The sequence below is a fragment of the Malania oleifera genome, chromosome 1 (genome assembly GCF_029873635.1).
Source record: "Malania oleifera isolate guangnan ecotype guangnan chromosome 1, ASM2987363v1, whole genome shotgun sequence".
Taxonomy (NCBI): Eukaryota; Viridiplantae; Streptophyta; class Magnoliopsida; order Santalales; family Ximeniaceae; genus Malania; species Malania oleifera.
The window spans coordinates 53,867,781-53,939,869 of record NC_080417.1 but is presented as its reverse complement, the minus strand read 5'-3'; the positions used below and the strand labels follow the sequence as shown (position 1 = coordinate 53,939,869).

Below are 72,089 nucleotides of genomic sequence, written 5' to 3'. Positions count from 1 at the left end.
CGTCAATGAGGAGAAGTCGAGGGGTTTCGAGAAACCAGAAATCTCAGGCTAGTTGACGAGGCCATCATCTCGCTGACGAGCTGTCTATATGGTCTCGTCGATGAAGACGTCATTCGTCGACAAGGAGTGGCCGGGTCAAAGGGCTATAAATAGATATTTTCATTACTTCCCAACTAAGAAAACTCAAACTCTCTCTCTATCTCTTTAGAAACTCAACCTACTCTCTATCTCTCTAGATTTCTTTGTCGTATGTAGCGGGAATCGTAAATCCGATGTTACCATGAGGATTAAGAAAGGATTCTCTACAAGTTCTACAGAGCAGATTTCCATTTTGGGTGTTTTTGGGTTTTGGCTCAAAATCCTGGTAAGGCTCAATTTTTAGTTCTGATTCAGTTGTTGTGTAGAGAATAGGGTTGTGAGCATATTTTGTATTGTGGTATGTAGGTTTTGGAACTTGGTTCGCTGTTTAGGGGTCTTGGAGTTCAGGATTCGCCATTTGGGGAAAGGTAAGGGGATTCATTTTATGTCGATTTTTTTTTTTAAATCGGACTCGGTAGAACTGTAGTTCATAGTCCTATACGCGTTTTGGTTACTCATTTGGGAGAATCTAATGGGTAAAATTGTGGGTTTTTCTTGTAACAGTTTTCGGGAAAGAGGGGGTATTGGGCTGCATTCCTTGGTTTTATTGGGAAACCTTTGATATACTATGTTATGCAAATGTTAGGTATGGTCGTGCCTTGACTTTATTAAACTGTGTACGTTTGAAAAATCATGATTTTTGTATTACCAAATGGGTGTGGTTTGTTTGGTTATATGAGCATACATGGTTGTGTTTTGATGGAATGCAATAAGAACTGGGTTCCGAGTTGTTCTAGGTACTGAGAGTATCCGGCTCTATATCCGAGGGTGTATGAAATCGTTGGCTATGTTTGGCAATAGTGTCCGGCTTTATATCTGAGGGCGTGAGCCTTACCGGCTAATCACCGAAGGGTGTGGATACACTTGTTTGTTCCGACACCATGTCGTAGGAGCCTGGGGTTCGCCATGTGCCGGGGACGCCGTGTAATGCGGGCTGGCTTCGAGCCGAAGGGTGTGACGATACCAGAGTGCTTGATCATGTGTGTGTGTGCATGTATGCACTGTATTGAAACTAGTACTAGAACTGCATTTAATTGTGTATAGTTTTCGGTCATTGTCACGACGTCACGGGAGCGCGTGTGCCCCGGACGACGAAATAAAAATCAATTTTAATTTTCAAGGAAAAATAGGGAATGTCGGAGTCGCCACTAACCTTTTAGTGTGGTTAGAACACATGATTACTATCCCGTTAGGGGTAGAATGGGTCTACGTTACCAAAGGTAGGGTCAGGAGTTTGGTTACGCAAGGGGAAGGTACGTGCACCCCCTACGCGCCCATTCTTACAAACGGTACCTAATTAATTTAGAATTATCCATAAGTTAATTTAAAAAGTCTTTAAATTACTCCTTTTATGAATTTATAAATGCACGTGCAAAGTGAATAAATAAATAAATAAATAAGTAAATAAATAATACAAAAATATGTGTAAAATCTAAATATTTACATATTCCCTCAGAACTAAAGGTACGTAAAAACCCGAAGGCTCATACCCTAACATTAAAATCATAGGGATAAAATCAATAAAATTAAGAAAATAAATAATAAAAATAACAATAATAATAATAAATAATTAAGTTAATACAAATATGTAATAGTAAAAATAATACAAAGATAATAACGATAAAAATAATGATAAATATTAATACCCTAATAAGTAATGCTAAAATACTAAAATAAAATAAAATATTAATAATAGAATACATGACTCTATATATACTGAAAAAACACTATAGTAAATAATGAAATATTAATATACTAAACATATGTAATACTAAACATTTTTAAAAATGAATAATAATACTAGATACATTAATATACTAAAAATAGTCGATACTAAATATATTAAGATACTAAGTTTATTGATATTTTAAAGATAGTTAATGTTAAATATATTCAGACACTAAATAGGTGGCACTAGATAAATTAATATACTAAGAGTAATTAATACTCAATATATTAAGATACTAAATATATTAATATACTAAAAATAGTTAATACTACATATAGTAAGATTCTAATAATGATTAATACTAAACACATTAACATACTAAAAATAGTTAATACTAAAAATACTAAGATACTAATAATTAATGCTAACTATATTAATATACTAAAAAAAATAATTGATGCTAAACATGTACTAAACATTACAAGTACTAAACATTTATCAAATAACAAACCCTAACATATAACAGCAATAAATAAATAAATAAATAAACTTAATATCTAAATATTACACATTAAATAAATATAACAATAACCACAACCCTAAATATGAGAATTGAACAATAATAAAAATTATACACTAACAATATTGAAATTAAATATATGCAATGAAAACCACAAAAATCTAAATCGGAGCAAAAAATAAAAACCCTATAATAACAAAATTGCACATTTAATATACAACAAAAATATAAACATAAGTAAAAAAACCTAAAATAAGTATTTCAAACGTAAAACCATAACAAGATTATACAGTAAACACAAAACATATAACCAACCACATTAAAAACCTAAAATAGATATTTCAACCATAAAACCCTATAATAACAATTTCAATAAACCCAAAAATATGAAGATTGAATATTAGAACAAACCCTTTAATAACAGTTTTAATATACCCAATAATGATAAAATAAAGAAATAAAATTCAAAAGAGAAATAAAAAAAAAAAGAAAACAGTATGTGTGTGTGCTAAGTGTGTGGGTTTACGGGGGAACTTACAGAGATGGGAGTACCACCGGAGTTGGGTGCCGGTGTAGCGGTGATGGCCGTGAAGGTCGATGGAGGAGATTCAGTTGCTGCAGGGGCTCGCCGGTGAGGTTGTGGGAGGCTAGATGTTGGCCGGAGACAATGGGGATGACCGGAGTTGTGACTGGCGCGGCTGGCTTCGGATTGCGCGTCTGAGGTTTCTGGTCCGAGAGACGTTGCAGAGATAGCCGAAGGCTGGCTTCGGTGGTGGCTCGCGGCTCTGCTGCTTGTGGAGGAGGATGGTAGAGCACCAGGGAATGGAGATGATGAAGGAGATGGCGGTCGTGAGGTGGTGGCTCGCGGCTCTGTTGCTGAGGCGGGTATGGTGTTCGCCGGTGGGGATAGGAGGTGGTGCAGGGGAAGAGGAAGAAGAAGAAGACGATGAAGGAGAAGCAATTTTTATATTTATTTTTTATTTTTTTTTCTGCTTTGGCTCTGGCTGTGTTTGGCCTCCGCTGCCAGCGCTGGACTGCGCCCCCCCAGTTCTTGTGTGTTTGCTAGCCTTTTATGGGCTTTAATCCACCCCAAACCCTAATAATAATAATAATAGTAATAGTAAATATGATGATAGTAAAATGGTAATAAAATAATAATAATGAAATTTAAAAATAACAAAGATAATAATAATAAAAATGATAATAATAGTAATATAATAATAATAACAATAGCAAGATAATAAAGTGATAATAATAATATTTAAAAATAATAATAACAATAATAATAAAAATAATAATAATAGCAAAACAATATAATAATAATAATAATGCTACCTACTAAGTAAATTAATAATAATATTAATACTAAATATGTTATTAATAGAATATTAATAATGAGTAAAAACTAATAATAACAAATAATAGTAATAATAATAATAATAATAATAATTCATAATCAATAAAATAAAAGATAATAAAAAATATAATAATAATATAATCATACTATTAATAATAGTAATAAAAATAATAATAATAATGGCAAAATAATAATAATATTAAAATAATAATAATACTAATAATAATATTAGGCTTGGGTAAAAATGGGGTGTCTACAGTCATGATAACACTCAAATGCCACACACTGATATAACCTATTTCTTCCTTACTGAGAGGTGTCTCACCCCTACTATACGTACATATTTTTCAGGTCCTTCGGGTAACCGAAGCTAGCTTCTTGGTGTAGGAGTGTAGTGGTCGGTGTACTGCGGGAAGTACTAGGGTAAGTCCTAAGCTTGTGTTGGGTGGTCTTTTGGGAGTTTTAGCTGCCACCCGGGTTTGTGCTATATTTTGTGGAGTTTGAATCCTTTGTATAGACTTTGGTATGGTACAGAATGTGTATAAAAATACTTGTCTTCCGCTGTATATTTGTGATATGTATGGATGTGTTTAGGGTGCCTAGGAACCCCACGGGGTCGGACCCTTATCCATTGTTCTGCATCTTGGTTTTGTATGATATAAGGGCAGGTTAGGTTACTTTTTCACCCTCGGGTCCCATTATGGGGTTCGAGGCATGACACAATTAACATCCACATACCCTACTACCGACGGATAACTCTGTTGTGCACTAAAATCTATGTCATACCTGGTTGTACCCCTTAAGTACCTAAGAATCCACTTCACAGCATCCCCATTTTTTCGACCCGAATTCGAGAAGAACTTGCTCAGCATGCTAACAGCATGTGTAAGGTCTAGCCTTGTCCACACCATGGCATACATTAGACACCCCACTATGCTAGCATAGGGGACCCTCGACATATCCCGAACCTCATCATTCATACTTGGGCATTGGGTTGTAGACAGCCTGAAATGGCTCACCAAAGGCGTGCTTACTGGCTTAACATTAACCATGCTAAACCTCTCCAGCCTCTTCTCCACATAGCCGCCCTGAGATAACCATAATCTCCCTGAGCTCTATTCCTGCAAAACTCCATGCCAAGTATCCTTTTGGCTGTAGCCAAGTCTTTTATGTTGAATTCCTCTCCCAACAGAGTTTTCAACCGATTTACCTCAATCATGTCTTTAGCAGCAATCAGCATATCATTAATGTATATCAGTTGAAATATAAGAGACATGTCCATAAGTTTCCTCACATAGACATAATAATTATATTCACACCTCTTGTAACTAATATGGGTTGTATAGGCATCAAACCTTTTGTACCACTGCCTCGAAGACTACTTTAGCTCATACAATGACTTTTTCAGTTTGCAGACTAAGTGCTCCTATCCAAGTTGGCTAAACCATTCTGGTTGTCATGTAAATCAACTCCTCCAGGTCACCATAGAGGAACGTCGTCTTTACATCCATCTGCTCCAAATGCAAATCATGTTGCACCACCAATCCCAAGACTACTCTGATGGAAGTGTTCCTTACCACAAGGGAGAAGATTTCATTATAATCTACTCCATTCCTCTGTGAGTACCCCATCGCTACCAAGAAAGCCTTGTACTTCTCTTTTTCCTTTTCTAAAACTATTTCCTTCTTCCTGTATACCCATTTGCATCCAATTGCTCGCTTCCCAGCTAGAAGCTCTACTAAGTCCCATATCTAGTTCTTATGTAATGACTCCATCTCCTCCACTATAGTGCCTATCTAGTTACCCTTCTCTTGGCTATGCATCGCCTGTTGATAGGCAGTAGGATCCTCGTTGCTAGTGATAGGTGCATAATACACTATATTGTCAAAATCGTATCTTAGGGGTGGCCTGACGACGCGTTTGGGTATGTTTATAGCTATGCTCCAACGTGATTGTTAATCATCTAAGCTGGAACTCCCTGTGTCATCTCCACCCTGAGTTTTTGACTCCACCCGCACCACTGGCTGATCTCTCAGGCTAAGATTCCTGCATGTCTTCCCTATGTCTCTTCCACCTGAATCACATGCTCATTGCTGTTACAATTTTCTAGCTCTTGTTTGTATGCTTCTTCTTGAGTACGCCATAACATACTTTTCTCATCGAAAAATACATCGCTACTGATCACCACCTTGCTAGCCACTGAATCTCATAGCTTTAACCATTTCATGCCTTTCTAATATCTGATAAAGATGCACTTTTTATACTTAGCCTCAAGCTTAGATTTCTTAGCACTGGGAATATGCACATAGGCCAGACACCCAAATACTTTGAGTCCAGAGTAGTCTACCTTCTCACCGGTCCACATCTCCTCAACAACTTTCCCATTCTGGGATGCTTTAGGTGATTGGTTTACCAAGAAAAATGTCATATTAACCGCCCTGACCCAGAAATTCATAGCGAGCCCAGCCTGCAACCTGAGGCATCGAGCCCTTTTAGCCAGGATTCAGTTCATCCTCTCTGCCACACCATTTTGCTCTAGGGTTCGACGCACGATAGATTGCCTTCTTATGCCTTGCTGCTTATAAAGCTCTCTAAATATCGAGTTTGGAATACGTAGTCTTATTATCTGTCCCTAGGAATTAGATCTTTCTCTTGGTCTGGTTTTCCATTTTAGCTTTCCACACTTTGAACCTAGCAAACGTTTCTGACTTGTGATGTATGAAGTAAACCTAGATGTTTCGTGAGTAGTTGTTGATAAAACTCACGAAATACACATGTCCCACTTGTGATGCCACTCTCTCCAGTCTCCAAACGTCAGAATGAATGTTGTCCAATACTTCCTTTATCTTGTGCGTGGCCATCATGAACTATACCCAGTTCTACTTCCCAAGCACACAGTACTTGTAGAGCTCCAGATTACATGATTTTACCCCTTTCATAAGATTTCTCTTATGAAGTTCCTACATCCTACGCTCTCCCATATGCCTTGGATGCATATGCTACAGAAAAGTACTGTCAGACTCATACTCTACGGGTGTAGCTCCACCTATAATCGTTATACTGAACAGTGTGTAAATATTAACCAGAACTCTCTTTCCCTTCATCATGGTCAGAACTCCCGTGCTCACCTTCATTACCCCACCTCCGGACTTGTAACTGTACACATTACAATCCAAGGTCGCTAATGAAACTAGATTCTACCTCAACTCTGGCATGTGCCTCACATCACACAACATCCTCACCACACCATCGCACATCCTCATTCTGATATTCCCCATCCTGATCACTTTGCATATGGCATCATTCCCAATCAAAACGGAACTAGAACTGACCAGTGTAACGCTCTAGAAAATGAGATGCTTGAGAGTGTAACAAAAAATAAATAAAAAATAAATATGCATGGATTAATTAATTAAATATTATTAAATTGAATTTATTACATAAATAATATAATGGATATATATATATACGTATATATGTATGTATGTATATATGTATATGTATGTATATATATAATATAACGTTATCTATATATAAGTCTTTGGAATCAATAGAAACATTTCAATTGGAATTGAAATGTCCAGAGACTTCATTTTCTCTCCTTCTCCCCCCCCCCCCCCTCCATGGCAAGTTCTCTTAACTTTTTCTCTCCTCGCCCTCACTCTCTCTCTTTTTGATTTCTTTCCAATCTTCAATTGAATCGACGATTAGACACCACCACGAGGTCCTGGCTTTGATCCTATGCAAGTTTATCAGAGTGGATTTTAGGTTTGGGCTTCCTAGGCACCACTCCTGATATAAGGTAAGGGGAATAGATTATATTAGGCATATCTTAAAATATTATCGATTAAATCTGAATATATGAATTTAATTATATTTATGTGATTTAAATATATTCCTGAGTGTGGGGATATTTTGGAATTAGATTAAACTGTAGGGATTTGATTACATTGGTGTTTTTAAATATGTTAGAAATTAAATTTAAATATGAGAAATGAATCATACCCACAATTTTTTTAATAGAATTTAACCAATTAACGAGAGCGTGTGAGCCTAGAGATGTTAGGATAGTAATTATTTTGGGATTTAGCTGATTAAGCTAAAATATATGGTTAAAGGGTTTTGTGTGAATGCCGCAGACATTGTTTTAGGATCCCTGCAGGCATTTCTTCAGGAATTAGATAAGGGGAATAAATTATGTCAGTTAATTTAGAAATTCACCTAGTTAAATCATGGTATTTAATTATTGGAATATTGTATGTGGTTTTCTGAGTAATTTTATGGATATGAAAATTATGGTTTATTTATTAAATTTTAGTATTTGATTAAATTAGATTGTTAGGAAAAACCTGGTCTTATGAGTTTGAGAAAACCCTAGAAAGGGTAATATATATTGTTTTAGCAAAACCTTTATTTTTCCTGAGTAATTATTATATTAAGAATTATTTCTCAAATTATGTGGCAAAAGAAATTACTGTATGATCACAATTTGAATATTTTATAATGATATACAGAAGATTATGATTTTGTACATAGATTAGAAAATTCTATGTATATGATATTGTATTGATTTCAGAATTTTATGAATATGATGAATATATGATATGGCATATTTACGCAGAAATATGATATGACATAGTTATGATATGATATGCCGGTTTTGTACCGAGACAACTATGATATGAAGGTTTTTATTATACCGATTATGATATGACATATATGATATGATAATGAAATATTATTTATATAGACTTATGAAATTATGATTACGAGATATGGTTACATGAACAGTTATGTTATATAAAGTGTACTATATGATATAAGAACCCAGATGGATTAAGTACTCACCATAGCTAGCTAGCCAGATCAAACAGTGTAACCCCCTATGTGCCGACCCGAGAAGTGTTGCAGTGAGTAGGATAGGCGGACCAAGTTGAGTGTTTAATTGATAGTGCAACCACACTATTCAGAAAGTGTTGAGTCGGAGGCCGATTAGCCCCGAAGTTTTTCAGCGAGTAGGATGCCTACTGTGTGCCGACCTAAGAAGTGTTGCAGCGAGTAGGATGGGTGGACCAGGTTGAGTGGGCAATCATGCATAGTTATGTTATGTTTGACTTAGCATGGTAGGCTAGCCATGGTTAAGTCCAGACCTCGGGCTGCATAACCTGATCATAGAGGGTTAATTCATGATAGTATACCAAAACCACCAGGGAAAGAAAGAAAAGAAATTATAATAAGAATATATTTATGCAGATTTAGGAAAATAGGTGTATTTATTAAGTTAAAATATGTTCGAGTAGAACATAAATATATTTTCAATTATAGGTGGGAGTTACAGTTTACATGTAGTTTCTTTACAACTAAATTGATGGTTATATATATTTTACTCATGCCAAGAACTCATTTGTCACACACTGATAATAGTTTATTCCTTCTTACTGAGAGGTGTCTCACCCCAATGATATTTTAACATTTCAGGGAGTACCAAAAATCAAGCCTAGGAAGTTTTGGGGTGAGTCTAGATAGTGTTTGGTTTTGAAGTAAGTGCTGGTGAGATGCATACATGTAGTTATGTTTTGGTTTACTATGGGTTGTATAACATTTTGAGGAGATATGTATGTAATTATGGTGATCTTAGAACTCTTGTGTTGTATCTCAAATGTTATGTGTTTGATTCCGCTGCATGGTTTAGATATATGTGATGAACAGGTCAGCTCGGTATCACTTTGGCTATGGGATATTACAGTTGGTATCGGAGTTTTATATGTAGGAAATATATATAGAAGAATTTTTGGGTCATTACAGTTTGGTATCAGAGTCTAGGTTGCTTGGTTCTATAGACTTCAGCGGATAACAATACTAGAGTATGGAAATGGATCTTGAGGAGGGTAGAAAATGGGTAGATTTGGAGTTTAGCAAGTCATTATTGGAAGTTAAGATAGAATCTTGGGTTCTGGTTTCGAAGCTTGGAAGTAGGAATCCATTGACAGTCTTCTGTGATTTTCGTGCGACAATGGTTTCTGGAAAATTTTGGCAAACCATTGACAGTTTTTGTTTCTAAGTAAAGAAACTGACACTTGGGTTGTTAATGGGTTGAATAGGCTGAAAATTTTATGGATGTTAAATTGTTTCCTTAGTTAGATAATAGTACCTGTCACATTAATATCAATTCTAAGATCACGTTCTCTCATATTTTCAAGATGGACGCTAGAACGAATAACGCGAATGTTGGAGGCAGTAGCCATATGGGGGCTTCCAATTTGGGTGCTAGTGACTCAAATCAAGTCCTGCAAAGTCTTACTCAACAAGTTATGAAAGAAATAGCACGAAATTCCAGGGGACAAGGTTGGCCACCAGTTGACTAGGGCTACACTATAGAGTAGTTCACCTGGAAGAAACCCCTATATTTCCTAGGAAGTGCCTATCCAATTGTGGCAGAAAATTGGGTGCAGGAGATAGAGAAGATTTTGGTAGTACTGTGCTGCACTGACAAGCAGAAAGTTTTGTATGCAACATTTAAGCTGACGGGTGAGACCGAGTGACGGTGGACAGCAGTGAAGTTCCTGGAGGAGCAAAGACCAGTACCTATAACACTAACCTGGGGACATTTTAAGGAGATCTTCTTTGACAGCTACTTTCCCACCTTTATTAGGGATACCAAGATGGAGGAATTTCTGAATCTGACCCAGGGTCAGCTGACATTGCTGCAGTATGTTGCTAAGTTCATGAAACTATCTCGTTTCACTTCATTTATAATCCCAGATGAGTCCAAAAAGGCGCAGAGGTTCGAGAGAGGGATGAGACAGGAGATATATGAGCAGGTGGCAGTTTTGCAGGTACGATATTTTTCAGAGCTGGTGGATAAAGCCACTGTAGCAGAGGTGAGTCGGCAGAGGGGCACAGGAGTATAGAGTCAAGGGAAGAGGCCCACGCCTCATGGTTTTTAGGTAGGTACCTGCTGGGGTCCGTGGAGGGGAGATAGAAACATTGGGGAGTAGAGACAAGAGATGAGGTGTTGAGTGTACCCTACTTGTCCTAGATATAACAAGTAGCATGATGGGGAATGTCGAGCTGAAAAGAATGTTTGCTATTAGTGCGGTAAACTAGGCCATATTGCACGAGACTGTCATGCGTAGCGGAGGAAGACGCCTGCTCTTAGATAGTTCTGGGGAAGTAATCAAGTACCATTTTTCATATTTTCAAGTAAATTCATTGTGGATTTGATTTATGAGCTATTTATTCTTTTATATTTCTAGAGATATCAAACTATGAGGGGTAGAAACTTAGTTGCTTGATGCCAAAATATCTATAGTCACACCAATAGGGACAATAGTGATATGTAGAAAAGTGGCTAGATATTATCCAATGAATGTTCAAGGGAAATGTTATTAGCCAATCTAATAGCATTTGATGTGCATGCATTTGATGTCAATTTGGGGATGGACTGGTCATTTTTCAACTGTGCCATTAATGATTGTCATAAGAAAGAGGCAGTGTTCAAACCTCCTGGTGAGTGGGAGTATAGGTTTCTTGGTTCGGGTGTAAGCTCTTCACCATAGATATTAATATCTATATAGGCAAAGAGGCTACTTTTGGAGAGATGCTAGGGATACCTAGCTTGTGTGAAGGAAGCACCCGAGGGAGATTTTAAGTTAGAAGATATTCCAATTGTGGGGTAATTCTCTGGTGTATTCCTAAAGGATCTACCAGGGTTGCCACCGGCACTACGTGGGAAAAATGTCATATGGGTAGTCGTAGACCGTTTGACGAAGACTACCCATTTTCTTCCAATCAGGGTTAACTACTCGATAAGTAGATTGACAGAGTTATATATTTAGAGGATAGTTAGACTCCAAGGAGTACCCATGTCCACCGTTTTAGATCGGGATCTATGGTTCACTTCTCAGTTTTAGAAAAGCTTACAGAGAGCCTTGAGATCCCAGTTGACTTTTAGCATGACATTTCACCCCCAAACCAATGGACAGATAAAGAGAACCATCCAAATATTATAAAATATGCTACGGACTTATGTGTTAGATTCTGGGAGCACCTGGATTCAATACTTGCCACTGGTGGAGTTTGCTTATAATAATAGCTATCAGACTAATATTGAAATGTCATGGTATGAAGCATTATACAGTTCGAGGTGCCGAACTCCACTATATTGGGATGAAGTTGGTGAAAGACAGATTTTAGGGTTGGAGATTGTACAACGAACTTCTGAGAAACTTAGGCTTATTCAAGAAAGAATTAAAACAACTTAGCATCGAGAGAAAAGTTACGTAGATACCCATTGATAGAAGCTGAAGTTTGGTGTAGGAGATAATGTTCCTCAGAGTTGCACCTATGAAAGGAGTTATGAGATTTGGGAAGAATGATAAGCTAAGTTCTAGGTATATTAGAACGTTCGAAATACTAGAAAGAGTTGGTCCAGTTGCCTATGGGTTGGCGCTACCCCCATTGTTATCCAGAATCCACGACATATTTCACATGCCCATATTGAAGAAATACGTCCTGGATCTGTCACGCGTAATAAGTTATGAGGCACCAAAGCACAAAGATACTCTATCTTACAATGAAGAGCTAGTTAAGATCTTAGACCAGAAAGAGCAGGAATTGCATACTAAGAAAACCCCACTGGTAAAGGTATTCTGGCATAATCACGCAGTTGAGGAAGTATCATCGGAACTAGAGAAGGAAATGCGCCAGAGGTACCCACACTTGTTTATGGGGACTCAGAGTTGGACAAATAATGTAATAAGTGATTGTTAACAGATTTCGAGAACGAATTTTTTATAAAGAGTGAAGAATGTAACCCCTTAGAAAATGATATGTTTGGGAGTGTATATATATATATATATATATATATACATATATGCATGCATTAATTAATTAAATATTATTAAATCTAATTTAGTAAATAAATAATATAATGGATATATATATATATATGTATGTATATAATAATATAACATTAGATATACATATATATATATATATATATATATATATATAAGTCTCTAGAATCAACAAGAACATTTCACTTGTAATTGAAATGTCCAGATACTTCATTTTCTCTCCCCCCCCCCCCACGACAAGCTCTCTCAACTTTCTCTCTCCTCATGCCCTCACTCTCTCTCTCTCTCTCTCTCTCTCTTTCTTTTTCTTTTTGATTTCTTCCCAATTTTCAGCCGAATCGATGATCAGACACCACCACGAGGTCTCGGCTTCGATCCTTAGCAAGTTAATCAAAGCAGATTTTAGGTTTGGGCTTCCTAGGCACCACTCTTGGGATAAGGTAAGGAGAATAGATTATATCAAGTATATCTTAAAATATTCCCAATTAAATATGAATATATGAATTTAATTATTTTTATGTGATTTAAATATATGTTTGGGCTTGGAATATTTTGGAACTAGAATAAACTGTAGAAACTTCATCATATTGGTGTTTTAAAATATGTTACTAATTAAATTTACATATGGGAAGTGGATCACACTTGCATTTTTTTTTTATTAATAATTTAACCTATTAACGAGAGCGTGTGAGCCTAGGGATGTTAGGATAGTAATTATTTCTGGATTTAGTTGATTAAGCTAAAATATATGGTTACAAGATTTTGTGTGAACGCCACAGGCATTGTTTTAGGATCCCTGCAAGCATTTCTTAAGAAACAGGTAAGGGGAATAAATTATATCAGTTATTTTAGAAATTTGCCTAGTTAAATCATGGTATATAATTACTCGAATATTGTATATGGTTTTCTGAGTAATTTTATGGGTATGAAAATTATGATTTATTTATTAAATTGTAGTATTTGATTAAATTAGATTTTTGGGAAAAACCTGATATTATGAGTTTGAGAAAACCCTAGAAAGGGTTATATATATATATTTTCAGCAAAACCATTATTTTTCCTGGGTAATTATTATATTAAGAATTATTACTCAAATTGTGTGGCATGAAAAATGATAGTATGCTTATAATTAGAATATTTTGTGACGATATACATCAGATTATGGTTTTGTGTAGAGCTCAAAAAATGCTATGTATATGAAATTATACTGATTTTAGAATTTTATGAATATGATGAAAATATGATATGGCAGATTTATGCAGAAATATGATATGATAGATTTATGATATGATATGCCGGTTTTGTACCGAGATGGCTATGATATGACGATTTTTATTATACTGATTATGATATGACAAATATGATATGATAATAAAATGTGATTTATATAGACTTATGAAATGATGATTATGAGATATGGTAACATGAACAGTTATGTAATGATATGCTATAATTTAAATTGATTCATTATTTTCTTTTTCACATATGCTGTTATTCACATATAAGCTAAAATTACATTGCTCTGATACCTTCTATTTTAGGTCTAATTATCCATCAAAGCAGCGAGAAGCTATAGTCTTATACCCATAGCCGTACACAAATATCTTACAATACCAAATAGCTAGATTATCTATAAGTTACACGTATATAACTGGATAGGGCTATACAAAAATATTTTCTACCCCAAAAGACTCACCTTACTGACAGGGCGGTACAGTGGTCCCTCTACCTGTAAGCCTGATCTGCTCGCCTAACTAGATCACCTGAAAAATGTTAATATAATAGGATGAGACGACGCTCAGTAAGACGAAATATGCTATTGCTAGTGTGTGGCAAGTGAATTACATTCCTATAAAAATTTGATTCTATACAATCAGGAATAACTGAATCTGGGAATACAGTTACAAATAATATATAATACTACCTTGTTCACGTTGCCTAACATAACTGCCTTTATAAGTTTTCTACTCATAATACTTCTAATATACGTAAGTACATCCTCTATTCTATAAACTGTATATATATATAAGTACCAAAAACTTCCCTGTGGATAATTGTATGTCATGATTTAATCCCTCATGACATGGTTGTGCAGCTCGTAGGTGGGATTTACCACTGCTTGGCCTACCAGGATAAACCACTATACTTCATCAGTCAGGTCGGCCCTCCTCAACCCATATCTGATGGGGAGCCTGTCCACAACATAGGCACGATCGACTTATCTACCACGTATTATCTGAATACGTGGTTGCACTATGAATTATATACAGCTACGGTATTGCTTTGTAAATTGTATCTGTAATGGTCGATTAGGGTCTGATACTATATAATACATCACTATATACAACTATCTATTTTACCATGATTCTATAATAATTGTATTAACCATGACACTATAGTAAACTTTAACTATATCAACTGTATTTCTGACATTAATTGTAAATTTGTATGTCATGGTACTGTAAACTGTATAATCATGGTATACTGTAAAGCATGTTCCCTGTCTTTATATTCTGTAAAACATAATGCTAAAAATACTGTAAAACATGTTTTTGGATTGTATCTATATTCTTAAGCCACATAGTAATTTAAAACATATTAAACATAATTGATAAATTGTATAAATTCTTACTATGATTGATAATCTCGTAAAAACATATAATTTATACTGAAAACATACTAGAGTTGTCTAGCATAGCATATTTCCCTTACTTGATTCCTGCGAAAATCCCCTTACTATAACGAGCTTTACACCTGTAGGGCTCCCCACTCAGTACCCCGAAAACAATATTTATCAGAACAGAATATTATTATTTCTTTCCCTACTACATTTCCTACAACTGCTAAAAAGCCAAATTTTGACAAAAAAAAGACCTTACCCTACATCTGGGATGAAATCCAATTTCGTCCCACCAACGATTTGCTCTGGAAGACTTAGGGAGAACTTCCCCACGAGCGTCGTGGTGGCCTATGATTGTCGATCCGGTGACAAACGGAGCCGAAATCGAAGAGAGAAGAGGGAGGAGGCAAAATCTGATCGTGGTGGCTTCCATAACATAGACACGATCAACTTATCTACCACGTGTTATCTAAATACGCAGTTGCACTCTAAACTGTATAAAGCTACGGTACCGTGCTCTATAAACTGTATCTGTAATGGCCCATCAGGGTCTGATACTATATAATACATCACTATATACAACGATATATTTTACCATGATTCTGTAATAACTGCATTAACCATGACATTGTAGTAAATTGTAACTATATCAACTCTATTTCTGAAATTAACTGTAAATCTATATGTCATGGTACTGTAAACTGTATAATCATGGTACACTGTAAAGCATGTTCCTTGTTTGTATATTATGTAAAACATAATCCTGAAAATACTGTAAAATATGTTTATGGACTGTATCAATATTCTCAAGCCACACAGTAATTTTAAAAAATATTAAACATAACTAATAAACTATATAAATTCCTGCTGTGAATGATAATCTCGTAAAAACGTTTAATTTATACTAAAAACATACTAGAGTTGCCTAGCATAACATATTTCTCTTACTTGATTCCTGATAAAATGCCCCTACTGTAACGGGCTTTACACCCGCAGGGCTCCCCACTCAGTACCCTGAAAACAATATTTTTCAAAATAGAAAATTATTATTTCGTCGCCTACTACATTTCCTACAATTGCTGAAAAGCCAAAATTTGACAAAAAGATCTTACCCTGGATCTAGGATGAAATCCAACTTCATCCCACCAACGATCTGCTCCGGCAGACTTAGGGAGAACTTCCCCAAGAGCGTCGTGGTGGCCTTCGATTGTTGATACAGTGACTAACGGAGCCGAAATCGAAGAGAGAAGACGGAGGAGCCAAAATTTGATCGTGGTGGCTTCCACAACATAGGCACGATCGAATTATCTACCACTTATTATTTGAATACGTGGTTGCACTCTAAATTGTATACAGCTACAGTACCGTGCTCTGTAAACTATAACTATAATGGTCCATCAGGGTCTGATACTATATAATATATCACTATATACAACTATCTGTTTTACCATGATTCTGTAATAACTGTATTAACCATGACATTGTGGTAAACTGTAACTATATCAACTGTATTTTCGAAATTAACTATAAATCTGTATGTCATGGTACTGTAAACTGTATAATCATGGTATATTGTAAAGCATGTTCACTGTCTGTATATTCTATAAAACATAATCCTGAAAATACTGTAAAACATGTTTTTGGATTGTATCTATATTCTCAAGTCACACAGTAATTTAAAAAATATTAAACATAATTGATAAACCGTATAAATTCTTACTGTGAATGATAATCTCGTAAAAACGTATAATTTATGCTGAAAACATACTAGAGTTGCCTAGCATAGCATGTTTCCCCTACTTGATTCCTACTAAAATCCCCTTAGTATAACGGGCTTTACACTCACAGGGCTCCCCACTCAGTACCCCAAAAACAATATTTGTCAAAATAAAATATTATTATTTCTTCGCATACTACATTTCCTAAAACTGCTGAAAAGCCAAATTTTGAAAAAAAAAAAAAAGACCTTACCCTGGACTTGGGATGAAATCCAACTTCGTCTCACCAATAATCTGCTCCAGCAGACTTAGGGAGAACTTCCCCAGGAGCGTCGTGGTGGCCTCTAATCGCGCTTCAGTGACTAATGGAGCCGAAATCGAAGAGAGAAGAGGGAGGAGCCAAAATCTGATCATGGTGGCTTCCACAACATAGGCACGATCAACTTATCTACCACGTATTATCTAAATACGTGGTTGCAGTTTGAACTGTATAGAGCTATGGTACTGTGCTCTGTAAACTGTATCTATAATGGTCCATCAGGGTCTGATACTATATAATACATCACTATATACAACAATCTATTTTACCATGATTTTGTAATAACTGTATTAACCATGACGCTGAAGTAAACCGTAACTATATCAACTGTATTTCTGAAATTAACTATAAATCTGTATGTCATGGTACTGTAAACTGTATAATCATGGTATATTATAAAGCATGTTTCTTGTCTGTATATTTTATAAAACATAATCCTGAAAATACTGTAAAACATGTTTCTAGACTGTATCTATATTCTCAAACCACACAGTAATTTAAAACATATTAAACACAATTGATAAATTGTATAAATTCCTACTATGAATGATAATCTGGTAAAAGCGTATAATTTATATTGAAAACATGCTAGAGTTGCCTAACATAGCATATTTCCCTTACCTGATTCTTGTTAAAATCCCCCTATTGTAATAGGCCTTACACCCACAGAGCTCCCTACTCAGTACTATGAAAACAATATTTGCCAAAATAGAATATTACCATTTTTTCGCCTACTACATTTCCTATAACTGCTGAAAAGCCAAATTTTGACAAAAAGACTTTACCCTGGATCTGGGATGAAATCCAACTTCATTCCACCAATGATCTGCTCAAGTAGACTTAGGGAGAACTTTCCCAGGAGCATTGTGGTGGCCTCTGATCGTCGATCCGTGACTAACGGGCTGAAATCGAAGAGCGAAGAGGGAGGAACCGTAGGAGAGAGAGAGAGAGAGAATGAGTTTTCGCTGAAATTTCTGCTTAAAAATATGAGTTTAGCACCATTTATACTGTTAACTTCGTCGACAAGCCACATCATCTCATCGACGACGTCAAGAAGAAGGCTCGTTGATGAACACCATCTCCTCATTGATGAAATTCAGAACTTGTAAAAACAGTTTCTCAGCATCTTCTTGTCGACGAAACATGTCATCGTCGACGAGGCCCTTTTGTACCCTCATCGACGAATCCCCTGTGTTTGTTGACGAGGCTCTGATAAAATTTCTTGGGTTATTACAGGTTATGTTATATAAAGTGTACTATATGATATAAGAACCTTGATGGATTAAGTAAGTATAGAGCGCGGTATTGTAGCTAGCTAGTTAGATCAGGCGGTGTAACCCCCCTGTGTGCTGACCCGAGAAGTGTTGTGGTGAGTAGGACCGGAGAACTAGGTTGGATGTTTAGCCAATAGTGCAACCACACTATTTAGAAAGTTTTAGGTCGGAGGCCGATTAGCCTCGAAGTGTTGCGGCGAGTAGGATACCCATTGTGTGCCGATCCAATAAGTGTTGCAATGAGTAGGATGAGTGGACCAAGTTGGGTGGGTAATCGTGCATAGTTATATTTTGTTTAACTTAACCTGGTAGGCCAACCATAGTTAAGTCCAGCCCTCAGGCTGCACAACCTAATCATGCTGGGTTAATTCATGATAGTATGCCAGAACCATCAACAAAAGAAAGAAAATAAATTATACTATGAATATATTTATGCAAATTTATGAAAACATGTTTATTTATTAAGTTAAAATACGTTTGAGTAGAAGATAAATATATTTTCAATTATAGGTGGGAGTTATAGTTTAAATGTAGTTTCTTTACAACTAAATTAATGGTTATATATATTTTACTCTTTCTAAGAACTCATTTGCCACACACTGATAGTAAATTATTCCTTCTTAATTAGAGGTTTCTCACACCAATAATATTTTAATATTTCAGGAAATACCAGAAATCAAGCTTAGGAGGATTCGGGGCGAGTCTAGATAGTGTTTGGTTTTGAAGTAAGTACTGGTGAGATGCCTGTATATAGTTATGTTTTGGTTTACTATGGGTTGTATAACATTTTGAGGAGATATCTATGTAATTATGGTGATCTTAGAACTCTCGTATTGTATTTGAGATATTGATTCCGTAGCATGGTTAGATATATGTGATGAACAGGTTAGCCCGGTACCACTTCGGGTCTGGGATATTACAGTTGGTATCAGAGCATATCACCGTCACCGTTCCCAAAGTCTCCTTCTTTAGCTATATTCGCCATTGTTGATGAAACTGCCTTGCTTTCAGAAACTCCCTTCTTCCTTTTCAGACACTTGGGTTTTATGTTCCCTCTTTTGCCGCACTTAAAACACCAAACCGCACATCCTTCTATTTCTTGAACTTGAATTGAGCCTAATGGCCACTTGATCCACTCTGAAAACCGCTCCTCCCACAATCCTAATTCCCTTTTCATCATGAGCCCTTCATCATGTGAACCTTCGTCGCCAGCCTTCTTTCTTTGGTGGAACCCTAAAAAAGCACTCGTGATGTCCTTTAACTCTAGGGGTTCCTTTCCCCAAGTTAGCATTATAACCAGGTTTTCGTATATGGGAGATGTCGGTAGGGAATTTAGTAGCATCAGTGCTTTATCCTCTTCCTCAAACTTCACATCAACATGATGATTCGGTTGAAAGTTTTGATGCACTGAGAAAAGTCCAAATTCTTTTCCATCTTAAGCCAATAAAGCTTTTTCTTAAGATACAACTTGTTCGTAAGCGACTTGAACATGTACCAGCTTCGAACTTTGACCAAATCGCAGCCGGCGATTCCTCATCCATGAAGTTGTATATAATGTCATCGGCCAGACAATGTCAAATTGTGGAAATTGCCTTTTCTTAGCTCCTTCCAAGTTGCTTCGTTCATGTCATTTAACTTCTTTCCGTACAAAGCCTTCACCATCCCTTGTTGCACTACTAGAACTTTCACTCTACATTGCCAAATCTCAAAATTACCAATTCCATCGAACTTGTTCACATCAAATGTAATTGAAAAAACCTCAGCCATTGTTGAACTAATTGCTCTGATACCACTTGTTGTTGTTTCGCTCACTGGATATGCGCAACAAAAGCACACAATCACACACGAATCAATCAACAACCACCAATGCAATCACTCGATGATGAAATATATTCAAGAAACAAGCAAATATTAATAAGAACAATCAAAAACACAACTAGAATGCACAAGATTTACGTAGTTTGGAAATAGCCTACATCCACAGGACCAGCAACCTAGGTTTTCACTATGATCAATGTCAAAACTACAATCTTTGGGTTACAATAATATTTAAGTATGAACACAATGCGTACAAAAGTGTTCTAGTATATCTAATCTATATCTGTAGCGATCCCCCCCCCCCAAGAGGAAATCCTTCTAACTAGCTCAATCTACAAGCCCCCGATTTCAATTTACGTAATTTGTGCCAATTGAAACCATCAATGGTTTGACCAAATCGTCGACAATTTGGTGCTGAGAAAAATGTCTTCTGCATTCTACTTGAAACTGTTGACGGTTAGGGCCTAATCTATCGACTGTTTGCCCTCTAATGTGCAGACTCCTCTCATGCAATTGTCCCTTCCTTGACATAGCTCTCTCCAATACATGTGATCCGCTCTGAATATACATCCCCAACAATAAAGGATATGGATATGGAATCAAAAAAGGAACCTAGGGAGATGATCTTAAACTTCGCTATGTCATATGATGTTATCACAATGAATACTTATTTTAAGAAGAGGGAAGAACACTTGATAGCCTTTAAAAGTGGACACAATAGAAGTAAAATAGATTTTTTCTTAATTAGGAGGGTAGATCATTTGTTATGCAAGGATTGTAAAGTTATTCTAGGTAAAAACCTAGCCACACAACATATAGTCTTAGTGTTAGGTATACATATTAAAAATAGAAGAAAAAAAATGATAAAATAGACCAGTGTAATAGAACTAGGTGGTAGAATCTAAAGGGAGAAAATATAATAAAATTTAAAGGTAAAATGATCATAGATGGGCATTGGACTATAGAGGATAGTATAGGTAGAAATACTCTTCGGAGTATATTAGCTAGCTCTATTAAAAAGAGAGCAAAAGAGATTTTAAATGAATCAAAGGGAAGAATCTAAAATATCAAAGAAAGTTGGTGGTGAGATAAAGATGTCCAAAAAGTAATAAAGACCAAAATAATTTGATATAAAATGTGACAAAAATGTAAAAACATGGATAACTTTCAAAAGTATAAAGAGACAAAAAATGATGCAAAAAAGGTTATTTGTGAATCTAAACACAGATCATTTAATAGTTTGTATGATAGATTAGATATAAAATAAGGGGAGAATGATATATTTAAACTTTCCAAATCTAGAAAAAGGAAGAGTAAGGATTTAGGAAATGTAAAATATATAAAAAGTAAGGATGATATTGCCTTGGTTAAGGACAAAGATATAAAAGATAGGTGGCAAAGTTACTTTAGTAAGTTGTTTGGTGAAAAACAAATAGAAGGCTTAAACTTAGAATTAAAAAATAAGGAAAAGATTAAAAATATGAGATTTATTTACAAAATTAGAGGAAAGGAAGTTAAATTTACACTCAAATAAGATGAAAACTAGAAAAGCTATAGGACCAGATAACATCCCAATTGGAGTTTGGAAATGCTTAGGTGATAACAAAATTATATAGTCAACTAATTTATTTAACACAATTATATAAACTAAGAAAATGACATATGAATAGAGGGAAAACATATTAATACCTATATACAAAAATGAAGGAGATATTCAAAATTATAATAAATATCGTGAAATTAAACTTATGAGTCATATGATGAAACTACGGGAAAGGGTAGTTGAACAAAGATTAAGGCTATAAACGAATGTCTTAGAAAATCAATTTGTTATTATGCCTACGAGATCTACCACAAAAGCTATATATCTTTTAAGAAGATTAATGAAAAATTTTAGGGAAAAGAAGAGGGACTTGCATATGGTTTTTATTGACTTAGAGGAAGCATATGATAGGGTACGTAAGGAAGTTCTATGGTGGGTTTTAGAGAATAAAAGTGTATGTAGTAGGTACATTGATGTCATTAAGGATATCTATAAGATGTAGTAATGACTAGTGTAAGGACTATAGATTTTGAAATTAGAGAATTTTCAATCACCATAGGTGTACAATCAAGGATCTAGTTTGAGTCCTTACCTTTTTGTTGTAGTGATGGATCAACTGCCTAAGAGCATTCAAAATAAGATTTCATGGTGTATGTTATTTGCAGATGATATTGTATTGATTGATACAACTAGGGGCTGAGTAGAGGCTAAGGAGAGAAGATTTGGAACCTAGAGGCTTTAAGATAAGTAGAAATGAGATAAAATATATGTATGAAATGTAATTTCAGTAACGATAGAAGGAATATTGTTAGTCTTGGTGGCTACATAATCTCAATGGTCATGTTTTGATGATAACAACTCATTAGTGATTCTAGGTATACTAATATTTGCATGTTAAGCTATAGTAAGTATAAACACAAATGCAAAGATTAAGTCAAATAGCAATAGCTTAGACATCATCAAAAAGGGGGAGATTGTTAGCCTTGGGGCTTACATAATCACGGTTTATATGTTTTGATGATATTAACCTATATGTTGTCCCTAGTGCATTCCATCTTTGTAGATCATGTTTAGTACAGGTTCATGTGATGAACATATGAAGTACTGGATCAAAGACAAAGATCGGACCGAGTTGACGCTGAGAAGGAAATATCAAAAGGGCACTCACTCGGAAGGACTCAAGCACACCAAAGGAAGCTTAATGTTGTATCATATGTAATGGGGTGTATGTTTGAGGTAGTTTATTTTGTAACTTTTGCGGTTTTATTTCATACAGGATTTCTGAGCAAGAGTTGATCAAGCACATGCATACTAGGACATACGAGTTTATAGGATCTCACTTAAGTCATGAACTCCACATTCATGGTTTTCAAAGTGAAATCAAAGAGTTTGTCAAATAAATCCTAAACTCAAATATATTTTTGAAAGGGAAAAGTTTTCAACATCTTGGTTTCATAAACATTTTCATACTTAGTCCCAATTGTGTCATAAGCATGTTTTATTTCCTAAAGCCTCAAGAAAGTCAAGTATACTTTTATAAAGGACATACTTAGCATATAAGATATCAAAATGAGCTTGCAAATATGTTTTCATAAATAAGATATCTTATATTTAAAATAAATTTCATAAGGAAAAGTTTTAAATTATTTTAGTGTTATAATCTTTTACAAACTTTGTCCTAGTTGGGTTTAAAACCTTTGTTATGCACCTATCAAATTTCCTGAACATCCTTCTGTATTTTGGGCATACATTTTGCTAGAAAAGTCCAAAAAGAACGATCTTAAGGTCTATGGAAAGCTAAGAAAAAATCCCACAACTTTCATATTGATGACTTTTTCTGATTTGGGACACTAGTCGATGAATGGGGGCCACTAGTCAACAAGATGCATCGTGAACAGTGCACAAATGGCTAGAAAACAGCTAGTTTCTTTTGGGAATTGCTCCTAACGGTCCAATAATAGCTAATAAGGATTTTTGGCTATAAATACAAGTCCATAAACTTGTTTAGTATGATTTTGACGATTTATAAAAGTTCATAGTGAAAAAGATCTTTGAATTCAAAACTTAGCACTTTGCATCTTAGTTTATTCATTTCAAGTGCTCATTCTTTCTTGCTCTCTAATCTTATTTGAATCATTCATTGAGAGAGTAGTGTGAAGAGTTGATTGTAAATGATATTAGCTTATTTGAGGAGCTTTACTTTGAACTTCCATGTTCTTCTAAAGGTTCTTTGTGAATTGTTTGGTGAAGGTTCTTTGTGAATCGAACTTACAATGCATCATGGTGATCCTTGTGGCTCTTGGTGAGTGCAGTAGGGATTTGTTCCCGAGTGTAGGGTTTGGTACCCGAGTTTTAAGGCTTACTCCACCGGTGAAGGAGTTTTATAGTGGATTGTGGAGTCCTTCGCATGGTGCTATGACGCGGACGTAGGTTTGGTGCCGAACCACGTTAAAACTCCGGTGTTAAGCTTTCTCTCCCTATACTCTTTATTATTTGTCTTGTGCATGATTTACATTCTAATATTGTGATATAATTTCTTGAATCTTACCAAGGACTTTTGTTTTGTAGAGAAAATTGAAAATACATGAAAAGAGCCCATTGACCCCCCTCTAACTCTTTATACTCTCGACTGGGAGGATTAACCAATATTATAGACAAAGTTAAACTTAATGACGAAGAAATAAATAGCACTTATATATTTTGATACCTTGGATCTATTAGGCAGGCCGAATGTGAAATTGAAAATGGTGTAATGCATAGAGTTAAAGCATGTTGGGTAAAATGGAGAAGTTCTTCAAGTGTGTCTTGTGATTGTAGAATACCTTTAAAATTAAAAGGGAAGTTTCATAGTATGCCTATAAGACTAACTATGTTATATGGATCAAAATGTTGGGTGACTAAGAAATAGAATATTCAAAAATTAAAAGTTGTCGAGATTAGAATGATTAGATGGATGAGTGATATAACTGTGAATTTCAGTGTTATCCCAAGAGGGGGTGTGAATTGGGTATTTTAAAAAATTAAGTTCTTCAAGTTCTAATTTTGAAAACCTACAATTACCCAATTACAAGATGCTTGATAATTTGCTTAGTGTTTCACAATTTATTAATTTAGTGTGTTTCTTTATCAAGCAATGAACATTGTTTAGTTACACACGTTCTAATTTACTTTTTAATCACATACAATACATAGTAATTTAAATGCAATGCAAAAATTTAAAAAGAGTTAAGGGTAAAAGAGATGCAAACACGATTTTACGAGGTTCAGCCAACACGGTCTACGTCCTTGCCTTGAGCAACCCACTCAAGGATTCCACTAAATCCCCGCTCCTTTAATTGGGATGGAGATTCCTTTACACTCTGCTGCTTACAAGAGGTACAACTTCCTCCTACTCCGCTGCTTACAAGAGGTGTAGCTTTCTCCTCAACCCTGGTTCACAGCCCGAACCGTGAATACAATATAAGAATACAATTTCTACAAAAACTCAAATGCTTCTACACAAAGCTAGTGAGTACAATAGAAACCTAGCACATATTCAATATGATAAAACTTAAAGCTCAATATGTATTTAATCATAAAATCATTACATGAATAATAATATGCGTCACAAATTTACCCTTTAATCAATTTCTCCCAAAAATAATTTCTTATACATAAAAGCTTTGCAGATCTTAGGGTTCGATTTCAGAATACTTTATGCAAGAATAGAAAATAAGACCCTTTCAAAAATAATCCTGAATAATGCGTAGATCTATGTTCTTGCTATCAAATAATTTGTAAAGAATCTTTGAATAAATAAATTACTTTGAATATTGCAAAGATTTAAACAATATTTTTCAAAAGATATTCCTCAAGAATATGTATTTAGAAGATCTTAGTATTTGCAATCAAATAATTTGTGCAATAACCAAATAACAAATCTTTGAATGAAAATATATTTAAAACTATCTCAAAGATTTTAGTTTTAAACAAAAACTTTTCTCAAGTATTTTATTCAATCAATGAATATAAAATACAGGGAGTATGATTTTTGCTTCCAAGAAATATATTAAATATAATGTGTGTGGGAAACAAAAATAAGATTTGAATGCTTAAAATACTCAAATCTCAATACTTAAGTAGTTTGCAAAATATATGCTTGATCGCCTTTTGAAAATCAATGCAACACAAGCTCAGATTTGATGTGAATAAGATGAAGTGCAGGCTTATATGTTGTAATCACTCAAGATGCAGGCCTGTATATTGCAATATGTTCAAATCACTCAAGATACAGGTGAAAAACTACTGCCCTAGGGTTTAGAGGTTGTTTTTATAAGTAATCTTGGGCTTAGGTTAAGTCCTGATTGTTAGATCAATTAGATTAAGTAAACAATCCGCATGTTTTCTCGATGAAGCGCCATTCTGCGCCAGGAGCTCATTGACAAAAGGACGCCTTCGTTGATAAGTGATTAACACTTATTCGTCGACGTGAACCTGAGTTCGTTGACGAGAGACCTGTTTGAACTTTTTAGGCACTTGGTATTTTTTCGTTGACAAGAAAAGATTGTTCATCACCGAATGACCTTCATGAGTTCATTGACGAGGCCACGAGGTTTGTCGACGCTTCTAAAAATTTGCCTCTAAAAATTCATTCAACCTAGAACTAATGTAAATGAATCTTTCATGAAATGCATGAGTCCTAAGGTCTTTCTAAGGTATATGAGTTTCAAATTAAATCATATGAAATATGTAAATACATTCAATTCTAAATACTCATTCCCATTGAAAATCTTGAACTTGACACTTGCTTCTTCATTATTTTATTCTTCTAGATCCATGGATTAAGCTGAGTGATATGTACTTTAGGCTCCCCTTTTTGATGATGACAAACACATGAGAAAAAATGGGTTACCCCTAACAAGGCTCCCCCTAAGATAATGTATAATTTAGAATTCAGCAATATAACAATATAGTTTACACACAATGATGTTCATACACATTGTAGAATATTCAATATTTTCTCTAGTATATAATTTTATATACTTCTCCCCCTTTACTTCAAAAGAAAAAAATTGCTTACTTCTCCCCCTTTTTGACAAAGCAAAATCATTTTTGCTTGCTAACTTCTCCCGCTTTTTGACATCCACAAAAAGGTATATAAAAAGGGTTTTGACATAAATATATCTCATCTTTGCAATCAAAATACAATTCAACCTTTTTATTTCAAAATTGTACTATGGAATATAGCTTCCTGTGTTACTCATTTACTTCTTCCTCTTTCTAAGGAATATCTATGTTGTTGAATCAAATTTCAATGAGAACATACACAGTATTTCAATTTACATAAACATGGATAAGCAAATCAGTCAATTAAAGTCCTAAAGTTTATGTGAGCATCAACATGTGTCACGTATCCATAAGAAATTTAACATGCAATAACCATTCGTTAAATTTAATACCAAAAGTAAAAAAATAAAATAAAATTGCCAAATGTGATAATAAATGTGAAAATTTTAACCAAATGTTAATTTTAACTAAAATCGCTCCCCCTTAATCATGTAGTCTAATGTAACTCTAAGCAACATCACGACTATGCATAAGACCTAATTCACGTCTAATTTGGATAAACCTATCATCTGAAAGTGGTTTCATGAATATGTCTGCCCATTGTTCATCTGTGCATACAAACTCAAGTGTCACATCTCCTTTTTGCACATGGTCATGAAGAAAATGATGTCTAATTTAGTTTGTAAATGTGATATAGGATTCTTTGAGATGTTTATTGTACTCGTATTGTCGCATTTTATAGGAACTGTGTCATAGTGTAATCCAAAATTCATAAGTTATTGTTTCATGTAAAGCGTCTGAGTACAACAACTTCTAACTGCTACATATTCTGCCTCGGCTATGGAAAGAGCAATTGAATTTTGCTTCTTTGAAAATCAAGATACTAAAGAATGTCCAAAGAAGTGACACGTGCCGCTCGTGCTTTTTCTATCCACTTTACTACCAACAAAATATGCATTCGAATAACTAATGATCTCAAGGGAGGTATACTTAGGATGCCATAATCCATATTCAATGGTTCCAATAAGGTATCTAAGTATTCTTTTAACAGCTAATAAATGTGTCTCTTTAGGTGCAGCCTGAAATCTTGCACATAAACATACACTAAACATTCTATTAGGCCTGCTGGCATTCAGATATGGTAAGCTGCCAATCATCCCATGATAGAGCTTAACATCTACCGGTATACCTTATTTGTCTTTGTCTAATTTTAAGGAAAAGCTCATAGGTGTTCCTAGAATTTTACCATTTCCATATTAAACCTTTTGAGCAAGTCTCTAATGTACTTTGATTGATTTATAAAAATTCCATGTTTTGCTTGTTTGATCTGAAGTCCTAGGAAGATGTTAAGTTCTCCCATAATGCTTATCTCAAATTCATTTTGCATACACTCTGTAAACTCATTATACAACTGTTCATTTGTTACTCTAAATATGATATCATTTACGTATATTTGTACTAAGAGCAAATTTTCATCTTTAGCTTTTATAAAGAGTGTTGTGTCAATCTTTCTTCTAGTAAATCCATTTTCTAGTAGAAAGCCGCTTAAACCTTCAGACGCAACTCTAAGGAGCTTGCTTTTACACCATACAAGGTTTTAAGGTTTAGTCTATAACGTGATTTTGATGCTAAATGATTTTCAAAAACCTGGGGTTTTCTTCTTTATATTCTTCTTCATTTAGTAGCTATTTAACAAACTGCGCTTTTTGCCATTCATTTGATATACCTTTAGAAATCCTTAAATCTGCATGGCGAACAACATTCGAATGGCTTCTCCATTCTAAGGCTACACTGCAGGTTTCTCAAACTCTATTCCTTCCTCTTGGTGTATAATGGTCCTGAGCTAACCCTCAATTCTTTCCTTCTTTCTAACAACAATTTCATGTTTCATCTTTCTTGTTCTTATAATAATCCTTTTTGTTCCAATAATTGTCCTTATCCTCAAGTCTAGGAACTAATGCCCAGACGTTATTTCTCTCACACTTGTTTAATATTCTTCTTGCATAGATCTTACACATGATTCTCCTCCATGGCTTCACTTCACATTCTTGGGTTTCTTCTTGTGATGATAAGCAAAATGACTAATCATATTTCAAGAGTGAGGAAGTTGTAGTTACTCACGTGATGTTCTTCCTATAATTTTTATCTAGAGGATGGTTCTTTAGGTAATCTCCATTCTCTAGGTTTTTATTAGTCTCTTTTTTCATCTCAACTTGATTATCTTTAGAAGATGTTCCTTGACTTTCATTTCTCTTTTCTGAGTTATCTTCACTAGATTAATTTTTTACAAATTTCTCTTATTAATCTCAATTTCATCCTCATCATTCTTTTGAGCAAATGGTTGGATTCATCGATACAACATAATGGATTCTACAATGGTTAATGTTTTTTATTATATATAATGTAGGCTTACTATCGTAGGCATTCTTATAAAAATACCTTCATCAGATTTCACATCAAGACTTATTAAATGTTCATCTTTCTCTAATACAATCATTTTGCATAGCAAAGACATGGAATATGAGATGTTTGGTTCTATGGCCATTCCATAGTTTTTCTATGGAGTCCTTATTTAGAGATTGTCTAATCCAAGACTTTCTTTAGAACATCACAGACAGCATTTACTACTGCCTAAACCCAGAAGTACTAAGGTATTTTGTCGTTAACGCATAGTTCTGGCCAGTTCTTGTAAGACCTATTCGTTCTCTCTACTACTCTTCCTTCTGTTGATGTGTTCTAGGAGCTGAAAGTTTATGAGATATTCCTAGTGAATCCAGTATTCTTCCATACCTTGTTTTTAAAATTTTCTACCCCTATCACTTCTTATTTTAGTGATAGTATATCCCTTTTCATTTTTAATTTTTCTTTGCAAAATTTTAATAATTGTTCACACGCTTAATCTTTGGACCACCTAAAATAGTACCTCATATAATCTTAGAATAATCATCAACGATAACAATGCATATTATTGTCCTCCTAAACTTTTTAGTTGGATTTGGACAAATAAACTATGTGTGCATTTGTATTGGCGAGTAGTGGAGATTATTTCTGTCCTTCTTCTTCTTAAAACTATATCTTGCTTGTTTTCCTAGTTGACATGCATCATAGATTTTGTCTTTCACGAATTTTGTCTTAGGCAATCCCTTAACTAAGTCTTCCTTAACTAGTTTATATATGAAGTCCACGTTTTTGTGTCCTAGTCTCCTATGCTAGATTCAACTAGTTTCATTCATAGAAGAAAAACATATCACACGTTGAGAAGTTAAGTTATCAAAACTAGTGGTTATCCTTTTTCATGCATACTCGACAGTGAATCAAATTTTTTCCCGGAAGTTTTCTATTCAACCCCTCCCCTTTTCCTAATGGCAAAAGATACTTGTAAGATGGGGGCTTTATCACACAATTTGATTATACTTAGTAAGTTAATGTTTTAAAACCATCAACTAGTAAAAAATCATCTATATAAGTGATGGATTGTTACCAACTTTACCACACATGCCTATATCAATCCGTTTTCATTATTCTCCAAAGTTGACAAATCCTCCTCCTTTGGTGGTGATGGAGGCGAATTTAGCTTTATCCCCCAAGTCATATGACGTGAACCTCGGTTGCCGCATATACCATCTATCTTTCGAGGAGCATTTATCTCAGCATACCTTGCAATTCACATTAATTACTGTTTTTGGTACCAGTGTTGTCTTGGCGTCCCTCTAAGTCAGTAGGATGGAATCTTCATTAACTCTCCATACTTTTTCATCAATTCTTGAGACATATTTGGAGTTCTTAAGAGGGAAATCAATCTTTATAACCCATCCTTTTACATTTATAGCATGTAGTATATTTAAATAAAGATGTTTTTGGAACGGAGCATAAGCTTTTTGATTCTCTTATAAATAAGACCCATAAAAAGAGGGTTTGTTTGTTCAATTCCTCCTTTTTCCGTTAAAACCAAGTCCTTCTTTATCAAAGGATTTATCTGTGGCCCCAAAAAGTCTTTTAAAGTTACCCTGGCCCCCTGTGAATTTATAATAATTTTATAGAATTTCTTTCAATTTCTTTCCGATTCCTTAATTTTCTAAATCCCTTATCTTTTAATCACAAAATGCATGAACTCCTTTCATTTTTCAATAGCTTTGATAGTCTCTTTTACTTTACATTTCAATCATAAATTTTCTTAGTTTTTCCTTCTCAAGCATTTTAAGATTGTACAATATCATTTTTGCAACCTCATTAGTAGAAGACCTTCTATTTTCGTTTTCAAATCACTGGAATCATAAGAAGATTGCTTCGAACGATTAGTGTAACCTCAAGGTCATCATGCCAGTAGACACAGTGGGCTAACCAGATCATCACTAGACTCAGTGTTTGAACTCCTTGTTTTGTGTCGTGTCCCAACCACAATTTTAGGATCCTTCTTTCTTTTTCTTGTAGGCTTTAATTAGTTTAGACATTCAGCTTGATGCGTTCCAACCTTCTGCAATTTGTACAAGTTTGGTGGCTCTTCCTTTCGTTGCCTCTTGCGAGACTCTCCTCTTTCTATTTCGGATTCTGAAATTTTCTATAACCTTCTTATCCTTCGTGTAGGAACTTTCCGCCTGTTTGCGTGTCTCCCTTCGATGTATCTTTTGATTCTGAGTCAAAAGACGATGCCTTGAGAGTTATAACTCTTTTTGCTTTATTCTGCTCATTTTCCCTCTCATTTATTACTAGCTCATAAGTGATGAGCTATTCGATTAGTTTATTAACTGACATCTCTTTTAGATTCCTTCCTTCGGCTATAGTAGTAGCTTTAGCTTCCCATACTGTCGGTAGTCCGCTAAGGATTTTCCTGATCAACTCATAAGTAGGGTAAGATTTACCAATAGCATTTAATGAATTCGTGATGTGTGTGAATCTAGTGTACATGGAAAGAAGCCTATCAACATCATTTTAAAATAATCCTCATATTCACTAGTAAGCATATCTATCCTACTATCTTTTACTTCCTTAGTGCCTTCATATGTTACTTCTAATTTTTCCCATATCTCTTTAGTAATTTTACATGCCATTACCTGATTGAACTCATTGACGTCTAGTGCACATTATAGAAGGTTTATAGTAGTAGCATTTATTTGAACAGATTTCCAATAATCTTTAGTATACTCATCTTCAGCCTTAGGTACATTTACTTTATCAACTACTTTCATAGGAACATGGTTTCCTTTAGAAACTATTCTCCACACTTTCCAATCAACATTTAAAATATATATACTCATCCTTCGTTTCCATTAGGTGTAATTTACACTACAAAAGACTGGTGGTCTAGTGGACGAGTGTCCCTCACCAAATGGGGTTACACCGATGTGTGTTATTGTGATCTTTTATAAAAATAACGGTTAAGTCTATGTAAACCTGCTCTAATACCAAATGTGAATTTCAATGTTATCCCAAGAGGGGGGGGGTGAATCTAGTATTTTTAAAAACTAAGTCCTTCAAGTTTTAATTTTGAAAACGTACAATTACCCAATTACAACAAGCTTGATAATTTGTTCAGTGTTTCACAATTTATTAATTTAGTGTGTTTCTTTGTCAAGCAATTAACACTGCTCAGTTACACACACACTAAGTTATGTTTTAATTACATACAATGCATAGTAATTTAAGTGCAATTGCAAAAATTTGAAAAGAGTTAAGGGTAAAAGAGATGCAAACACGATTTTATGAGATTTAGCAAACCCAGCCTACGTCCTCACCGTGAGCAACTCACTCAAGAATCCCACTAAATTTATGCTCCTTTAACTGGGACGGAGCTTCCTTTATAGTTTGTTGCTTACAAGAGGTAAAACTTCCTCTTACTCCACTGCTTACAAAAGGCGTAGCTTTCTCCTCAACCCCGGTTCACAGTTTGAACCATGAATACAATATAAGAATACAATTTCTGCAAAAACTTAAATGCTTCTATAAAAAACTAGTGAGTACAATAGAAATGTAGCACATATTCAATATGATAAAACTTAAAGCTCTATATGTATGCAACGATAAAATCATTATATGAATAATGATTTGCGCCAAAAATTTACCCTTTAATCAATTTCTCCCAAAAATAATTTCTTATACATAAAAGCTTTGGAGATCTTAGGGTTCGATTTCAGAATACTTTCTGCAAGAATAGAAAATAAGATCCTTTCAAAAATGATCTTGAATAATGTGCAGATCTATGTTTTTGCTATCAAATAATTTGTAAAGTTGAATCTTTGAATAAATATATGACTTTGAATATTGCAAATATTTAAACAATATTTTTCAAAAGATGTTTCTCAAGAATATACATTTAGAAGCTCTTAGTATTTACAAACAAATAATTTTTGCAATAACCAAATAGTAAATCTTTGAATGAAAATATATTTAAAACTATCTCAAAGATTTTAGTTTTAAACAAAAACTTTTCTCAAGTATTTTATTCAATCAATGAATATAAAATACAAGGAGTATGATTTTTGCTTCCAAGAAATATATTAAATATAATGCGCGTGGGAAACAAAAAATAAGAACTGAATGCTTAAAATACTCAAACCTCAATACCCAAGTAGTTTGCAAAATATATGCTTTATCGCCTTTTGAAAATCAACATAATACAAGCTCAGATTTGATGTGAATAAGCTGAAGTGCAAGCTTGTATGTTGTAATCACTCAAAGTGCAGGCGAAAAACTACTGCTCTAGGGTTTAGAGGCTGTTTTTATAAGTAATCTCAGTCTTAGGTTAAGTCTTAACCGTTGGATCAGTTAGATTAAGTAAACAATCCACGTGTTTTCTTGCTGAGGTTCTGTTCTGCACCAGGAATTCATTGACGAAAGGACGCCTTCGTCGATGAGTGATCAACACTTGTTCGTTGACGTGAACCTGAGTTTGTCAATGAGAGACTTGTTTGAACATTTTAGGCTCTCGGTATTTTTTCATCGATAAGACCACACTGTTCATCGCTGTATGGCCTTCAAGAGTTCGTCGACAAGGCCATGGGGTTCATCGATGAGGCCTTTAAAAATTCATTCAACCTAGAACTAATGTAAATGAATCTTTCTTGAAATGCATGAGTTTTAACTTCTGTCTAAGGTATATTTGAGCTTCGAATTAAATCGTATGAAATATGTAAATACATTTAATTCTAAATACCCATTCCCATTGAAGATCTTGAACTTGACGCTTGCTTCTTCATTCTTTTATTCTTCTAGATCCATGGATTGAACCAAGTGGTATGTACTTTAGGCTTCTAAATCATGATCCTGTTCACAAACTCAACTACACAGGTCAAATACCAAGTGATTTATCATTATCAAAACAGGATTAGACTCATAGAGTCAACAGTAACAATAAAAGATAAATTAAGGAATGAACATATTTGCGGTAAGTTAGGTCTAGCTTAGAAGATAAGATAAAGGAGGGATGACTCAGATGGTTTAGGCATTTGCAATGTAGGCCACATAGTGCGTCAGTGAGAAAGAGTGAGCTAGTTACTATATGGGGGACAGTATAAAGGGTAATGGTAGACCTAAAATATATTGGAATGAGATAATGAGTAAGGATTTAATAGCACTGAATTTTTCAAAAGAAATGATTCATGATCACATAAATTTGTGGAAAAGGTATTTATATAGCCAACCTCACCTAGTGGAACTTAAGGCTTGGTTTTGTTTTTGTTGTTGTTGTTGTTATTTTACTCAAAGACTAATGAGCATCAACTTAATTAAGTTTTTTATTTGTTTTTATTTTAAAAATATTAACCAAATATGTTACTTGTTTCCAGCTTTTAGTTTATGCTTCTTGTTTTTTATTTTCATTTCTGATTCTGTTTTCATATTTTTTTACAACAATACCAAACAACCCCTAAAGTTACTAAAATAGCATAATGTTAAAAGATAAATTTAGAAATGAAAGTATTTTTTATAGGTTAGGCATAACAATTGTAGGATAGTTTGAACATCTACCATGTGTACAACTAATGGTGTATGAATGAAGAAGACTAAACCAATTACTATTAGTGACAATAAAAAGGGTATGGCACATCTAATAACTTAGAAATAAATTGTTAATAAGAACATAAATTATCAAAATATGTGTGTTTGTGAGTGTATATATATGCAATGACATTATATATATAATGCCAGTGCAATGTGTCCCCTTTCTTCTAAAATAATAGTGGTGCTAATAGAATGAAGCATATGATTCACTTGTGCATGTATATTCCATAATTTGAATAAATTGTGGTTCTCTTTCGAGTCCACCAACATGCTACCACCCCGATTGCAAGTTTTATCTGCCATTTTTGTGTTGCCATTACAAGTGTAGCATTAAGTTAATGCTGCTTCTATAAGTTTCCTCCTCAAAATATAAGGGGTCCATTTGGATCAAATATTTTATGTGAAAAAAGGAAAGAAAAGAAAAGTAAGGAGGAAATTTATATTCCCTAATATTTTCCATCTCTATTAAATACTATATAAAATGAAAGTTTATTTTAATATGACTTAAAATTAAAAAGAAAAATACACAATTTTATGACATGTGAAATCAAATTTCATTCATAAATTTGGTATATATATTTTTTATTTTTCTTTCTCTTTTTCTAGGATAACCAAACATGAAAATAAAAATTCCTTTATATTTTCCTAATATTTTACAAATTTCAAATGGGGCCAAATCGTTCTCGACACACTGAATGGTAGGTACTATTGATGAAAATAAAATTTTGGACATGTTTTTGGCAAATGGCAGTCAATACATAGAAGGTAAGCCACTCAGTACTCTTGAGCTTAAATATGTGAACAATTACTCTTAATCATATATGTTAAGATGAATGTAACGATTTGTCGATCATACTTATAATTAGTTGTTGAGTTATGACTTATATTCAAAGGGGTTATCCACTTGAAATATGTTATAAATTGTTAGGAATATAATGCAAATATATATTTAAAAAAAAAAAAAAACTTGAGCACAAATCAAATACAAACGCAATTCATAATTAGGCTAAGACACAATTATCTCTCTTTCTTTGAGGAGATTTAGGCCTTGCATGTTTTTTTGACTTAGCCCCTTGAATTTGTGCAATAGAACTTCACTTTGACTTGTCCCCAATAGGATACAACAGTTCAATTTGAACTATATATACGACTCTCTCCAATTATGTAAAAATGGAAGAGTTCAAAGCTCCACAAAGAATAGTTTTCTTAAGTTGTCAAACTCATTATACTTGGATGATAGAAGAATGTCAGGAAGAGAATTGTGTGTAGTTTTTCTTAAATTCAAGCTTTTTGGTCTTGTGTGCTTATAGAAACCCTAAAGCATTGACTTTAAAACAATCTCTAAAAGTCCATAAGTAGATATCTAACACTAAGGTATATACTATTTGCAAATACTTAATTGAATAAAAGTTTAACTTCAAGGTACATGCCACTCCCAACAACTCAACTAAATAAAATCTAACTCCAATGTACATGTCATTTCCAAGAAGATTAATCAACTTTGATAATACAATATTAAACTAAACTAAGTCTAACTCCAAGGTACATGCTATTTCTAAGATAATTAATCAACTTTGATAATATAATACTAAAATAAACTAACAATTCCCCCACCCTTATTTTAATGTTTTATATGCAACATGTATGTAGAGAGTTTGACAACCAAATAGGGATAATTATGCATAATAAAAGTGTGCGCTATATTGAAATTTCACTTAGTGAACAATAATCTTTACTCTAGAGTCAGTAGTGATCTCAAACTTGAATTATGACTGTCTAAAGGAAATAAAGTATTATTGCTCACACAAAATTATCCAGATATTGACATAAGTTTTAAGGGCCAGCACGTTTCGACCTTGTGCTAATCCTAATTTTATGAGCATATTTAATAATAAGCTCAATTCTTATAGAGAGCGGCCCCACTCTTTGGTGAGGCCCTTTTGTTATTTTAGTTCTACTACATGACTCACATTTTTAAAAATCCTTTCCACCATTTGGGATTAATCCTAAATTACTTATGATTCAAACATATCTACTATTAATATGACATAAATGAGAAAGCAAAAAATTTAAAGAAGACAGTAAGTAAATACAACTTGAGGATGCTTTATTGTTATTCTCAATACTTAATTTAAACATCCCATCACAAACAAAACCTTTGGCCACAAATATCTCATTCTTAGTAATTACATTTCCATGGTTTGTTTAAACCTAACCTTGTTAAGAAGTATAATGCACATATTTTAATACGGATGCCCTTCCAGATGTAAACTTCAACTCAACCTCACCACTATCAAGCACTTGGGGTGATATGAGAATCATCAAGTATAATGGTTTTAGGTTCCTTAAAAAAATGTACACCGTGAATTAAGTTTTACTGTAGAAAACGTGTTTATTAGAATCTAAGACTACCTACCATCTTTTAATAATATGAACCATATTTATGTCTGTAATTAGTGTCGCAAACAATTCCTCAACTATTTTGGCTAAGGATTAGGTTCACGCTATCGAAATTTGTAAATTTGAGCAATATGCCCACTTTCTTTGCAAATGAATCAAACATTTCATTTGCTTGTTTTTATTATAAGAGGGAGTGATCTCGAAATTTGTTATGTGCGGAATCCCCTCTGAAACAGGTGCATCCCTCAGCTCGACCATCCGTGCCTAATTTCAATCATGAAAATGACAAAAAGGAATAAGAAAGACTACAACTTTGATGTTTTGAATAAAGTAATAAACTAAATCTTTTGCTTCACTTACACGTCGATCCTGTGCACCCTCGCACCACTCCCCTGATCGCCGTTGGTGTGTTCTCTGATACAGATCCGGTAGCGGCTCCTCTGTGCCAGTCTCAGGATCACGCTACATTATCATATAAGTCATCATTAGTATTATGTCATGTAATGGTAAGATAATTTTATATATAGTAATTACCTGGCGATGACTTACGAATAGCCTCGATCCACCGCAATGCATCGTAGGGAGTTTGCTACGGTTCACAGCATTTGTTTCACATATGGCCTACAAGGAAGATGTCATGACGACATATTAGCAACATCATTGTGAAAAATTAGTGATTATAATACAAACACATCACCTGATAGCGCGGGTCGCGGAAATGGCAACACACCACGTGCCAATCTTGTTGGGATATCTTATCGTATGGCCGCACTTCTGCATCATCTCCCATCGCTCGAAAATGGGAGTGCATTTCAAGTGATAGCTCTTAAATTTATTACAAAATTGGATGTCGACCGCCCTCCTCACATGGTCATCCTCGAGGATGTCCATATCAAACTCCTTCTACATATATAGGTAATACAATTACAATGTTAGACAGTTGTTAATTGGCTAGTATATTAAAAGTAAAAAAACATTTAAATTAAAAACAGTTATGTAGGGTTAGGGAACTTACCAAAATGTGCATGTAAAGGACCATGCGCTGCTCCTGAGTCACCTGGGGCCAATTGAATGTGGTGAATGGAGCATACTGTCAGCATATAATGCCGAGCTCCCTCGTCCACGCGGTGCACCAATCGTTTAGTGGAGCGGTGTATCCTAGAGGAATGTTGATCTGAATCCGCTGTTTAGTCCTATCCAGGTGCTTCTTCAGCGACATGTTCTTTACTGCACCACGACCTGACCTGACCGTGGACGTAGATGTTGAAAGTAGAGTTAATTTAAGAACAACATTATAATCATACACATGAATAACTATCATCAACAGTTGACATGTAAATAATTAATCGTATCCATACCAACACTACTTATGATGGTCGGCAACTCACCCTATGTGTCATTCGCATAAGTGGTATCCATGTTTGGCCGAGGTGTCGATGGCTCAAATAATGGTGCTGCCGCATCAAGACCGACGCGGTCTGCTAGTCCAGAGGATGTCGGTTCATCCTCATGCGATGTACTCGTGTGCCTGAAAGGATTTCTCCAACGTCGGCCTCCTGGTGCCATCTCTACAAATTAATGGACAAGTAAATATAAGAAGTACGAATTTTTAAGTTATTTACACAAGTCAGATACATGGTGACAAAAATAGGATAAATGAGAGTTCAATTAAATTAGTTTCCCAATCCCATGAGACTTCCCTGGACAAAGTGAGAGTTTTACAAACTTGCAAATTCATTTAGAACTAAATTTAGGGCTATTGTGAAGATACCTATTGAATTTGGGATAGGATATTAAATGCCCGACTTCCTAAATTTTGATATATTGTCGAATTGTCATCAAGTGGTGGGTGTATAATTCTAAAATAATCAATATGCTCAGATAAGCTTACAAGATTTGAACCCCAAACAATACACATTGATTCCCATATCAATATGCAAAACACCTAGAGGAGCTGCTTTTCCACCAAAAGAAGCTAGCACGATTACTAGGCCACACTAAAGAACAACTTTATCAATCTAAATGAAACCCTCTCAAGCCTCAATAAATATATCTAATCAACCACAATACAAATGAATTCATCACCGTGTGGCAAGCCAAGGTTTTGAACTCCACCTACACAAAACTATGTAAAATTATAACCACCTGTTGGTCGCAAATTTCCTCGTCTACTAGCTCTGCAGCAATTGAGGCATACATTCACAACTCCATCCCCAACACTGCTCATGTCTTGTACAATAGTTCCTTGATTGATGTCATGCATAGTTGGTCAGCTCTAGGTTAGTATTCAGAAGGATGGAATTCAGGATTTGGAGTTGGATGTGTGACTTAAAGTAAACTCAACACAATATTACACGACATTTTCTTCAAATCTACAAAAATTCAAATCTAATTCGCAAAATCTACTCCCAAACACAGGGTTAAGGCATGAGTCATTATTAATCAGTAAAGATACAAGGTTAATAGTGTCATTCTAGCACTACCCTAACACATTGTATATTGAACTTACACTAGTGTTCGATACCCAAACTTCAGTTGAGTTCATTGGGGAGTCTCTTAATAATATCCCTAATTGTTTATAAATTGCATCGAAATGACATTCCTGCATACAATCTTGATTAAAAAAACAAAGGCATCAAGGTAATGTAACCCACGCACATGACAAATTCAGGTGGCGAATGAATTAACAGTGGCCAAAAATAAAATAAAACCTTCAAAAATGGTTTTTGCACCTAAATTTGTTGGTTTCCACAGTTTAAATACGAAGTGCTGGTTTGTAACCCTTATTATTGATAAGAAATCACCAACCAGTTCTACCCCATTGGGCACAAACCACTGAACAAAATAGTACTTAATAATAGAAGACAAACACATCCATGCAATGTAAGAAAAGAACCATTCAAGCAATACAATAGCAACAATCAAAATCGAACATAAATAATGCATCAAATCAATTCATCAAATTACGGCCTAATTCTTTCCATTCTAATTATTGATTCAATCCCCATTAAGTAAAGTCAACTTAACAAGATAGTTGGCGATCATAGAGCATGCCCAAACTTTGTATTCAATAAACACAAACAAATATTATTCTTGTATTTGAACAATTAATCAACCAAAAATAAGTAATACCAACAAATTAAATCAATAGCAGCATTAAATCTTAATAGAAATTTAAATCATTCAACTCATTCACAAATCAATTTCGATCACATTCCCAAATTAGATTTAAATACTCACAGTAGATAAAATCAAGAAATATATGCTTGAAAGTAAAAAGATAAAGGGAAAGAAGAACCTTGAGATTTTTTACAAGTTTCGACAATGTGCCTACATCCTTGTGACAGCCACGGCGACTCACAGGTGGTGGCTTGCGAGCGAGAGCAGGGGGAGACTGGGAGAGAGGATCGCTGGAGCAGGAGGGGTGGCTTGCAGCCGAGAGCAGGAGGAGACTAGGAGAAAGGATCGTCAGAGCAGGAGGGGTGGCTTGTGGCCGAGAGCAGAGGGGAGACTGGGAGAGAGGATGGCCGGAGCAGGAGGGGTGGCTTGCGGCCGAGAGCAGGGGGAGACTGGGAGAGAGGATCGCCGGAGCAAGAGGGGTGGCTTGCCGTCGAGAGCAAGGGGATACTAGGAGAGAGGATCACCGGAGCAAGATGAGGCTAGGGAAGAGGGGGAGCTAGAGCAGTCGCTTACGGCTGATCGAGAGTAGGGGAGACTAGGAGAGAGGATCGCCAGAGTAGGAGGGGAAAAGGAGGAGCTGGCATGGTGGCTTGCAGCGGAGAGCAGTGGGAGATCGATTGGGAGCTACAGAGCTTTGCAAGATGTAGGTGGAGGGGAAGGGGAAGAAGCCAGCTGGAGAAGGAGGGAAATATCCCGCGGAAACCAATAAGGGTTTTGGACATTAGCAACGGTTTCAAAACTATTACTACTACTATATGTTTTTTTTTTTATAAATAACAAAGCATTAGTGACCGTCCAAATTCATCACTAATAATGCAATTCGTCACTAATAATACAACAATTGTGGCGACTTTATAAATTCTTCATTAATATTATGAACTTAAAGTTTTTTTAAAAAAAGGAATTATTAGTGACGAATTTCTAGATTCGTCACTATTAGTCTTCTATTAGTGACGAACATACAATATCGTCACTAATACTCTGAATTGAAATTTTTTAATTTGTTTTGAAAAAAAGAATTATTAGTGACGGTTCTTAAATCCATCACTAATATCATTAACCAAATTTATTTTATATTTTTTAAATAAAAACTAGTAGTGACGGTTTCAAAATTGTCACTAATATCATCTTATTTGTGGCGGATCTCAAAATTCGTTACTAATACCCTTTATTTAATTTTTTTATATTATTTTAAATAAATGACGGTTTCAAAATCGTCATTAATACACCATATTAGTGACAGATATCCCAATCTGTCACTAATACCATTAACTAAATGTTTTAAATATATTCATAACTATTAGTAGTGACGCTTTGTTAATCGTCACTAATAAGAGGCTTTTAGTGACGAATTTAATCCATCACTAATACCCCAAAATCGGCGCTAATATTTTCCCGAAAAAATTTTCGCGCGAAAGTTATTTACCGCTTTGTTTCTAGTGACGAAAGTATTAGTGACGGTTATAAAACCATCACTAATCCAACACTATTAGTGACAGTTTTATAACCGTCATTAATACTTTCGTCACTAAAAACCAATTTTTTTGTAGTGTTAGGAAATGTTAAAATAGTTATTGGGAATTTTATGAGCCTAGGAATATTAAGGAAATTATAATTTTGGGGTTGAGCTGATGGAACTGGGAAAATGTGGTTTCAGGGTTTTGGAGCTCCGTAGCGTCATGGGTTTGGTGTAAGGGTCTTCACAAGAAATATCTCAGTAAAGAGGTAAGAGGATTAAGTTAAGTCAGGATTTTCATTGAATATGAACTTATTAAATTGTTATATATATATATATATATATATATATTTTATTTATTTATGAGTTCAAAGATTATTTTGAAAACCAACCGTTCAACAGAGATTGTACAAACCTAAAATATATGATACGATATTTTGAGTAATATGAACGGTGGAAAATATGATTTATCTTACAAACTAAAAATATAGTATTTTCTTGGTTTTCTCCTGGATCGTGTTTGAATATTGAACTTTTGTGGCAGGTCAATAAATTTATATGATTTATCATGTAATCGAATTTGGGAATGATTGTGAAATATAGTGGAACTGTTGGTAAGATATACTGGAATTGCTTGTGAATAATACAAAGATTTGATATGACGATCGTGAGTTGGGTTTTATATGATGGCTAGGGGCCAGGTTTTATTTGACACCTATGAGCGAGGCTTATTTGACGGCTGGGGGCCAGGTTTTTATTTCATGGCAGCTTGAAACGAAATGATCTAAACTACAATTTTTAATTAGTTAAATTGCATGATATGCTTTGGGAACCCTATGGACTAGTTGTTTTGTGAGCACGATACCGTTGCTAGTGATTGATTATTATATCATGTATGCCCACACTGTTCTGGATAGAAGTGTAGGGTGGTCTCAACCGATAGCCTGCCCAAGGACGAAGTAAGGGCATCGGGCTTGCAGCTTGGCTGTGGATGCCAGTAGACGAACTTGCAGAGGGATATTTTAACTTTTTTTAGTCCAACCTTTGGGCCACACAACCCGTACCATGAGAGAAGTAACTGGTGTTAGTCACAGGGAGTATCTTTTATGCATATCTGTTGATTTTATGTAAATTGTGTTAAATATTTACTGAACTAGTTTTTACCGTGGGAGAGGAAAAGGACAATTTTTTAACAGTGTATAATGAACATATATTTACATTGTAACAACCCGAAGAACATTGGCATTTAAATAATAAAGAGGGAGGGAAATGGAAACAGAAACATAAGGAGGCAGCAGGCTTTGTCGACGAACGCAAAGCATTTGTCGATGAAGTTATACTTTGGACGTAATAACCCAGAAGCGTTCGTTGATGAAGTTGCACTTTGGACGTAATAACCCGGAAGTTTTACACATGGCCTCGTCGACGAACACAAGGAATTCGTCGATGAGCTCATAAGTAGGCCTCGTCGACGAAGTCACGCCTCATTGACAAGAAGATGCCGAGAGGGGTTTTTGGGCAGTTTGAATTTCATCGACGAGGAGGTAGGGTTCATCAATGAAATTACATAAGGACTCGTCGATGAGGTGATGTGTTTCATCGACGAATCTAGCTCTATTAATAGTGAAAACTCGGATTTTTGGACGAATTTCCAGTGCAAACTCTCCATTTCTCTCTCTAAAATGCACTTCACTCCTTCTCTCTTCGATCCTAGCTCCGTTTCTCGCCGGATTGAAGATTTGAGGCTACCATGACGCTCCTAACAAAGTTCTCTGCAAGTCTGCCAGAGCTGATTGTGGGAGAAGTTGGTTTGGAATTCATCCCAAATCCAGGGCAAGATATTTTATTTAGATTATGCCTTCCTTGTAGTTATAAGAAATGTTGTAAGTAAGAAAATACTAATGTTTTGTTCTGAGGGATGTTGTTTTCAGGGTGTTGAGTGGAGAACCCTGCGGGTGTAGGGCTAAAGTTCAGTGAGAGGCTTTTCAGAGTTAAGGTAAGGGAAATATGCTATGCTAAGAGTTTTAAGAATGTTAACAGAGATTTCATAGATACATATATACCAGTTTATTATATAGTTTTTTATAAAATAAGAGTTTTGAGATTTGTGTGGCTTGAGTAGAAATTTACCTGATGTAGAATTTATACAGTGTTTCAACATATCATGTTATATAGTATATATATATATATATATACAGATATTCACAGATATTTAACAGACAGATTTATACATATTTTATTCAGTTCAGTATATTATAGTATTTACAGAATATCATGTTTTCCTAAATGCCATAACACAGTTTATACAGACAGATTATACAAACAGTTTATAAAGACAAATTATATAGTTATAGCATCAAGATCCTATAGTTACTCAGATATTTCAGTATTTACAGTACAAAATCATAGCATTATAACTATTTTGGAAACATGATGAAAATAGCAAAGATATATATATACTTATATAGTATCAGATTCCTGTGGAAATATTACATATAGATACAGTTTACAGAGTACGGTACCGTTGCTATATACAAATAGAGTGCAACCACATATCTCAAATAGTGTGTGGGTACCATCTAACTGTGCTCAGAGAGGATGCAGCTCCCAAGAACGCTGGGTTGAGGGGGCCAGTTAGACGAGGTAGCAGCCAGTCCCAAGCTTAGGAGTGGATGTAGTTTGGACAGGCTGAGGTAGTGTAGAGTATGATGACTTACCTGGAGGGCCAACCAGGTTAAGTCCTGCCTACGAGCCGCACAACCCTGTCATGAGGGGTTAAATCATAACATACAAAGTCTCAAGGAAAGAGCATAGTTATTTATATGTATACAGTTTTACAGCTTTTGTTGTATATAGTATGATATAGCAGTATTAACGATTCAAAATTCTGATGATACAAATGTTTTAAGTTACGATACATGTGTTTTATAGATTTTCCAGATCATAAAGTTATATATGTATATAAATGTTAATGTTATAGTTTTACGACTCGGTCGCCACACACTAGTAATAACATTTTCCACTTACTGAGCATCGTCTCACCCTATTATTTTACCATTTTTCAGGTGAGCCAGTTAGGTGAGTAGATTAGGCTCGCAGATAGAAGGATTTCTTGATAGCCCTAGTTTTAGGGTGAGTTTATGACAGAGTTTTTTTTTTGGGTAGATGATACTGGAGGGAGTTATTGTATATGGATATGGTCTGTATGTACAGAATTCTGGTATTGTATAGTATATGTGGTTGTATGACTTATATTTCCACTGCTTAGGTATGGTTATATAGATACACACAAAAAATAAAAAAAAAAGGAGAAATTTTGAGGATGTTACATGCATACGATTTTTGGTTAAATGGAAAACTGGTTATTTTCTGTATGCACTAAAATTCATACTAGCCACACACTGATTTTAATTTAGTCTTCCTTACTAAGAAGTGTTGCACTCCAATATACAAATTATCTTTTCAGGAAACACCAGGGATAATGTCTAGCAGGGCTAGAGGGGCCGAGCTAGTTGTAAATTCTATGTGTGTAGTGTGTATGAATTGAGTTTTCTTTTTGTACAGTATTATGGGTTATAATATAGATATTTGGAGACATTTATGTATAATAATAATTAAAACTCTGGTTATTTTTTTGGAGAATGTATCACTTATTTTCGCTGCATTTATATTAAATATGGTATTAGGAACATAGACATCACTTAAGTGGCACCCTATGTTAAATTCTCGAAACCTGTGAGAAACAAAATAGTAAAAGAATACACACCAAAGAAAAATCAATCACACGCACAAGACAGTATTTACGTGGTTCGGCAATTTTGCCTATGTCCATGGAGTTGTTGGGATTTCACTATTATCAGGAAGAAAATAAAGAGAGTGAGACGGTACAATGCTCTTTCTCTCGCTCTCTCACGAAGTGTGACCGCTTACCCTAATCACCCAAAAACAATCATTTTATATGTTGCGGCTTGGGCTCTTATTATCCATGGACTAAGCCATAGGATAGAATTCTCTCATTAAAGAAAAGTAGGGTCATCATCCAAATTTAACGCAACTAGGCTCCACAAAAGCCCAACACCCTGGGCCCCACCTAACGGGTTGGGGCATTACAACATGATTCCATATCATACAACAATCTCTATGAATTGATTTAGGATCTTAGCATGGGATGCTATATCTTTTGAAAAGTAAAAGAATATCATCAAAGTAGATTAGGGTATAATAGAGAAGGAGTTGGAAGATTTTAATCATTGCCATTTGGAAAGAGATACCATCAATGAAATATCTTTCAGTATGTTTATTGTTCTATCCTTTCTTATTCTACTCTTTCTTGTTATTGATCGTACACTGAATGCCCATTTGGTAATAGATCCATGGTAGCTTAAAGACTCCTTCAAAGCCTCCATTACCCCTTGAGTGATGGATCTCTTCGCCCCCATTAGAGGTTATTGTTCTAACCCAGTATGCTTTATGGTTGCCACATCCTATATGGATCGTCCACATCAAAATAGTTATGAACAAATCCAGACTAAATGTTTCATTCCAAGCATCCCTTTCCTTTTGAAGTCATTAAAGAATAAGAACTAAGGTGTCCTTGACCTATTGGAAGGCCATGGAAGGCTATTTTTTGGTCAAGTAAAGCTAACTTCTTGAGTGATTGATAAGGAACATGAATATTTTGATTAATTTTGTAACTTACTTTATAGGATGTTCCATAGATATGTTTATTCTTAGATTGTGAGAGGAGATTCTAAACATTTCAATCAAGTAGTCATGTCATGTCTTTTAAAGCCATGATCACTCCATCCCCGTCCTTTAACTCCCCCCCCCCCCCAAAAGAACTTCATCTGCATTAAGCCTAGATCGTCTTGATCATATGTATAAAGTAGAGTATGTACCAGAAGATAGCCTTGTCCCTCAAACTAAGAGTGCCCAAATTACAAATCTATACTATGTCTATGACAAAACCAAGTATCCTTTAAATCTTCTAAAGAAAAAATTTATTGGGCCGAGAGGCATCAAAGAGACCATCAAGGCTTTTCCCTTCAATTCACAGCAACTCTTGCCAGCTGAAGCATAATAGTTTGTTATCCTTGAATGAAAGATCTGGAGAGCTTCAAAAATCTAGATTTGGACTTTCATAGCAGTTTCATATTAGGATCATATAAGTGTAAGCAAAAGTTGGGGAAGACGGTAAAGCTAACCGTCTATGTGTTCAACATTGTCTGCATAATGGCAATACAAACATGATCATATTTACAAAATTTTGAATAAAGGAGAGCAATCCTAGAGCAAAGAGGAAGATCTTTCCCCTCATGGAAGATAAGGTACAACTTGACTGCACCAATATGGATATGAGTGAATCCCTAGTTGAGATACTTTTGGGAAAGATGTTGACATATCTCTGCTAAAAAACGAGGATAGAATCTTAATTTTTTTTATCATCAATAGAGAAAATAGATTCGATATCGTCATCTAAATCCCAATCAAATACTTTCTCAACCAACCTCAATCAATTTGGCCTCAATTCAACTTAACCCTGCCACAAGCTAGTTAGCTTGCTTCATTAGTCAACACATGTACGCCCATATGCACATTTTAAAACTTGACATTTAAGTTTGACTTAAGGGTAAAAGAAATTGGCAAAATGCATACTCTTAATTATTCTTACTCCCAAGCTAAGGTGGCCTCTCGACTAAGGATAAAAGAGGTTGGTTAAGGGCTATTTGCAACTTCCTGGTCTTGACTTAAAGGTAAAAGAAATTAATGAGCATATGCTCTCAATTCCTACTTTAATTTGACCTTATGGTGAAAAGAATTACTAGAAAATGGTCAATACCTATCGTTAGCTCTTACTTCTGAGTTAAGGTTCATATCCTAACTTAAAGGTAAAAAGAGTTTGTGAAGACTTATTATCAATTTTCAACTTCCAACCTAAGTGAAGACCCATTAATAGTTCCTAATAAGATGCTACTTTTATATCCAACTTTTAGCTTGGGCATAAAAGTTGGGAGGCCAAGCAAACCAAAAATTCACTAAAAAGTTTCACATAGTCAATACCCTTAACTACTCATAAATGTTAAAGAACATAGCAAAGAGTCAATCATAATTATTAGTAACATCAAACAATCATAACGAACGCAATGACCAATTAAGTACAATTGAATTATTGTAACTAACATGATTACTTACCCATATAATCTAAAGTAAATCTCAAAATGAAGCTCTGAATTCTTTATAATTGTGCAAATATTAACAAGTCAATCAACATAGGCATCATAGAGGGTCCTCAAGTACTGCTGTCATGGCTCCTAAATGCCATTTTCTTATAATTGCAAGAAAAATAAATTGATTGCCGAGTTGCTGGTCATCTAAGGATCAAGCTTGAGTTATGTCAAATTTAGCATCGTTTTCATTTTTGGGACATGAGATATAAAGACAATAATAAGAATCTTGATAGTTAAATGAGCTTATAGTAAACCTACTAACCAAATTTGGGTGCTATCCAATATTGGGCGTTTCTTCAACTAGTTGGGTTAAATTTGGGTCCTTGTCAAAGTATGATGCACATATTTTGAATAAATTTGGAAAAATATATTATATAGTTTCAAAGTGCCTATAAAATCTTTAACTTTTTTTCCTTGATTTGCATGAAATTTGGTAAGGCAAAAGATCATTCATTGTAAACATAAACAATTGACATTGGATTTCATTTAGGACCATTTTGAAGTAGGTTATATTAGAATCATAAATTCCAAGTTTTGAAATTTCAATTTATGTGTCTTAAAAAATAACTCTACGGTATTTTTTTGAAAGCATAAATTTGCTACTTCAAATTTGAATCTTTATGGATTTGGATAACTTCATTGTAATTTTATATTATATTCTATTTAAATCATAATAAAATCAAACCTAATGTTTCAATCCCAAGCTTTTAAACATAAAATAATATAGTTTTACATTTTACCATTTTCAAACTCATACAAATTTAATTTAAAAACTCAATTATATATATTTCCTGGTTGGGAGAGGCATATGATGTTAGTCCTGTGCATGCCATTTCTTTCTTCTACCACAACGTGGTGCCACCCCCACAATATGTTTTCTCTGCCATGTCTAGTATTGTTGTGTCTTCACAAGTGCAGCATGAATGTCGGTTTTACAAATTTTCTCCTGCCTAAACCCAGAACTGTTCTTGACACACTGAGAGGCAGAGAACGTTGGCCGAATTATAATTTTGGACATGTTTAAGGCATCTAGCACATGGGAAGACAAGCCACTCTTGCACTTTCAAATATCAACGATGCATTATTAATTTATTAATCCTCCTCGTCTTCATCTTCATTCTATAAGTACACAGCCCCAAACATGTCGCATGATGCCTTGTTTGTTTTTGGTAATTGGCCTAAGATGACCAAGACAATTTTAACCATCAAATGGGTTTAGCTTGTTGGACGAATTGGAGTAATATCCAATGTCAGGTCATTTTAATCAATGCATGATCAAATTTAGACTATTCTAAAACATTTACTTGTTGAAGAGTAAACTTGATGGTGGCAGTAAAACATGGTTGGCAGCCCACTTTTGTTGAATTTGGGCAAGAGTCGGCCACCAAACTCACCAACCAGCCCACAATTTTTTATCTTAATTTTCACTTGTTCTACCTTAAATAGATGTTTGTGTGTGAGTGAGGGTGAATAACCAGTGAGAAGAAAGAAATTTATATCTTGAGTTCGTCTCTGTATTTTTCCAGATTGAAATCAATTATTTTGTATTCGTGTGCAATTCTCACTGAATTTCAATCACAACCAGTGATTGAGTGAGTTCCCTCCACCCATCATTACCAAGATTAAACTTTGATGGTATTAATCTAGTTTTGCTCATTATTATAGGAGTGACGAATTATATGCTTGATTAGCATATTAGGAGAAAAATTAACTTCTAGACCAACAATGAAAATTAATTTTTCATATTACTTAAAAAAAAGGAGCCGGGGGTGGGGGGGACTCGAGGAACGGGTGCAAATAGACACTAATTACCTCTTATATGATCTGACATTAGTATGTCAACCTCATTTAATGTTTCAAAAATTGATATCTCTCTTACAAAATATATTAGGAATTAATATTTTTAATCGTGTGTTTAGTTCTTGGACGTTTCAAGAATATATAGATCTCCCTTAAGTTTAAAAAATCTCACATCGCGCACTTATATAAAATAAAATTGAGTATTTTTCCCTCTATTAATTCACAATCAAGAGACTAAGAAATTTTTTTTTAAAAAGAAAAGAAAAGAAAAAGGAGTACTTTGCCCTTTTCGTTCTTGACACGTAATATAGCATTACAATGGCTAAAAATTTATCCCGAATATTGAAAAACTAAAAATAAATATACAACAACAACAAAACCGAACCTTAAGTCCACTAGGTGGGATCGGTTATATAAATCAATTTTCGCTAATTTATGCAATCATATACCATTTATTTTGACAGATTCAAGGCAATTACAATTTTATGAGAAATATGCATCTTTCATCTAAATAATAAATGAAATGGCCACCAATGGAATGTATGCATATACCTTGTGTTGGTTTTGAGTATTTCTTCTATGTGAAGAAACTCATTCAACCCTTTAGTCCATTTTCTTTAGGCTCTTTATTGGGATTTTTTACAGGCATTTTTACACCTTATTTAAGTAAATAAAATAAGGGTTGGAAGTGTAGAAATCCATTAGAAAAGTGAGAGAGAGTGTGGGTCAAAAAGTCGGAAAAACGGAAGAGAAAATCTAGGTTTTTACTATAGTGTGCAATTTAGATCAACCGACAATTGGAGGGGCATCCGTGGTTTGATCGGGCTTATTTTTTGTCAGTAGATATAGGATTCATAGAAACTAATTTTAAATGGTCGGATTCATTGTCCTAGTACTGTAGCGAAAGATATCGTGTTTTGAACAGTAACCACATTTTTCATGAAATTATCAACTTTCCCTCTTTGTTTTTAAAGATATCTTATTATTAACTAAAAATAAAGTTATGTACTCATTGTGATAGCTAAAAATTGAGATCTCGTACTCACACTTTTATCATAGTGAAATTTCTAAGCGGACTCTCAGGTCTTGTGGTTTTTATTCTTTGATTTGAAGGGTTTTCCACGAAAAATTGTGTGTCTCATGTAATTGATATTTGTGATTATTTTTTGACTAATTTTTTGCTACTGAAAACACACACACACACACACACACACACACACACATATATATATATATATATATATATATATATATTATCATCACTTCATATAAGAATTGATTTTACTAATTGGGAGAGAAAAATCTTTCGGTTGTGCTTCCATGTTTTTCTAGTAAGTCATGTTTCTTCCCAACACACTAGTTCAACCCTTTAGCCCATTTTCTTTAGGATTTTTATTGGGATTTTGCAGAGGCCTTTATACACCTCATTTAAGTCAACAAAATTAGGGTTCGCAACGTAGACTTCCATAAAAAAAAATACAAAATGAAAGAGAGTATGCAACAAAAGAGGGAGAAGCAGAAGAGAAAATATAGGTTTTTACTATAATGTGTAGTTTTAATCAACCAAAAGTTGGAGGATCATCCGTGGTCTGATCTAGCCGAGTTTTGTTAGTAGATAAGAGACTCATGACTTTGATTTTGAATGGTTGGATTGGTCATCCAAGCATTATGGAGTCAGATATTGGCTTTTGAGCAGTAACTGCCTTGAGAAAATCTGGGTTTTTGCAATAGTGTGCATATTTTATCAACCAATAATTCAAGCGTAATTTGCAGTCCAATTGAGCTGATGTTTTTTCAGTAAAATAGAGGACCCATAAACTCTGATTTTGAACGGTTGGATGGTCTTCCAAGCACTATAGCGACAAATATCTGGTTTTGAACAATAGCCACGTTTTTGGTGAAATTCTCAACTTTCCTTCATTGATTTTTAAGATCTCTTGTTATTAGCTAAAAATAGAGTTACGTACTCATTTTGATAGCTAAAAATTGAGATCTTGTACCCATACTTTTATCATAGTGAAGCTTTTGAGTTGACTCTCAAGTCTTGGGATTTTTTCATTTGATTCGAAAAGGTTTTCCATGTAAAATTTTGTGTTACATGTGATTAATATTTGTGATTATTTTGGTGTTGATTTTGTGCTGTTGAAAAAATATATTTTTGTGCTATTTTCATATCATAAAAACTAATTTTGTCAATTTGGAGAGAAAGAACATCTGGTTGTGCTTCTATGATTTTTCGATAAGTCTCGTTTGTTCCTAACACACTGGTTTCAGAGCAAGGTTCGGTGTTCTTGTGTAATTATAAATGTTAGCACCAGTAGAATGATTCTTTTGAATGGCACAAATTAGCAACCATGGAAGAATAAAATGAAAGAACTTTCATTTTTTAAGGCTTTGAATCTTCCTTCTTTTGCTACTTAAAAGCCTTAATCTAAGACTGATAAGGAATCGGAATTCAAGCATCGACAGGTGTGTGGTTTTATTTGGCAGTTTGTTGAGGAAAATAATTACAATCACATTGGTCAAGAGACATATGCACGTACTCTGTGGAACAAACTTTAAAACTTATATGCTTCAAAGAATGACAATAATAAATTATTTTTACTTAAAAGAATGATGCACCTGAAATATAAAGAAGGGACATATGTGGTTGATCATATGAATGAGTTTCAATGAGTTATGAATCAATTACTTGGTATGGGCATTACTTTTGATGATAAAATTATAGGGCCTTGGTTGCTTGCTACGCTACTGGATTCTCGAGAAACATTTCAGATTTCACTTATCAATTCTGCTCTCAATGGTGTTGTGACTATGGAATTTTCCAAGAATGGTGTGTTAAATAAAGAAATGAGAAGGAGGTCTTAGGGTTCTTCATCACTATCTAAGGTTCTAGTTACTGAAAATAGGGGAGAAGTAAATACAGAAGCAAAAAAGGTAGAGATAAAGCCAAAGTAAGTTTACAATAAGACACAAAAATATTGAGTGTCATCATTGTGGTAAGATGGGCCATATCAAGAAATACTATTACAAATGGAGGAGAGAGAAGAACGGTGGTAGTGTTAAACAAGAGAAAAAAATCCCGAAAGTACCGATCGTGTTGCTATTGCTACCTCTGATGATTTGGTGGTTGATTATGATAATAATATGATCAACCTAGCATGCGATGAGACAAGTTGGGTAATAGATACTAGTGTTTCACTTCATGTCACTTCAAAAGAGGAATTCTTCACATCTTATACACTTGGTAATGTCGGGGTACTAAAGATGGGTAATGATGACTTGTCATAGGTTGTTGGCATGGGAGATGCCAGTTTGGAGACTAACAATGTAACAAAGCTGAAGCACATAAATGTTAGGCATGCACCAGATATTCGTTTGAATTTTTTTCAAATAGGAAAGCTTGATGATGAGGGATTTTGTAACACCTTCAATGAGGGTTAGTGGAAATTTACTAAAGGCTCCTTGGTTATAGCTCGAGGAAAGAAGTGTTCAAATTTGTATTTGATGCAAGCTTCAATTTCTAGAGGCATTGTTAATGTGAAAAGAAATGAAAACTCAACTGAGTTATGGTCGCATGAGTGAAAATGGGCTTAATTGTTTAGTGAGTATCAACTTTCATGTTTGAAGAGTGCTACACTAAAGAACTGTGCTTATTGCTTGGCTGGAAAACAAAAAAAATTCTCATTCAAAAGTCACCTTTCTTTAAGAAAATTAAATTTTCTAGAATTGGTACATTTCGATGTTTGTTGTCCTTTGAAGGTAAGGTCGCAGAGTGGTGCACTTTATTTCGTGACTTTTATTGATTACCATTCAAGAAAAATTTGGGTTTATGCCTTGAAAGCAAAAGATCAAGTACTTGATGTGTTTAAAAAGTCTTAAGCCTCAGTTGAGAGGCAAACAAGGAAGAAATTAAAGTGTATTCATTTTGATAATGGCAGTGAATATAGTAGACCATTTGATGAGTACTATAGACTGCATGGAATTAGACATCAGAAGACACCTCCTAATGCACTATAATTAAATGACATGGCTAAAAGAATGAACATGACATTGATTGAGAGAGTCAGATGTTTGCTTTTTGATGCAAAGTTGCCTAAATCATTTTGGGCTAAAGCCTTGTATATAGTGGTACATGTGATTACTTTGTCTCCTAGTGTTCCTTTGCAAAGCGATGTTCCAAATAAAGTTTTGTCTGTCAAGGATGTTTGTTATGATCACTTGTGTTTTTTTGGCTGCAAGGAATTTGTACATGTTCCAAAGGATGAGAGGTCAAAGTTAGATGCCAAGACTCGTAAGTGTGTCTTTCTTGGTTATGGTAAAGATGAATTTGGGTACAGATTTTATGGATCCAATTCCTTTAATACCTTTGAAAAATCCAATTGAAAATGACATGCAAGAAGATGTTGATGATGACCAACAGGGTATAGGTGAACTTAATGTTCCCATAGATGATGTTGTAGATGATCAACCCCAAGCACCTATGAATCCAGCAATAGTTCCACTTCGAAGGCTTACTAGAGACTAGCGGCCTTCTACAAGGTATTCTTATGACCAGTATGTTTTTTTAATTGGTCGAGTAGAACTAGAGTGTTATGAAGAGGCTATAGAAAGTTACTACAAAGATTAGTGGTTTGATGCTATGAAAGATGAACTTAAAATCTTTGCATGACAACAATATATTTCAGCTGGTGAAACAACCTAAAGGTAAGAGAGCTTTGAATAATCAGTGGGTTTACAGGTTGAAGCAAGATGAGAATTGCAACGTCCCTCAATTTCTTAACATAAAATATCACATAATAAATAAAATGGTCAACCCAAACCCGTGGGTAGCGGGGACACCTGTCAAACACAGCGGAAAACCTAGCAGCAGTAAATATAAAATCTCAAACATTCAATCATAAGACATAATACCAGAGCATTCTATACAGCCTCACATACATCAAAATATCTATAGGGTCAAACACAAAATAACTCTGACCCTATTACAAAATCTTACCCTTTTCACAGGGTAATCTCACTAGCTCAACGGCGGCCCTGACCCGCCGGTCTCTCAGGGGCTCCTGAAAAATTAATTAAGTTTGGGGGTGAGACACTTCTTAGTAAGGGAAAATAAACTAAATACAGTTATGTGGCAACATGAATATTTAATGCATTTATACGTATATAGTACATTGCATAATTCCATAAACATCATCATATCGTACTGGGTAAACATATATTTTCACATCTATTAATAATTCATATCATACATAAAATCATTTGTTATAACTGTAGTACTGAAAACAAACACAGGATGAATAGTTAGTTGGTGTCATGTATTACCCCTCATGACGGGTTGTGCAGCCCGAAGGCGGGACCCGACAATGGTCGGCCGACCACTGCCGAATCAAATATGTCTGTACGTATGATGAGCCCGCCACACCCTGGTCCGGACTGTCAGGTGGACGTCTACACTCTACTGAAAGCCACATTGACTATCCATCTCCCATCCCCTCGTGGGACGGTAGCACTAATAAGGCCTCGTGCCAAAATTAACCCATAGCTACGGTACCGAGCTCCTGGTCTGAACTAAACTAACATCCTGGTTGTGAAAACATATAATACATGATCATACGTAACATCATTACGGCCTCGTGCCGAAAACATAGGTACGGCCTCGCGCCGAAATCATACATATGGCCTCGCGCCAAAATCATAGTAAATATGGCCTCACGCCAATAATATAAATACGGCCTTGTGCCAATAGCATAAATATGGCCTCGTGCCGATAACATAAATACATGGCCTCGCGCCAATAACATAAATACGGCCTCGTGCCGATAACATAAATATATGGCTTCGCGCCAAAAACATAAATACGGCCTCGTGCCGATAACATAAATATATGGCCTCGCGCCAAAATTGTTTCAGGTATATATATACTGAAAATACATCATTTATCACATAATCGTCCAAACCATCACAACATAACTCATATTTTCATAATGCCTGAAATCATGCTTGGTTCGTAAAATCTTTCACATCATAATACATTTCACATAAAATAATATTCATGCCACACATATGCTGTTAAAAGTCATACTTCATATTCTAAAATCGTGAATTCCTTACATCTCATACATACATATACATTTTAATCATCATAGCAGTATTTTCCCAATCGTACATTTCATTCGTAATACACAATATAACATATGCTTTTCTGAAAATAAATTTACTCATAATTAATAATAATTTGTATGGAAAATTACTGCTTTAGTTTATTCCCTTACCTGGCTATTGAGAAATTCCTTAGGACCCAAATCCTACGCCCTTAGTGCCCGAAATTCAACTCCTGAAATTTACATTTTTCCCCAGATTAATTAATCTATTTCTCCAAAATAATACTCATCTAGCCTTCCTTAGGCTCCATATACCTCAAATTAATATTTAAACTATTATTTAATATCCCTACTTAATTTTCCAAATTTTACCTGCGGGTCCCAAAATTACACCTGTGGCGCTCACCCGAGCCCTAAATTTCAGAAATCCTACTTCAGTCTCAGATGCTTAATATTTTAGCATTTCTAAATTAATGCTAATTAATTAAAAATAAGCCCCTTAATAATCGCCACACCCCAAATTTGGGGTTTTGGCCCGACAGCCCCATGAGAATTCCGTCCCACTAGACTTGTAGAGAATCATCTCTAGATTCTCGTGGTGGTATCCGTTCGTCAATTGGGCTTATATTTTGCAAGAAATTAAAGAAAAAGGGGGAAATGACTTACCCTATGGAATACGCTTACGCCGCTCCTACCACCGATCCGCTCCGGTAGAAATGACGGCAGCAGCGAATGGAGTCCAGTGGTATCTTTGGATTTTCGATCAGGCGAAAATTCGTCACGAAATCGAGAAGAAAGGGAGAGAGAACGTGAGGAGAGAGAGAAAGAGAGTTCAGAGAGTTGCAGGAGAATAGCAGAGAAAAGAAAAAAAAAAATAAAAGAAGAAGAAGAAAAGCTGGGGGGGGGTTTGCCATCAATTCAAACCTTCCTGAAGGATCTGAATCCTTCAGGAAGGTATATAATGATAATAATAATATATTTAATTAATATTAATAATATATCTTATTAAATAAAAATAAATAAATTTTAATTATTTTTTTTATTTCCTTTTTTTTTCTTCTTTTTTTTTATTTGTTTAAATCTGATTAACTAATTATTAATTTTTTTTATTTTTTTATTTTTTTTATTTTTTTGAAATCATTCCACTAATCTTTTATATCTCTTTTTGGGGGTTTTTACAAGAATTCTTCAAATTCACAATGCAAAGACAAATTGGTCGTTAAGGGTTTCAATCAGAAAAAGGGAGATTGATTTTGAGGAAATATTCTCGCCAGTTGTAATAATGTCCTCTATCATAACTATATTGAGTTTGGCAGTTTACAATGATTTAGAGGTAGAAAAAATGGATGTGAACACTGATTTTCTTTATAGTGACTTGGAAGAAAAGCTTTACATGGAGAAGCCATAGGATTTTAGTACCCAAGGAAAAGAGGACCGAGGGTACAAATTGAAGAAAAGTTTGTACTGTTTGAAGTAGGCTCTGAGACAATGGTATAAGAAGTTTGAGTCTATTATGGGGGATCATGGCTATAAGAAGACTACTTCAGATCATTGTGTTTTTATTCAAAAATTATCTGATGGTGATTTTATTATTTTATTGCTCTATGTTGATGGTATGCTTATTGTTGATAATAATGCTTCTAGAATTGGCATATTGAAGCAAGAATTGAGTAAGTTATTTGCAATGAAGAACTTAAGACCAACAAATCAAATCCTTCGTATAAGGATAACACATGACAAAAAGGTCAAGAAGTTATGGTTATCACAAGAAAGTACATTGAAAAAGTACTTCAAAAGTTCAATATGGACAAAGCTAATATGGTGAGCACTCCTCTTGCTACACACTTTAGACTGAGTGTCAAACAAAGTCCTTCCACATAAAAAAGGAAGGAAGACATGTGTTGTGTAAAAAACCCACAAACATGCGCAACGAAATACATATTTGTATGTAAAGATCAAACACACAATGCAACAATCTAAATGGTGAATATAGAACAATCCCACAACTGCAGCAAGAAAATAAGGCAATGGTGGTCTGATAGTGCATTTGGGCCCACTGTGAACCAGTTGGTCTCCCAAGCTAAAACTCCTTGCAATATGAACAATGTCATCTCTACCCTGACTTTGTTGCTCCACCTACATCACATGCCTATTCATACCGTGATACTGTTGACCTAAGATGAAACTCCTTGCATTTTTTCCCTGAGCATCTAACTCCACCAAAACTACATGTTCATTGCTGCCACAACTTTCAGGAATTTGTTTCTCTTCCTTTACCTTAGTACGTTGCCCCATGACTTTATCACCAAAAGTCATGTCCTCGATCACCCCTTTGTTTGACACAGGATCACCCAGCTTGCACCCACCTTTCTTATACCCCAGAAAGATGTACTGCCCAAATATATAACACCAAGCCTAGATCCTCCATCACTAAAATAGTGCACCAGTAGACATACACTCACACTCGAGTAGTCTATCGCAAAACCCGTCCACAATTCACCTACAACTCTCCCATCTAGTGATACCTTTGGCGATCAGCATTGTAGGCCAGCCATTGCTAGGTTTCACCTACGGGCTGCACAACCAAGTCATGTGGGGGTAATACATGACATTAGCTAGCTATCCATCCAGGATGTGATTTTATTATTATGAAATTATAGCAGATGATTTTTATGTATACAAATGTTATATGAAATATCATTTATTTAGATTTATAAAAAATAGCTTTTTTAGATTTATTAAATGTAGTTGAATTATGTACAAGTTTTCCTTATTTAACAGATATAGTATACCAAGTACAATATATATTTATATTACAATGATACTCACGCTGCCACACACTGATATTAGTTTATATCCCTTACTAAGAGGTGTCTCACCCCCAACATTTCAAATATTTTAGGAAACCTAGATAGAAGAGCAGATCGAGCACTGATGTAGAGAGGGTTGTTCTTTACTACCCTATCTGAAGGGTAAGTTGTGGGATTGTGTTCAGGATGGATTGTCAGGGTTATGACCCTAGGATATTATGGTTATTTTTAGGGATGACTATATGTGTATTTATGGACTTAGTAGAACATTGGTATTGTATATATATAATGGTTGTGTAAATTATAGTTTCCACTGTATAGAGGACATGTATGTATAGACAGGTATATCCCTAGTACCTATAGGTTCGTGTGGACTTTGAATCTATTAGTATATCATGGTATCAGAGTTATTATGATAATTATTATGTGAAAAAAAAATAGCAAAAACTTCAGGTCATTACATTTTGGTATCAAAGCCTAGGTTGCTAAGTTCTGTAGACTTTAGTGTACAATAGAAACAATACCAGAGTATAGGAAGAGAAATTTTAGTTAGTCAAGGTTGGAAAGTTAAGAAGAGAATTTAGGGTTTTGTTCTACAGCCTAGAAATAAGATTTTTGTGGTGGTTTCTGTGTTTTTCCTAGGGTGATGATTTCAGGAAAGCCATAGTAAATTTTTGTTGGGTTGTGTTTCTAAATTGCAGGATTTAATCTTAAATTGGGCGTAAGGAAGTTAAATTAATTGATAATCAGAGATTTTAGTCAGCTAAATATATACTAGTTATGTTAAGAAAATAGGGTCCTTGGACTATGTTTATTTTCTTTCAGTATGGACCTTGGGAATAGCAACATGAATACTGGAAGTAGTGACAATGTAGGGACTTTCAGCATGGATGGCAATGATTCTGAATAGATGCTATGTACAGTAGGCCAGCAGGTAATGGCAGGTATTGTGTGGAACTTTAGGGAACAAAACTGGCCACCCGCTGACCTTGGCTACCCTATCGAGTAATTTACCTATGTGAATCCCTTGACTTTTGTGGGAGGGTCTAATAGAATCATTGCGAGAAAATGGATTCAAGAGATGGAGGGCATATTGGCAAGTCTCCATTATGCAGATGAGCAGAAGGTTTTGTATATTGTTTTTAAAATGACTAGGGAGGCTAAACGTTGGTGGATGTCAGTGAAACTACTCGAAGAACAAAGGCCAGATTCAGCAACCCTGACATAGAACAGTTTTAAAGAAATTTTCTATGATCGATACATTCACTCTTCCACCAGGGATGACCAGATAGAGGAGTTTATAAACTTGAACAATAGGAAGAGTCCTACGCCTCCTAGAATTCAAGCAAGTACAAGTCAGGGGCCTTGGAAAAGGCATGGAGGCAGTGAAGGCTTGAGACAGGGAATGGGAGATCGGACTGGACAGGGTAATCTATCACGCCCTCTTTGTCCAAGGTGTTATCAGAAACATTCAGGAGAATTTCGATTTGGAAGGAATGTCTGTTATCGGTGTGGTAGACCGGAGCACTTGGCGCGAGATTGTAGTGCGTAGTACAGGATGGCACCTACTTCGAGATAGTTCTAGGAAAATAATCAGGTACAAATTTTTATATTTTTCTTTTAATTAAAGTTTTAGTGTTTTTTTGATTTAGGAGCTATTCAATCGTTTATATTTCTAAATATATCAAACTATAAGGAGTAGAAACCTAGTTGTTAGATGCTGAGTTATCAGTAGCCACGCCGACTGGATCAGTAGTGTGGTGTAGAAGAGTGCTTAAAAACTATCCAGTGGGTATTCAGGAGAGAATATTACCTGCCGATCTCGTGATATTATATATGTAGGGATTCAATATAATATTGGGTGTGAACTAGTTGGCAGCTAACTACACCAGCATTGATTGCCATAAAAAAGAGGTGATTTTCATACCACCAGAAGAGTAGGAATCCAAATTTGTGGGATCGTGTGTACGTGCCTCACCATAGTTAGTGTTGGCTATTCAGGGGACCTAGGTCTATTCCAAGATTGATCTTCGGTCAGGATATCATCAGGTGAAAATTAAAGCTGAGGATGTTTATAAGACAACATTCAAGACCAAATATAGTCACTATGAGTTTCTAGTTATGCCATTTAGTATGACTAATGCACCAGCAACGTTTATGGATCAGTTCTTTGTTGTCTTTATTGATGATACACTGGTCTACTCAAAGAATTTTGAAGAGCACGAAGATCATTTGAGATTAGTACCATACACACTGAGAGAAAAGAAGTTATATGCTAAGTTCAAGGAATGTGAGTTTTGGCTGAGGCAGGTCACTTTCCTTGGACATGTGATTTCCGAGGATGGCATATTAGTAGATCCAAATAAGATAGAAGCAGTAGTGAATTAAGTGAGACCGGGAAATGATCAAGAGATCCAAAGTTTCCTAAGACTAGAAGGGTACTATCGACATTTTATGGATGATTTTCGAGGTTGTCAAGTCCACTAACACGACTCACAAGGAAGAATGTAAAGTTTGAATGGACCGATGAGTGTGAGTAGAGTTCCCAAGAGTTAAAACAGTGGCTTGTCTCTGCACTAGTGTTATCTATTCCGTTAGGAGAGGATGGATTTGCTATGTACAGTGATGCATCCCAGAAGGGACTTGGTTGTGTGTTGATGCAACACGAGGAGGAATATTGCATATATGTCTCAGCAACTTAAATAGTATGAAAAGAATTACCCTACCCATGATTGGGAGTAGGAGCGGTGATCTACACGCTAAAAATTTGGAGACACTCTCTCTATGAAGGTAGGTGTGAAATTTTTACTAACCATAAGAGCCTGAAGTATTTCTTTACTCAAAAAGAATTTAATATGAGGAAGAGGAGATGGTTAGAGCATATTAAGGATTACGATCGCACTATCAGCTACCACCCAGGGAAAGCAAATGTAGTGACTGATGCTCTAAGCCAGAAATCAATGGGAGCAGCATTGTCAGTAGTGACAATCCAGCATCCGATCCAGATGGATTTGGAGAGGTTTGGTATGGAGCTAGTAGAGGATGATCACAAGGCATTCATTTCCAAATTAGTACTACAGCCTACCCTGTAGGAAAAGATTAAAGCTGCTCAAAGAGATGATGCAGAACTAGTAGAGTTAATGGATAAGTGCGGTACGATCAGGGAGAGCAGTTTGGTATTTCAGATGATTCAGATGATGGAGCTTTAAGGTTCCATACCATATTGTGCGTACCTGTAGATGCTGAGATTAAGAAAATTGTCCTAGAGGAGGCGCATAGATCCCTTTACACAGTGCATGCTGGCAGTATTAAGATGTATTGGGACCTCCAAGAGTCATTTTGGTGGAGCGGCATGAAAAGGGCGATGACCAAGTTTGTGAAGCAGTGTTTGACGTGCTAGCAGGTAAAGGTTGAACACCAGAGACCAGCAAGACCGTTGCAACCACTCTATATCCCTGAATAGAGGTGGGATCATATATCTATGGATTTTGTTATAGGGTTACTGCTGGCGTTGCATGGATAGAATGCCATTTAGGTGGTTGTAGACCGACTGACGAAGACTGCTCACTTTCTCCATATTAAAGTCAACTGATCTATGAGCAGATTGGCAAAGTTATACATACATGAGGTAGTTCGAACCCTTTGAGTGCTAGTATCTATAGTTTCAGACCGGGACCCATGTTTCACATCACGATTTTGGAATAATGTGCGAGAGACTTTAGGGTCTCAGTTAGCATTCAGCACAACATTTCATCCTTAAACTAATGGGCAGATGGAGAGGATGATCCAAATAATTGAGGATATGCTATGGTCATGTGTGTTGAACTTTGGGGGCAATTGGACCTAGTTTATGCCACTAGTTGAATTTATATATAATAACAACTATTAGGCCAGCATTGGGATGACTCCTTACGAGGCATTATATAGTAGAAGGTGTCGTTCTTCATCATATTGGGATGAAATGGGGGAAAGACAAGTTCTAGGGTCAAAATTGGTACAACATTCGTATGATAAAGTTCGACTTATTAGAGATAGAATCAGTGCAGTCGAGAGTTGGCAGAAAAGTTACACAGATACTCGTTATTGAAAGTTGGAGTTTGATGTGGGAGACCATGTGTTTTTTAGAGTAGCACCACTGAGGAGAGCTATGAGGTTTGGGAGGAAGGGTAAACTAAGTCCTAGGTATAGTGGCCCATTCGAGATACTTGAGATAGTGGGTCCAAGACACAAGTTAGCTTTACTACTAGCACTATGCAGGGATTATGACGTATTCCATGTTTCTATACTGAGGAAATGCATCCCAAATCCCTCCCACATGATCAGTTATGAGGAGATAGAGCTTAGAGATACTTTAGTATATGAAGAAATTCCAGTGTAGATTCTAGATAGGTAAGAACATGAGTTGTGCACTAAGAAAATACCACTAGTAAAAGTCCTGTGGAGGAATAATGCAGTGGAGGAAGCATCGTGGGAACTGGAGGAGGAGATGCACCAGAAATACCCAAATTTGTTTTAATGGGTCCAGCATCAGTTAGAAAAGGATAATAATACAAGCAAGGAAATTATGTAAATAGATTTTGTTTTATGCACGTTAATCAGTGTATGTAATGGTTTCTGTTGTGGTGATTTTGGGAGAATTTTTTGTTCGGTTATTGTAATCACCCAAAATCGTAAATGTAACCATGGTATTCCTCTGCTATAAGTGAGGGTAATTAATAAAAGTACAACAAATTTTCCTTTAAAGGTTGGTACATATATAATCAAAAAATTTCAAGGACGAAATTTTTAAAAGGAGGGGAAAATGTAGAGACTTGAAAAATATAATAATAAAAGAAATTAGAAAAAAAAAAAAGAATTTTTGGCTAGGGAAGGAGAAAACTGGCACTTTCGACGGTTATGGGAAATTACCATAGAGCGGTAACAAGTAAACGGTTAAAAGGTTGGGATAAAGACCAAACTGTCAACGGTTTTTGTGACACCCAGAAAAACTATCGATGGTTTCTTCTGGCAATGCTGAGAGTATAAAAATCCTACGAGCTTCACCTGGTTATAATATTTATTTCTTCTCCCTCTCTCTCTCTCTCTCTCTCTCTAAACCCACGAACCACCTCTCCCTTCTCTCTATAGTTCTACTCCAATTTAAGCTGGAATTGACGATCAAGAACCACCATGAGGTTACTCGGAAAATTTTTTACAAGTTTGCTGGAACAGAATTTCAATTAGGGGTTTCGGGACACTACTACAAAACTGAGGTAAGGGTGTTAAATATTGGCTTTAATGGTTAAATTGGAGTATTGGGGCCAAGGGAATATTAAATGATAATATTTTGGAGATTGAATTGATTGATTTGGGAAAAAATATAATTTCAAGGTTTTGAACTCCGAACGCCGTGGGGCGTAGATTTAGAGTTTCAGCAGGCTCAATGAGAAACAAGTAAGGGGATAAATTAAGTCAGGTATTTTCAGAAAAAAAACACTCTTCAATATATAGTATTTAATTCAGAAAATATGTATAGTTTTAGGAATGCTGAAATGGAATTGGGTAAAATTTGAAAAACAGATCTAATATTGTTTTCGTCAAAAAATAAATGTTTTCAAGCCATATAATATGTTATAGAATTGTACTCTTTTATGCGTGGCATGAGTATAGATTTTTACTGCAATTAATAGCATGTTAGAATATTTCATATAAATATAGAACAAGCATGTTTTTAACGACCGTTTTCAGAAAAATTATAAATAGAGCAGAAATTGTATTTTCACGTATATTATAAAATTCAGTCGGTACAGATGTCGTATTATCACTACAAAAAATCAGGGTATTAGTGACAATTTTAAATTAGTTGCAATATCTATAGTTACTACTAACTACTAGTTGCTATATCTATTGAATTTAAAATTTGTCACTAATAATAGGGTATTAGTGATGGATTATAACCATCACTAAAACCCTAATACCGTCACTATAAATTCTACATCGTCTTAACTCAAATTCGTCATTAATACAATTAATGACAAATTTGAAGCCTTCACAAATAATTAAGAAATTAAAAAAAAATTTTATTACTAATTTTTTTGAATCATCAATTCCTGTAAAAATCTGAAATTATATTTTCGCATACATAACCTGAAACCAAAATTACTACAAAATTCATAAATTATTCAAAATTTTGAATTCAAATACAAATTCAATTAAAAAAAAAAATAACATCTGTTTAGATGAGAAAAAAATTTTCAAAAAATTCAAAATTCAAATACAAATAGATTATACAAATTCAAATTAAAATACAAAAATTATATTTGTTCAAATAAAAATAGAAATTACAAAGAAATAATCAAAAGTTGCATCTGATGACTGTAGTGCATGCATGACATCATGCTGATGTTATGACATCAACGAACCCTACAAATTAAGAATCATGAAAAAAATTTAGTATACAAATGGGGAACATAATGGAGAGCTAACGCTTAGTATAATCAGGAAGAAAAATATGCCATGTATGTTAATAGATGCAAATTTAGGACTTAATGAAATGACTTTCCGTTTAACTTTCACTCATCATTTCAAAAATATTTTAACATTCATTTTATCATAATTATCTTTATACGAGGTGATTTTTGAAAAATTTTAACAGAATTTCGGTAGCATGCCGTCTATAAATTAGACATTTTCCTATAAATCTTATACCTGAAACATGATTGTTTTAACAAAATAAAACATGTCAAGCATGCAAAAACCTAAATCCACTACCAGCATGCAATTCACAATGTACTGCATCAGCCATGCAGTTGGCGTTCAATACAAGCATGTATTCCAGTAGTTCAATATACAATTCATAAAACATAATACCATCCATGAAGAAAATATTCCGAGGAAAACGTTAAAATACAATTCAACCAAGGTTTTCTAGTTTTGTCCAAAAGGTTGCTTCTCAAGCATTCTTGATGCGGCTTGAATTGTGCATGAAGTTGTTACATAGATTGTGAGAAGACTTGTGATAGATTGAGTTGCGGTTTCTTGGATTCAGTTATGGATATAAAAAGCTTTGGTTATAGATTGAGGAAATGGATTATGGTTTCTTTTTTTTTTTCTATTCAGTGATAGTGGTGGAATCCTAGTTTAGAAGGTTTTAAGATTGCATTTGCTTTGTTGGAGATTTTTTAGCTTGTCTTTGGTCCTTAGAATTTAATTTTCTAACTTGAGTTTGACTATAAAATTTTTCAGTATATAGGAAGTTTCGAGTTGTGATTCTTTAATGGGTTTTAATGTTCATAAGTGGCTTTCACTTACTTATATGACATTTAGTTCTTGATCGTTCACTGTATTCTATACATTGTTGTTCTTAACTAAGTGTTTAAGATTTTAAATGATAAGCCTAAGATTGCCTCCTTTCTTATGAATATCAACACATGAGAGGTGCGAGTTAGAATGACTTTAAGTTTTTACTGATCATGCATACGTTTCTTTGTACATGGTTTTATTCTGTAAAAACTTTACCAAAATTTCGATAGCATGCCGTCTGTAAATTGGACATTTCCTAAAAAATTCATGTACTAAAACTTGATAGATTCAAGCAAACAAATCATAATAATTCACATCATGCAGATACCAATGAGTTTGAGCAATGCTAGAACCTAAATCTACTACCAGCTTGCAATTCACAATGTACTGCATCAGCCATGCAGTTGGCATTCAACACAAGCATGTATTTCAGTAGTTCAATTTACAGTTCATATAACATAATACCATCCATCAAGAAAATATTACCAGGAAACCATTGAAACACAATTTATTATTGCTCGTAAAACTTGCACATCTAATGAGAAAATGCATCTAATGATGTCGATACATAGTGAGTTTACAATGGACTCATTTATTACATCCGATGAAGTACTAATAATGTAACAAAGAATATAAATATTACCATCTAACAAAGGATATGACTTGTACCTATTATTCATTTCTTCATTTACCCAAAAAACACAAAATAATTTTCATCTCTGTTTTGATAACCAATAAAATTTATTCATTTTTTTTAAGTATACACAACATATTTGAAATGGATTTTTTTAAAAAAAAATTCTAATATTAATTTGCAAGGACACACATACTAGCATACCCATCTATTTCATGTATAAGTTTGAAGCTCCTTGTCATAAAATAGTTAAAAGTTCAAGACCGCTTCTACAAATATATAAATATGCACACATACACTATGCAAATAAATTATGTGTAGTGTGATTCCAAATCATTATGTGATGATGAATATATTTATGTATAGTGAGATGCCTAATTAATGCGCAGGAGAATATGCAGCAACTTGCATATAAAATTAAGTTAATCTTTGAAATTAATATGCAGCAAGAATATGCTATATATCATGAAATAAATTTTTGTACCTATCAGTTCAAACATGCTTCTGGACGGATTTACCTATCAGTTCAAACATCCATGTATTAGATTATTATCTAAAAATTCCTACTCTATAAGGTATAAATGCAGAATTTTCAATGCACAAGAATAGAACAATGACATGCCTTCTAATGAGAGGAGCCACCTGCATCATCTGATCGAGATTGGCGCATCATTTCTTCGAACTGCGCTTGCCTGTTCATCATAACTGCGAGCGTGGCTTCAAAGGTAGACACCTTTTCTTTCAAAATTTGGTTCTCCAATGTGACGTTAGACACCAAGTGTCTCAACTCTTGGTTCTCCAGCTCCACCATTTGCACCCGCTGATCCATCTCGTCCGTTCAAGCATCAGCCTATCAACGCGCTCATTCTAGCTCAGCACAAGCCGCCACATCCATTGAAGACGATGTTGTGGGGGTGATGTATCCACTTCCAAGCCCTTTCACCCAGCCCCCCCACTCATTCCCCAAGCACCTGAGTGGTTATCTGGTAATTCGTCAATTGCTGGCTCCCCTCTTCAACAGGTGCATCTCTCAGCTCGACCATCCGCGCATATTTTCAATCATGAAAATAATAAAAAGGAAGAAATGAGAATACAACTTCGATGTTTTGAATCAAATTATAAACTACATATTTAATTGGACGTACATGTTTGCACTGCGCACCTTCGCACCACTCCCCCAAACGCTATTGGTGCGTTCTCTAATAAAGATTTGGCAGCGGCTCCTCGGTGCCAGTTGCAGGATCACGCTACATTATCATATAAAACATCATTAATATTAATTGTGTACATATTTTTAAAATAGTGTTATATATAGCAATTACCCATCGATGATTTACGAAAAACTTCGACCCACCACAATGTGTTGTCAGGAGTTTGCTGCGATTTGCAGCATTTTTTACACATACAACCTACAAAAATGATATCAAGACTTCTTATTAGCCACAACAAAGCTTAAAGTAGATATTATAATGCAAACACATCCTCTAATAGTGTGAGTGACAGAAATGGAGACACTACACCACCTCCCAATCCTCTTGGTATATCTTATTGTATGTGTGGGTTTGTGCTTCATCTCCCATCACACGAAAATATTCATGCATTTTTGCATGATAGGAATTAAATTTATTGCAAAGTTGGACATCCACCACCCTCTTCACATGGTCCACGTGGAGAATGTCCATATCAAACTCCTCCAGCATAGGTAATACATTTAGAATGTTAGACAGTTGTTTGGCTATTTTATTAAAAGTTATAAAAAAAAAAAAAAGGTTTGGGATTACTTACCAAGATGCGCATTTAAAGTTCCATGCGCTGCACTTCAGTCATGTTGGCCTTACAAGGCTTAACATCTTATTTTGATGCTAACAAACAAGTAGAACTTAACATGCTTTGTTTAAGTGAGGTCTTTTCAGGACTCAATGATGAATGCAAGGTTAAAGAATTCATGAAAGCTTATATTTCAAAGAAGGGTAATTTATATCAAGCTTGGAGCTTAAAGCATGGATTCAAAAATGGATTTAAAGATAAAGTTTGAAGGTCACGAGAGCATGAGGATTAAAGAGAACTTGATGAAAGCTTAAAATAAATATGAAGCAAGCATAAAGACCTTATGGAATTCAAGAATTGAAAATTTGAAAGAGTTTGTAGGAAATTTCATGTAAGTACTTCAAATAATTTCAATATAGATACATGAAACTCTTAGGTTAATTTATTAGACCTAAATACCTTTTAACATACTTGGAAAATATTTTTATAAGGTCAAAAATTATTTCAAAAAGGATAGAATCATTTTTGAAATAAAAAACATCAAAAAGAGGATTTTCAAAATGCTGTTAATTTTTCTACATCTGCAATGAGGTATATATTTCTCTATCAAAAAATATTTATTTTAAAAAGTGTTCAACATGAAAGTTGTAGGATTTTATCTTAGATTTCATTTGATACCACGATCATCAAATTTGAAGTTACACAGAAAACGTTATAACCAAAAAATAGAAGCATACTCGAAGCTGACAGCAACTAGTAGACTGCCTGAACCAGGACAGGCGCCTCTGTGGTCAAGCAGGCGACTAGTTGTGTCCTAGCAGGCAACTGCCACCCTACTACCCCTACTACTCCTTTAAAAATAACATGGTAGGTGACTTCCATATTGTGGCAGGTGACTGGCACGAACAGAATTTTAAAAATAACTCAACGAAAACATTTTTTAAATGGTTTTCTTGGGGCTAAAACTTTGTAAAAACTTGGGGAATACTCCAAGTCACTTGGGGATCAAGTTACATACTTTTTAAAGTCTATAAATAGGCCTAAAAGATCATTGAATTAATACAGCAAGAATTCAAATTCAGCAAAAATTCAAAATCTCTCTCAATTGCTCTCAACACTCAAAGGCTCTTTCATTCTCATCTTGTCTATGAAATTTTCTGAGGTCTTTCTGATTCAATCACTAATCTTGTGCTACAAATTCTAAATCTTTCAATCATTAAAAGAATTAATTGGTGATATACTTCATTGAGCTTCAAGTTAAATTCCATATTGTTATTTACTTTGAAGTATATTAGTTTCTAAATTGTTGTACTAATCAGCTCTTTGTGTGAGCAAGTTATTGTACACATCTATTTGATTTATTTCTTGTAGATTGAAGATTCCAAGGATTGTTTGGATCATTGGCTAAGCAAGGGGATATTGCTTAAAGAGGCGGGCTCTAGCCTAGTTAAGGAGTGACCGGACGAGGGGATATTGTTTGGAGAAAGCGGGCTCTAGCCTTAACCAAGGAGTGTTGTAAAGGTTTGTTCCACCCATTAAAAGAACAAGTTTAGTGAATCCTTTGGTGGTTTACCAAAGGCGAGGACGTAGGCTGGGTATAAGCTAAACCTCGTAAAAATCCCCATCTCACTCTCTCTTTCCCTTATTCTTTATTTTCAGCATATTTAAATTGCGTGGATGGTTTAATTGATAATAATATAGACTACGTAATATAGAAATCAAGTAAACTTGAAGTCTAGTTTTGATTTGGGTTGCAGAAACAGAAAGGGAGTACGTTGGTCATACCTTGCGGAAACCATATGGGAGTACGTTACTTGGTTAACAATCCAAGGATAAATTAACTGAGAGTTTAGTTAAGTTCTGAATATTTAGAAGAGTATAGATATTGTGTTTATTGGTTGTTATATTGCACATCATATTAAAGAAGCAAAACAATCAATACAGGGCTTTATATCAGCAAGTACAAATTTCATATATATAGGGCTTATATAAACAAACAAACTATTTTAAGTGCTTACATTGCCAAAGTGGTGTATGTGTTAATTTTGGTTTAGTTGTTTACTTTTAATTTGTGATTAATTGATTGGCTTGGCTATTTAGTTGAATGATTAATTACTTGTTTGGCCAAGCAATAGTATTGTTGATTAGATAAAAGAATCTAAGTTCTTTTGTGATTAAAGAGTTAAACAAACAAGTGGAGAATTGTTTAAAAGAAATAAAAGAAGTTTAATAATTCTCAAAAGGAATTAAAAGTAATTTTTAAAATCCAATTCACCCCCCTCTTAGGATTACACCTTGCTTTTCAAGTCACCTGCGACCAGCTGAAGGCGGTGACTGAAGCTTACTGTCGGCATATAATGCTAAGCTCTCGGGTCCACGCTGGACACCAATCATCACGCGGGGTGGTGAAGTCTAAAGGAATGTCGATCCTAATGTGTTCCCTCATCCTTTGTAGGTGCTTCTTCAGCGCCATGTTCTTCGCGACACCACGGCCTAACCTGGTAGTTGATGTCGATGCTGAAAGAAGAGTAAAATTAAGAACAATATTTTAATCATACACGTGAATAAAAATCAATAGTTTACATTGAAATAAATAAAAGAAAACCTTACCAACGTTGCTGATCATGGTGGGCAACTCACCCTACGTGTCATCCCGAGCTGAGGTATCCACATCTGGATGAGGTGCCAATGGCTCAGACAATGGTGTCGCCGCATCAGGATTGACCGGCTTCTCCGAACTCGAGGATGTCGGATCATCCTCATGTGATGTAGTCGAGTTCTTGGAAGGAAGTCGGTCACATCGACCTCCTGGTGCCATGTTTGAAAAATATTAGACAAGTAAATACAAGAAGTACGAATATTAGATGGATGCATAATACATATATTTTTAGTTATTTACACATGTCAGATACATAGTGACAAACATAACATGCTTACCCCCATATACCTCATCAATATTAGTATTATCCACACTTTCTAAAGTGTCTTCCTCTTCACTACAGTACTCTACACTTGTTTCATCTTCCCCATCAGTTTTCTCATCATCAATGAAATGAACGTCTACATAAGGTTCAATTGTAATGTCAGCAGTCCCTACGTGTTCTACCATGGCCCCATCCCTATTCAATGGTATAGGATCGGCTCCTTCTTCGATAACATTGAAAGCAGATTGAACTGTTGCATTGATAGATGGCTCATCTTCTTGGAATGCAGCCTCACTAGCACTATTCTCCCCATCTGCAACATCTGTAACAGCATACAAACTTTAGGAAGGAATCTTTTGGGCCACTTGCCATTTACCCTTCAATTTGGTGTCTTTAAGGTAAAACACTTGTTCTGCCTGCGTCGCTAGCACAAAAGGGTCATTTTGATACTAAGTCTAGCTAAAATTGACACTGGTAAAGTAGGCATCCATGTTTATCCCAGTCTTTTTATTGCCAATGTCTCACCAAGTGCACTTGAATAGGTGGACAAGTCTGTTGGCTCCATAGTTAAGCTCTATAATGTCATCGAAGACACCAAAGTATGAAATTATAATAGCTTCCCAAGAGAGGG

The 72,089-nt window shown here is 34.9% G+C and overlaps 1 protein-coding gene across 1 annotated transcript; it reads left to right on the top strand.

Moving 5' to 3' along the window:
• The first annotated feature begins 61,707 nt into the window (after positions 1-61,707).
• On the top strand, positions 61,708-62,252 carry LOC131163061 (uncharacterized). Its single transcript, XM_058119801.1, has 2 exons — positions 61,708-61,905; positions 62,016-62,252. The coding sequence occupies exons 1-2, from the start codon at positions 61,708-61,710 to the stop codon at positions 62,250-62,252; spliced, it is 435 nt and encodes a 144-aa protein (XP_057975784.1).
• The last annotated feature ends 9,837 nt before the right edge of the window (positions 62,253-72,089 follow it).

Excerpts from the sequence above, each read along its gene's own strand:
- LOC131163061 (XM_058119801.1), top strand. The coding sequence starts at position 61,708 with ATGAGGAAGAGGAGATGGTTAGAGCATATTAAGGATTACGATCGCACT. Across the intron at positions 61,906-62,015 it reads TAGTAGAGGATGATCACAAG|GGAGAGCAGTTTGGTATTTC; the intron begins GCATTCATTTCC and ends CGGTACGATCAG.